The 72089-nt window shown below is 39.8% G+C and overlaps 1 long non-coding RNA gene across 4 annotated transcripts; it reads right to left on the minus strand.

Annotated features, from left to right (window-relative positions):
* Positions 1-24152: 24152 nt before the first annotated feature.
* Positions 24153-55538, minus strand: LOC106008023 (uncharacterized). 4 transcript variants are annotated; one of them, XR_002390512.2, is made up of 7 exons: positions 54285-55538; positions 38256-38334; positions 37115-37293; positions 32606-32676; positions 29955-30049; positions 29572-29677; positions 24153-27559 (listed from the first exon to the last, which is right to left on the minus strand). It is a non-coding gene; the product is annotated as an uncharacterized LOC106008023 (long non-coding RNA). The 4 variants fall into 4 exon arrangements; XR_002390510.2 differs by lacking the exon at positions 29572-29677; XR_015447001.1 differs by having other exon boundaries at positions 29955-32676.
* Positions 55539-72089: the final 16551 nt, after the last annotated feature.

The following is a 72089-nucleotide window of genomic DNA, read 5'->3' on the forward strand; positions in this document are numbered from 1 at the left end:
GGGCTTTGCTAGTCTCTCAGATGTTTTCCAGTAAGATGATAATCAACACCAAACTTCACACCACAGGACCAAAGGAAAGGTGGTACTGACATGTCAGCAAATACACCAGTGAGAAACATAAATTCTAGAAATGAATAGAAAAGAAATTATGAATTTTAAAAATTCATTATTAAATCACTAGAGAGAATAAATAACAAATTTGTTTACTGAAGAATATCTAGTCTGAGGAGCACAGAGAGGAGGGGCCGGTTGCATGGGGGAGCTTCATGGCAGGTTGCCGGTATACACATACAAAAGTGGGAAAAGGGGCAGGGAAAGGCAGAAAGACTGCGGAGGAATGATGGTCAGAAACCTTCATACCTAACTGAGACTCTGACTTATGCATTCAAAATGTTTGAAATCTTATAATAGTGTACATTTTAAAATGTCCTACCTTGACATGCCATAGCCAAGCTGTAAAAGGGCAGACACAGAGACACTTGTGAGAGCAATGTAAAACGAGTGCTGGCAACCTCTAATGGGTCCTGAGCAGCAAGACTCCCCTGGAGAGCCGGAGCAGGGGAGACCAGGCAGCTCTGTTCTAGTTGCTGGTCATGCAGGGGCATGGGGCACGCACCCTACTTCCAGCAAAGACCCACTCAGAACTGAAGATGAGTAAAGACATTCCCCAGAATGAAATTCTTTCCAAAGCAGAAGAATGTAAGGTTAGGAGACTTGTACTGTAACAAATGTTAAGAAGAGTATTTCAGGCAAAAGTGAAAGGAGACTAGAAAGTAACTTCAACCTATCTACAGAAATACATCTCTCTGCTAAAGGCAACCATGTAGACAAACAGAAGATATGGTAAGCAGATATTATTCTTTTATATTACTTTTCCATCTGAGTTAAAGAAAATGACTGCACAAAGGGCTATATATGAATTATGAGTTAGGGTAAAAGAGAATGTAATTTGTATGACATAGCACAGAAAAAGACTGGAGAAAACTATTATTATTAAAAATAAGTTAATATTGATCTGAGCGATATAGTTTCATATAAAATGTAAATAATAATCCTAGGGAAATCACCAAGAAAATATCTCAAAATACATAATAAAAGCAAACCTGGAATTAAAATTGACAAAAATATTTAATGCAAACATGGGCAGTAAGGTAGGAATAGAACACAGAAAAACTAAGTTATATACATAAATAACAATATCACAAGCAATCTCAATTTCTCTTAAATCAGCAGTGCATTCTAATCAAAAGTCAAATTTGTTTTCTAAAAGGGTAGAAGAAAGTGACAAATCTTTAGCAACACTAATAACAACAAGATATGTTAATTGAATACAGTCAGAAACCAGTCCCTCCTTCTAAAAGCATATGTAGCTGTGAACTCATCAGGGTTAATCCAGTGATAAGCCTTGCACTCCAGTGGGCCAATTACCATCCAATAACACTACCAATGAACACCTCAAACTGGGGCGGGGCATTTTAGATAGAAACACTCCACAGTATTATTCTTCTGTGAAAAATTAAAAAATTAATCTTATAGAAGTAGGGAATTGGGCCGGGGATTTAGCTCAGTGGTTCTGCTGCCTGCTTTGCAAGCACAAGGACCCAAGTTTGATAACCGGTACCAAAAAAAAGAAAGGGAATTATGGCTACCAGTGGCAGGGGGGCTTAGGTGGGGTGTGGCTGCTTTTTAGGGGATACATAATTACAGTTATACAGAAATAATTCAAGAGATCTGTTGTACAGCATAGTGCCTACAGTGAATGCAGCTATGCTATATTCTTGAAAAACCCAAAAAGACTTAAGTGCTCTCACCACAAAACTGTATCAAATAATGCATTAATTAATTAGCTCCTTGACTATTTCACAGTGTATATATACTTCAAAACATCATGTTTTACATGATAAATCCATACAATTTTATCTATCACTTTTCAAGAAAGTGAAGTAAAATGTAAAGACAGATGTTGGTAGAATGAGAAAAAAATGTATCCACTTATATGTTATCTGCATGAAAACACTTAATATTCCATTGCATAGATAGTTTAAAAGTTAGAAGGCAAATATACACCATGCAAATAACCACGAGAGCTAGAATGGCTCTACTAATACCAGGCAAAATGAAATTTGAGAAAAAAATGATAGAGATTTTCAAAAGTATGCTTTAAATAATAAAAGGGTCAAAACATCACAGAGATAAAATAATTATGAATATAATTCTTTCTTTAAAAACTCTAAAATGTGTGCATCAAACACTGGGAGAACTGGAGAGAAACCATGATAATTGGGGACTTTAAGCTCAATTTTCCATAAAAGAACAAATTTGGCAGATGATTAGCAAACTGAATACAAGACAACTAAAATTACAAACCAATTACATGAACAAAACAACCAACAGAGTGAAGAGACAACCTACAAAAGGGGAAATAAGTTTTTGTCAGCTGTTCCCTGTATGGAAGACCAACTTGCAGACTATGTAAAGAATTCAAAAAATCAGACTCCCCACAAATAGAAGACCCAGGCAAAAAAGGGCAATGGAAATGAAAGGCACTTCTCAGAAGAAGTTTAAATGGTTAATAAAAGTATGAAAAAATTTCACAGTGGTGACCATTAGAGAAATGCAAATTAGGGTTAACCCTAAACAACACTAAGATTCTATTTCACTCCAGAAGGAATGGTCATCATCAAGAAATTAGAGAACAGGCGATGCTAGCGATGCTGCAGGGAAAAAGAAAACTGTCTACATTGTTGGTGGGAATGACAACTAGTACAAGTATGGAAATAAGTATAGAAACCTCTAAAAACTAAAACGAGAAGTTCCAGTCAATCCTGCTATGTTTCAGAGAAACTGTCATATTAAATTGGTACATAAGTACCATGTTTATAGCAGCACAATTCACAGCACTGGTAGCTCAATCTCGGAAGTGGCCTGTACTCTATGTCCATCAACAGTTGAATTGATAAAGAAAATGTGATATTTATAAACAATTTAATAGTATTCTGCCACAAAGAAGAATAAACTTGAGGCATTTGTAGCAACATAGATGCACCCTGAGACTATAATATTAATTGAAATAAATCAGACATGCAAGCTTAACTATTGCATGGTTTCTCTTATATAAGAAACTAAAATATAAATAAAGAGAAAATAAAAGATAGACAATTGAAATGAGAGATAGTTTTTTTGCAAGTGGGAAGTGGACAAAGAGTTGGAAGGAGGAGTGTGGAAGAGATGGCAAGGGAATGAAAAAAGAATCAAGATGTGTTATGGACTTCCACTGGCTCCCCATGAGGAATGTAAACATTATGTGCTGAAATGAACTAATAAAAAATAACAAGCGGAAAAAGTGAAAAATAAATTGAAATTGTACTAAAAAAGAAAAAGACAAATCTATACAATACTCATGAGAATGCATATTCCTTTCAAGTGCCCATGGAACATTCTCCAGATAGATCATAAGATAAATAAATCCCAGTAAACTGACCCTGTGCAAACCATGTTCCCTGATAGCAATGGAATTAAGATGAAATCAACAATAAAGAAGACTGGAAATCTGTAATTGTGTGGAATTTTTAAATACCTAAAAATAGCAAAAGAGTCAATGAATAAATCATAAGGCACATTTATTCTACATGAATTAAAACGAGTACACAGTATAATAGGCTCATTAAATGCTGGTAAGTTGTTGTTTACTCTGAAACTTAGAGCTAAAAATACCTATACTAAAAAGAAATAGATTTTAAAAATCTACCTTTTCACCCGAACAAAATACAAAATGTAAATCAAACCTTTCAGTAGAAAGAAGTAGAACATCTCAGGGCAGAAATATGTAAAATAGAAAAAAAATAGAGAAAATCAGTAAAACTAAAAGCTAGACCTTTAAAAATATTGACAAAATAGATGCACTACCAGTACTAGCTAGACTAACTAAAGAAAAATAAAGTTTCACATTAACATTGGGAATGGAAGAAGGCACAAACTAAAGTTATAGGGAAATACTGTCAATAACTGTGTACCAAAAGTTATATAACCAAAAGGATCCCAGGAAACACCAGCAAAACTGAGTTAAGAATAATGGAAATTATGAGTACACCTACAAAATGTAAGATTAAATTAATACATTTAAAATTTTCCACAAAGAAAAATCCAGGCAGAAATGGCTCTAATGGTCAATTCTAAGAAACATTTAAAAATATTTGATGCTAATTCTTTTCAACCTGTTCCAAAAATATAAGACAAGAGATAGTTTCTCCACTAATTCTATAAGTCCAATATTTCCCTGCTACCAAACAAGACAGAAATTTTCTATTTCTGTATCCCAATTTTACAAATGTAGTCTTGATTTAATAGCAAAGAAGGTAAGGAATTCAGAATCATTAGCAAACTATTCATCTGCGTGCTTTAAATTTAGTTTGCCTCTGACAAAAACAATTGGAAATCACTGCTTCAAAGTTTCTTTCTGTTATACAATGTTGCCTAAAAGTAATGATCCATGATAAAAGCTACAAATTATTTCAAACTATTTAATGTCAAAAACAGATTTCCATAGTGATGATGAATGTATAAACCTTATCTATCATTTTTAATCTTAAAAATGAGAATACAAAAATGGTAGGTTATTTTATTCCTTTTCAACAAAGAGCTTCATGTTACCTTCTTAGAAATGGTAAATTTAATCATGATAACACTGTATACCAAAATCTAAAGATATTGTTTATGAAGCTATTTCTTTTTTTTCAGTCAGTAACAGGAAGAGGCATTGAATAGTAATGACACCTGGAGCTGCTACTGATTCACGGGTTGAAAGGAAAATTAAGTCTTTTTCTGTAATTAGCCCTAATAGCCTTCTAATAGAAGTAGGATGTGTGAACAGAATTACAGGAGGGGAACCTAGAAGCAATTTAGGTAAGTGTCAAGCATAAATTATGCCTGAGGGCTTGGATTCTAACACCCTGGCTATGTCAGAAAGAGTTGGCATAATTAAACCCATGTGTAAAATGAGACTTTGATTATAAAGACCACCTTATTGCATGAAACAACATTGGAAGAATCGCCCCTGAAAGTAGCTGGCTTTAATATATATACATGCATACCCGTTCTCTTCATAATCACAGTACTAAATGCGTTTAAAATTTATACAGAGAAGAGAAAGCACACTGCAAATAACAGCGTATGTATCCTGGGAACCCAGCAGTTGGGCTGAGAGATACCTCGGTCCCACACAAACTGTGGGCTGCACCGCACCCATTTCTGCGGGCGCCATGCTGATTGAGCTCCATGACCTGCAACACTGCTGATTTCTGCAATTTGGTTCAAATAAGTTCAGTAAATATAGATTTACTCACTAGCTCATAAAATCGTCACCACGTATCTCATTTAAGTAAAATGAGAAGTTAAAGAAGAAATATAAGCAAATAATTATCTAATTAATGCACATTAAATTTTAAAACTAATTTATCTGCATATTACTTTTTATCAATTATTTCTTTCCTTTTTTGCATCAGGGGTAATTTTAGCCCATAAAAGAAAAAATTCTTTCTGTTTTGTAATCAGTTTCATGAATGTGCAAGAGAAAAGGAAGCAAATGAAGAGCCGTGGAGATGAGAGATTGATTTGTCATCTTCACAGAGTTTGATCTGTACCAAGGAAATGAAATATGTCTCACAGAAAGGGGGAAAATCCTGAAAAAATTAACACAATTAAATTTCTCTCTTCTTACGTGGAGTAAGAGTTCATATTCAGTCAATTTGATTAACAAGAAATGAAGTAAATATTATATATTTTCATACCTACTTTTGTGGTACAAATTCTTACTTGTTCTTAGTTGTGTTGCTGCCGGCCAATGCTCAGAACATGACTACTAGCATTCCTTACTACTCAGTACTTACAGAGATGCAGAACTAAATGCAGTGTAGGAGTGGGAAAAGACAGGAGTAGCAAGAAAAGTTATCAGAGACAAACTGCAATTTTATACTGAGTAAAATACAAAGAGAACAAACGCAGAGATATAGGACAAAGGAAACAGGCACAGAGGGATTTGTAATAAAATACAGCTTCAAAGAGGTATGTAGATAAAAAGGGAGGATAGAATGTAGACAAATGAATTCAAAGAAAAGTAAAAAAGCAACAAGAAACTACATATCGATTGAATTATATTTAAATATTTGTACTTGAGTCATTGAGATTTAAGCACACAGATGTTACTAATTACATAAAATGTCTTCAAATGCAGATTATTTCTAAAGTGTTTTCAATTATTTTGAATGTTGTAGCCTTATTACATGCTTTTATATACTTTTAAGATTCAAAATTCTATAAAACAAAATTTAGTATTTAAATATATACTTTTATAAAGGAAGTACTAAACTTTCATTCTCAAAATGATTAAATTTTATCTGCCTGGTTAAATTTTAGCTAAGTATAATTCACTAATATTGCCTCCTGTATAATTATCCCAAGGTATAACAAAGACCACATTGTTATTCCATTATCAGCAGTGGAAAGAAAACTGTAAGTGCTTATCTAGTTTAATTCTCAGGGAGAACATAGAATAAGAATCAGAGCACGGAAGGTGGTTTCCAGGAAGTCAGAGCTGTGTTTTGTGTGTGCCCTGTCCACAGCCCTATTGTATTGAAACGTCTGGGGTCTATGGATAAGCGAATGCATGAGTTAGCCACTGCATATTCAGGAGGCCCAGGGAGGCAGGCTCTGTGACATTTATGTATTTATGGAATGCCTGCCTGGATGCATTAAGCAGTCTCCCTTTGTGTGTCATTTAATACTCACAAACTACTGTGCTGTAGGAACTGCCCTGCTCATTTATAGATTAATCTGAAGTCTGGCGACTCTTGTTACTCAGGCAAGGTCACACTGATTGTCAGTGTCACAATCAAGTTTCCTGTTAGTTTCCCGGATTTCACCTCTGTCTCTCAGCTGCGTTATGCTTCATTCCCAGTACAAAACAGAATCTTCAGAACTCAGTGCTGAGGCTTTCCTAGGCTTCAGGAAATCTGCTTTATTAATCCAAACTCAGCTCCTCCCTGGTGAAGAAGGATCATTCCCTAGGTCTCACGCTGCTCCTTTGTGTTAAAACTGAACGTGATGCAGACAGGCTCCACAGCAGGCCTGGGAGCAAGTTTCTAGTCCCACCTACAGAGTTGGGGCGACCCAGCTGTGGGGCGTCACTTCTCATGACTGTACTTAGATCCTTGGAAATGAGATTTGGGTTAAGATATCCCTAAAATCAGTTTAGATGAATCAAAAGTTTTATCAACATTCCACCTTGGGCATCCAACTCCACAACATAGCATGCTGTGGATTAAACAGCTGAACACCATATGCCTTTGTGTCCACTTCCATACATTTCACTCATGAAGTCTGTTCCTATTCTATAGCTGCCTGGTGAGGCCCTGCCTCCTTGGAACCTTTTAGTCTGTACAAGTTGCCCCTTGTGGATGGGACACTGGAAAATTTATTGTATTTGCATTCCAACGTTCTTAAGGCTTTCTTTTTCTACTTTGGTTTTGTTTTATTTTGGTTTGGTTTGGTTTGTTTCAGTTCCCTTCAGTTTGGTTGTTTAGATGCAAGGTCTCACTCTGTAGCCCAGGCTGCCCTCAAACTGTCATCCTCCTGCCTCAGCCTCTGAGTACTAGGACTGTAGCTGGCACCACCATGCCGGCGAGACCTTCAGGTATGCTTGCCCGTGTCTTCCTGCTTCTCGTGTCTACCACGCTGCATGTGAAGTACAGCACGTAATCTGGAATATGTGTTGCTGACCAAAGTGGGATGGACAGGAGTAGCCCACATTAATGCCAATCAATATCACATATATTTGTATCTATAAAATTCTATATAAGCATTGATACATATATATAAATTCTCATCTTTAAGTAGACTTATGCATGCGATTTATTGTAATTTATTACACACAGAAAATTATTATTGTTTATTAAATTGAACTTTTCCAAATAAATCTTGACTGGCAAGTTTCTTCTCTGAAGAGAAAATTGAGTTTATTGACATTTTAGTCAAATTTTATTTCAACTGTAAGAAATTTCCAAGATAAAAACACAGTGGCTAAAATGCAGAGCAAGCTGGGTGTGCTGGCACACACCTTTAATTTCAGCATCTGGGAGGCTGAGGCAGGAGGATCCTAACTTTAAGCCTAGCTAGGGTAATTCAGCAACTTAGCAAGACCTTGCCTCAAAACCAGGCTGGGGTTGTAGCTCAGTGTGAAGGCCCTGGGTTCCATCCCCAGTGATAGAAAAAGAAGTCCTATTATATATATCTGATGATTTTTAAACTTTTTGAATGCATTTGGATTAATCCATCAGAACAAAAATGCAATTTAGAATTTTAAGACAATTTTAGTGATTCTATCTTTCAATTTTGAAGTTCTAATTATCTATTAAAATTCATAGAGCATGGAATATTGAAATATTGTAATTACCTATCGATATTCATGAAATTCAATGTGATCTAACAATGGACTCCTTACTGAGAATAAAATAGCAAAAAGTAAATGTAAGTTCTGAGATATATTTAATGTTTCAGAAAACAACAGTCCAAAAAGTCATGACTGTGTAAATATCACTCACGCCTTTAAAAGTATGAAGAAAGTGAAACATTGTACTAGAGAATTATCTGGAAGCATTTTTAATAATATTAAAATGAAGAATATATTTTCAACCAATTTGATTTATAGGGTCATGTTTCAGACAATAAGTTAATATTTTTCCTTACTTAGACTATTTTTCTTTCTCAAAATCATCATAGTACATTTTAAAGACTGAAAAAAGTAAATGTAAGCAAGAAATAATAGAAATGTGGAAAATAAAGTAATTGAAACTTATTTTGTTTTAGTAGTATTACACTTGCAGTAGGAACAGTTAAAAATCAAACTGTCCTATTATAGAAGTGAAGTACCCTCTTGGTGGAAAATTAATAAAGTAAATTGATGAAAATAAAAATTACATTGTTTTCATATTAATGCTTATCACTTTTGACTTTCTTCCAAGACTTCCTTCTAAGTCTATGCATATTTTAGAGTGCATACGATGGAGCTCAAATTGCACATTGATATTTTACAGAACAATAAAATGTGTGTGCTTCAATTAATTTAATATTATTGACCATAATAAGCAAGAAAGTAATAATAATAATAATAAGCTTCCAAGCTATAGGTAAACGGTAGTTTTATCAAGTTCTCCGAGAACAAAGCACACATCATTGCTGACTTCGAGAGACGGGCCCCCTACCTGGCCAGGTTGGACTTCACCCCGGGGGACAGAGGGGCGGTGCAAGCAGAGCAGGGAGGGAAGCGCACGGCTTCGCCTTCGAATCTTTACCAGTGGCGTTTTAAGCACAGGCACTGGAGGAGATAGAAAGAGGACCGTGGCAACAGTGTGCACTGTTACTCTCCTCTACGAACTGTTCTTATTCTCCTTCAATCCCCAAAATGAGAGTAAATTGTTAAAGGGAACCTTGGAAACGAGGCCCGGTTCCTCTCACAGGGAAAGAAGAGAGTGCGAAGGAGCTGGTGGTTGGCCAGGGAGGGACAGGCGCTGAGCCTCTGCACTGTGGTGGTAATGAGGTCGCACACGGGGAGGAAACATTCTCAAGCAACTTCCCGGAACTTACCACTTCCTGTTTTCCATGTGCTCCACCTGAACAAGGAAGTGGCCTGGTTGTAAATTAAAACAAATATTTTGAAGCTCAGTGTCACTTGCTAGTACATGCAAAGATCAGATTTTCTTCTGAACTCGGTTTTCACTGACAGACAACTCATGTCTAGTTTGGGGTATTTTAACACGCAGCAGCGCAAGCTTATTATTTCCGCTGCTCAGGTTCACATAACTTTGCAGTCAAAATGTCGTTCTGCTCTGGTTTTTAATCTCCGAAGAGGGTACCATGACCGCCCGGAAATCTTTCCAGCTTCCGAAGGCGCTGCCCTCCGCTCCCTGCTCCATCTGCCTCTGAGACCAGGCTGTGCTCTCCGATCAGGGCCGGGAGCGCAGGGTGTGTTATTATAATATAACACACACTGCCAGCTAAATCCCTGGCTGAAATTTATTGTTTTATATGATTCAGAAGTGAAAACTATCAGACATTTTTAAATCTTAAGGTCAGATTTGTGTATTATAAAAAATTATTTGAGATCCTAATTATAAATTTAATGTGTGTTATATTATAATCTTAATTACTCTTTCTGTAACATTCCTTCCTGGTATAGCTCCTCACTCAAGCATTCCTCCTATAGCTATTTTGAAAATTGCACATCACATGATTATAGCTATACTCCTACTTAAGCGTTATGAAAAACTATTTTTAAAAACCTACATTCTAATTTGTCTACTATGATTAAGTTTAGATTCTTTACAGAAAGTGATATTTAGGTGAGCAGAATCTCTATTTGCATGATCCGGAAGAGCCCATCATAGGCCAGTGTATACTCTGGTTGCTGCTGTTATCTATGGGATCCAACTGGGGTTTGAGTGAAATAGATGTTTGGATACTGTCGTTTTCATTAATTTATGACCCAAAAGTGAATCTTAGACTTGATGCCAATATTTTAACTAAAATTCAGTTGTACTTGAAGCCAAAAGATGCCTAGACTTCTCAGTTATATAAATCAGTATATACTTTTTAAAAAAAACAACATTGATTCAGTGTGTGGGGCTCATCTACAGGAATTGGACTCAGGTGGAATTCCACACCAGGCCAGGACCCTGTCCGGACCGTGGAGAAAGATCATCCTCTTACAGTTTTGATTTAAAAGGTGGGTGTACATAAAAGTCTGAGATAAGTTATCCTTATTTCAGATAACAGTTTTAAACCTTTTGCTACTGAATCACCATTCCTGTTTGAAATCACTTTTATTTCCAACTGGAGAATATCATTGCACTTCCTGTCCTGTGGCACCAACAGCTCTGTAACTTGAAGATAAAGGCAGGCTACTGGGGCAAAGACAATTCTCTATCCTGTACATCTTGGTCTTTGTATGATATACTCTTCTTAAAAGGTAACATATAAAACATGAACTGCATATCATTGATCGGGGTCCTCTGATCTGGACTCATCTAAAGCACTCCTGTCCAACAGTGATAAAGACAGACACAGAACACATATCTTCTTTAACCTCTTGCCAGCGGCTTTGCCGAAGCACTTGAGATAGGGCAGATTTACAGTGTACCAGTAAGTAGATGTGAACAACCATCAGGCATTTCATTTTATGGTGGTTGGAGAGGTTCGTTATAAAAATATAACACGAGGCCTTGATAGATGTTTCATATTCGCTGAGTAGCAGTAAGAGCTCAGCTGTATACTTTATCACTCAAGTTAGATGTCTTGAAGTTACGCCTGTGCAGAACATATCTTATTTGTACTGCTTCTTTTCTACTCTCTTGGAAAAGCGATAATATCTGGACCAAATGTATTCTGAAATTATATTTGTACTAAATTCCAGCTAGCAAACACAGGATCCAAAACACTGATATTGTTAGAAATAAACTCTTTCTATTATAATCTCTTGTTCTGTGAGTAAGCGCATCACTGTGGAAAGTCTTCAGGCAGAAAAGCTGGAAAGAGTTAAGTGTCATTATTGAAAAAAGATGCTTAGGCTGTTTCAACATAATGGGAAATCAAGCTACATATATTTAGAAATAAAAAGTTTTAATGAGAGATTACCATGTGTCTGTTTATGTCCCATCTGGGTGCTACTACAACTCATGTCTTATTCTGTAGTTCTTGGAAAGATGATGAATTTAATAAAGGAAATTAGAGGTAAACAAGAAAAAGAAAGAAAGAAAAATTAAAAAGAAAGTAACGCCTAGTTTCCAGAGGAGCGAGTCTCATTTGAACTTTTCTTCTAATGGCTTTGCTGTCAGGATGAGCTGACTTTCTGAGACTGTTGAGTGGAAGATGAAATGCATCAAAGGGACCAGGCACCCGATTTGTGAGAGAGCATGTAAGAGTGGAAATGTAAGATTGTCTCGGTGAGGCTTTTGGTGTTATGAATCCTAAGCATGTGGGGATACTAAGGGTATTGTGGTTTTGGTTTGGGGAGAAAATTAGCTAGGTTAAGGTGTCAGTGCCGTTTGTACAGCTGAGTCAGTCAGGAGTCAATCTCAGAAGAGTCATGCTGAGAATGATGAGATGAGACTCTTAATCTACAGGTTTGACCCTCTACACTTATGGGGGAGCTGGGACAGAAAAGCTGTGGGCCCCGCTGCCCGTGGAGCTCCACCTCATCTCTGTGGGTCGGGGGCTCCAGCCCGGGCCCTGGCTGCCAGGGTCAGCAGCTGTGCAGGGCGCACAAGGGGTCACGGAGCTGGGGCCCAGGCGTGGATGGCATCTGCTGTGCTCCTCTCCACCCGAGCTAATCGGGAACTGGGTTGAGGGCCAGGTGCACTGCAGCAGCAGAACACAAGACATGACCAAAGCGCTGGACATCCAGAATACCAGGCGGTCTAAAGCCACCTGCTAGTAGAGGAAATCAGCCAAAGAGGGCATACAAACAAGACGTGTGTGGCGATGGTCCATGTTGGGAGAGATGTCAGTGCTTTGACTTGAGTGAAGACAATCGTGTTCATGCAGGGACAGCACTTGACTGCAACTCTGAGAGGGTGTCCCTTAAACCCTGACCAGGAAAGTCAATGTCATTTACAAAGACAAATCACCAACGATTGGAAAGCAGGTTTCCTACACAGGCAGAAAGGAAGGCCCTGTAAGGAATAAGGGACCACGTGCCCAGGAACTGAAGTAGCTGAGAAATACAGGAAGTAGTAACCGCAGTAGAGCTAAAGGAAAGTGGCAACCACCGCAGTGCAGAGAGCTCAGGGCCTAGTGTTCAAGAAGGCACGAGGCTGACACCGAAATGTATCCCTCGGGAGTGAAGGACTAGTCTAGGCGACAACGACAATGCCGAGGGCAGAATGGGGAGCCAAGGACAGCATGGACACGGCTCCACCGAGCTGTCATCGCTGGACGTGAACATGGAGAGAAGTGACCAAGTGCATGACGGGTCTACGATCAGAAAAAGCATCCAGCCTTAAAGTGCGTGTGCCTCTGTAGTGCAGGGCGTGTGTGCAGATTTCCGTCAAGCTAACTTTCAGCTAATCTGTGATCATTGACCTACTGTGCTGGTCCAGATTATTTTGGAGCTCTCTTTTAACTCCGAAGTATAATTTAAGTTAACTCACTCATTGTCCTTAAAGTGGAAGTGTCCTCCCCCTAGTGGGGGACTGGTCGCTTCCCAGCAGCTCGGTGTGGGGATGCTAACTACCAAGCCCTGCACACCGCTCAGCTCCGCTTCCACTGGAGCCGGCCCAGTGCTGTCTATCCTCTGGCACGGCAGCTACGCGTGCAGTCGGTGCAGATTAACAGCGCTGGCGCTCCGGACGGCCTGTGCACCCTGAGCCAGATCTCAGGGGACAGGGAGGCTCTGCGGTCAGTTGCTCCCTGAGGGCCTGGTGTCCTGGACAGGAGGCCCAGCCACCAGGCCCTTCTCCGTTGCTATGCCCCTGTTGTCCCTTCTCACAGCACAGGGCCACGTCCCGAGCAGAGCAGATGGCCCCCAGTTCCCAGGTCCTGAACTGCCCCTCACAGCTTGGCGCCCTGCTCAGCAGGCTGGCACGCAGGGCCCCTGCAGGGTCACAGCCATACCAGTCCCAGGCGTGGTGGAGCCCAGGCTGGGCCAGTCAGGTGCTGGCCTGGCCTGTCCTGTCCTGGAAGCCACTCGTGCAGGGTCAGGGTCACTGCCCTGCTGACTGACAGGATGACCTTGACCTGCTGACAGGATGACCTAGGCCTGCTGACTGACAGGATACCCCACCCTGCTGACTGACAGGATGACCTTGCCTGCTGACTACCAGGATGACCTCAACCTGCTGACAGGATGACCTTGCCCTGCTGACTGACAGGATGACCTAGGCCTGCTGACTGACAGGAAGACCTCACCCTGCTGACTGACAGGATAACCTCAACCTGCTGACAGGATGACCTTGACCTGCTGACTGACAGGATGACCTAGGCCTGCTGACTGACAGGATGATCTTGCCCTGCTGACTGACAGGATGACCTTGCCCTGCTGACTGACAGGAAGACCTCACCCTGCTGACTGACAGGATAACCTCAACCTGCTGACAGGATGACCTTGACCTGCTGACTGACAGGATGACCTCAGCCTGCTGACTGACAGGATGACCTTGCCCTGCTGACTGACAGGATGGCCTCGCCCTGCTGATTGACAGCATGACCTTGGTCTGCTGATAGGATGACCTTGCCTGCTGACTGACAGCATGACCTTGGCCGGCTGACAGGATGACCTCAGCCTGCTGACTGACAGGATGACCTTGCCCTGCTGACTGACAGGATGACCTTGCCTGCTGACTGACAGGATGACCTCTGCATTTTACCTCCCTGGGTTACCATACTGGGCAGACCCCATCACTCCTGTGCCCTAGGGTGAGATAAGCAGCTTCAGGCATTTAAAAATTTACTTCAGTGTGTTGTTCTGAGGTGTAGTCCTGTAGTCCTTTATTCTGAACAGAGGTTTGTAGGAAGCTAAATAATTATCAGCTGATGATAGCATCGCATTTCAGCATTTCACATTCTGGGAGTGAAAGAGATATTGATTAAAGGACTCTCAAGCCCTTTACCACACTCCTCCTCGTAGCTGTTGATTTCTCAGCAAATCTCAATGATCTGCTATTTTGGTGGAAACAGCTTTTCTGGAAGTTTTACATAGATCATAAACAGGAGATAAAGACAGAGTAGCTGTTCTCTTGTGGGTAATACCTGCACATTTTTCTTTTTGAAAGGAAAATCCCCATATGAAAATCCCAAATCCTCATAATGGGCCCCTTTTGTCTAAGGTTAAGCTATATTCCATACACTGGGAATGGATTTTACTGACACATCAATAACAAATTAAAAAATTAAAACAGAAAATATATTTACTTAAGCAAATATAAAAGATAAACATGCTTATAGGTGTACATGAATATTCAATCACCATATAAATATTTGTATAATTTAAAGATAATCCAGTGAAAATTCTCTTTTCTTGATGTTACTTTCTTACTCTTTAAATTCAATAAATTAGAAAAGGATGTATATAGTTGTATACAGTTCTGAAATTCTACAGATCTATGATTCCAAGATAATCCTGGAACTCACGTATCTAATTCAGCAAGTATATCTCAAAATATGCTCTCTTAAGAAATGATAAAGCTGGGTGTGGTGGGGCACAGCTGTGATCCCAGCACTCAGGAGGCTGAGGCAGGAGGATTGCTGCAAGTTCAAGGCCAGCCTGGGCTACATAGTGAGACCCTGTCTCCAAATGATAAATTGCTTTCTTATCATTTCATTCGAATTAGAAATTATTTTATTATGAAAACACAGTAGAAAACTCATGAAACTTTTAAATCATCAAGTAAAATATCAAATTATGTTCAGCAAAAATAAAATTATTTGAGTCACCTTTGTACCAGGCTGCAAATATTTTGTTTATTTTAGAAAAACAAAAAATTCTTTAAAAATCGATGTATAGTACCATGTAATGAAAAATACATAGTCTTAAATGTGCATCTGTAAATCCAACTCAATTTAATCTTGAAGTAAAAATTTAGAAAGTAGGCATATGCTTTAACCTGCAAATGTGTATCATCATGATTAAGTTCTGTACATTTTATTTCACTTTAAGCCATACCTAAATGTAAAATAAGGAAATGTGCTGTTAGTATATTGTACTTGTAGTTCACACTGTGGGGAAATCTAAACATAAATTTTAGCTGAGGAGGGTCGATGTGGTGATTAGATGTGAGGTGTGCTACAGGGAGGCCCAACCTGATTGTGCTGTACCTTATTCATCGGAATGAACCTGGCCTTTATTTGAGCAGTCTGACCTAAAGTCTCCTGTGGGCTGGGTGAGATAAACTGAAAGATCTACGCATCCCTTTTCAACTCTAAAACCTTGCGCTGCTAGGAGTCTTAAATCGTGCGGACGCATTGGAATTTGCTGCACCAAAAGCCAAGCGTGTGCTCTCATGATGCGGCTCATGTTCCTTCTGTTTCTGAGGAGCAGTCCGATGTGGCGGGCGCGCAGAGGGCACTCCGAGCGGCTGGCGGCCCTCCTTCCTCCTCCGTCTGCGCTGGGGCCGAGTGGCTTCCTGGCGGGGCAGGTCTGGAGCAAAGGCGTTTAGGGGAAGGGCACACAGACTGGGCCTGCCCACGCCCAGTCCTCTCGGCTGATACCACGCATCCTGGCCTGGTGTTGATTTGTTACGCTTTCCCGTGCACTTGCTTCTTCAGTACAGGTTTGAACCGAGGATGGTGAGGATTTCTTCGTGCCAAGTACCGTGAGTAATACTGATTTGATCTGGCTGACAAGGAAGACTCCCCAAAACACGTGTCGCCTGAGAAAAGCATCAGTGCATGGAAGTTCTTGTGGCAAAACATTTTATGGTCACTTCTGAAAAGTGATTCTCAAAAAACACACACAAAACCGAAACACTGTCTCTTCAGGTGTGAATTAGAATGTCCTGTGGGTCTCTTCCAGCTAAAACTGCCCTCTTGTACACTGGCGAGTGTACACACTGCAGGACAAGCTCTTGTGCGTTCTTCCTTCTGACAATCGCTGAGCAAGCTTCCAGTGCTGCTGAGCACGTGCCACAACATCCCAGTGATGATGACAGGAGGGTGAGTGGTTAAAATGCAGCAGACTGAAACGTTCCTTGATTGTTCTACAGACTCGTCAGTCTGATATGCCTCTTCCCCTTTTCATAATAAATCATCTTAAACTAAAATAGCTTCTTGCAGTTACTAATGGTGTGGCCCTGGAAGGTAACGAAGTGACTGTTTCAGTCACGTTTTCCTCGGGGGGGGACTGGACAGTGCCTTGTCCACGGTGCCTGAGGTGTGCGTGAGGCAAACAGCTCTCACAGTACCCAAAGCGCAGGGCCGTGCCAGGGTTCGAACACCAAGCAGTCATGGCCCAGCATCTCCTGATGACGGGAAGACAGTCACAGAAATGCACCTGAGGTGATGGGGCATTGTGTGAGCATCAGTGTTACACAAACCAAAACGCCTGCATGCCCACTAGGCTGCACGACCCATGCAGCCACCACTGTGTATGTTGTCTTTCCCCCGACAGAAGTGGAGTATGGTATGTGGCCATACATAAGTATTTCGTTAACTTGTGTGCTTTTTAAATTTGTTCAGAGTCCAATTTGTTCTAATCTTTAAGGAAGCTTGGCTAGGAAACAAAACACAAGCTATTTTTGAACATAATGTTCTCCTGTACAGGGAAGTGTTAATGACGTGGATGACAATGAAAGACGCTTTAGGAAGCAGTGAGTGGAGGAGGAATGTCAAGAAACGGGAAGAGATACAAGCAGGTTCTATGTCAAGGGAAGAAACTGTGACTTGGAACCTGAGGGTCACACAGCCAGTTAGCATTGATGAGTCTCATTTGCTGTCCAAATTAATCCAATAAATCATTTACCAAACATTATGAGTTTTTAACCACTAGATGTCTATGGAATTGATGAGGAAGATATACACATAACAAAACTGTTATGATTAATATCTCTGACCTCTAAAGCTCTGAATCACAAATATAAAGAAAATAAATGTTTTAAAGAGAGCATACCATCAATGATGAATTACCCAAACACTTTTCCGGCAGAGAAAATATATTTGTCCTTTTTGTACTTTGTAAGTCATGATTGAGTAGTAAACAGTTCATAGAAAGCTGTTAGCAATCCCTCCTAAATGTCTTCACGCAATACATAGACAGGTGTTGGACAGAATCCCTGGGAACTGCAGTTTACCCAAATTGACACAGTAAGTTCATTTTTACAGTCCACTTCTTGTCAGCCTGGTGTTATAGATCTATTCTAGTTCTATTTTCCAATCTTTAAAATGAACATACTTAAAGTGTACCTACCAGGATGAAGTTCTATGAAATTTTGAAATGATGAGATATGCAGTATGATTAGCAAAGGAATAAGCATATTATAGTTGCGAATAAATACTACTGAATCTCCTTACAGTCCATATTTTTCTATATATATATATATATATATCAATTTTAAATATTTTCTTAATACCAAAAAAAATATTTTCTTATTTACATACCCAACAAAATTGTCAAGCTTGGGGATTTTCTATTTGTTGGCTTTTAAAAATACATGTTAAGTCTTCATAACTACTCCTCTACCTTTTGATAAAAAACTCATCACAAAAATCTAGCTCTAAAGATATGTCTATCCTGTTTAAAAATAAAATCTATCCACCACTATTCAAAGAAGAATACTCATTAAATCAAGACTAAAGCAATCATTGCAATTTTATAACTAACTCCTCTCTATTCAAAGAAGAATACTCATTAAATCAAGACTAAAGCAATCATTGCAATTTTATAACTAACTCCTCTCTAAACTCTTGTTATTCCATATCTCATACTATTTTCCCAGATTAAAATAAAATATTTGCCATTTCTAGGAAGGTCTTACATTGTATTACTCACAGCTTTTTTCAGTTGCTGGTTTCTCCTAACTTATATTTTCTGTATTTTGCTCTAACCACTTACTTTCAGTCATAATTGAGTTTGTTACATTAACATTTGCACATGTCAGTTCCTATCCATTACATGGTGAATAAAAGCGACATTGGCAAATTCCATTCTGCTCATTTTGGTTAAGGTGTTCCTGTCAGAATGATGATTTCTCTTGAAATAAACATAGCCCTTTTCTATCATTCAGATCATCTTCACTGATCTTTTCTCTGACAGAACACAGCCCTTATAGTTCATTTTCTTACATTGTTTGACTGTGTGATTGTATTGCAATGAATTAAGATTTCGGATGAAAAAGATAGCTGATAGCTGATAGAGAGAGAGATAGATGGGAGAAACACTCCCAGACATTCTATCTGATAGGACACTGGTGGTGTTACAATAGTGCATTTCCCAGCGGTGTGTCTGTGGGCATCAGGAGAGCCTGGGGCGGCTGCTGGAATTGGCTTTGACTGAGTGGAAGGCAACCGAAAGAGGAGGCTGCTTGAACCCCACGTGTTTGTGAGGTCCTGACTACTTTTCACTTCAGTGTAGCGATGATGATGTTTATAGTTTCAGTTTTGATTTCAACAAGCACAAGGTCCTGAGTTTGATTCCTGGTACAAAAAAAACACAACAGGTAAAATATTCCTGTGCTTTTGCACAAAGAGGGTAAGAGGGTATGAAAGGACTCCACGCCAAGTGAATGCAAATGGCTGTCCAATCAAGATCCTAATATTGTGATGATGAATGTGATTCGTGAATTTCTATCAGCGTTTAATTCTAGAAGTGTTAAGCAATCAGATCTCTAAGTAAAAATTCCATTAATGTTTTATAAAAATTATTTTTAAACTAAAAATTTAAGAACAGTCTGTTTAAGCTTGTAGATTGTCTTTGTCTCTTTTTCTGCCCTACAGGAGCCTCACACTCCACGTTTCCCTGGATTCATGTCTGCATCAGCTCTGTCAGTGTACACGCATATACACTGTAGATGTGTGTGCGTGTATCAAGACTGAAAATCGCTGCTCTGAGTTCCTCTAGGAAAGCGAGCGTGAAAGGCACATAGATGCTTACAGATCTCAGGTGTGACCCACGATCTTCTGCTGCCACGCAGCATTCCTGGGGCTTCTCTCTAGCCAAGCCACCCCGTCTCTGCACTGCTACTTGGCTCATAGCGTGACTACACATTGTTCGCTACGTAATCCTGGCTCTCACTTTAACTAAACCCATTCTTCCAGTTACACAGATTCTAAACCTAGTAAATATGAATTAATTCATTTCCCCTCATGACCAGTGTACTATCATACTCACTTTAGATCCACACTACCTGTGAGAGCATATATATACATATACATATGCATATATATATATATATATATATATATATGGTCCACACCACCTGAATGATCATATATATACATATATATAGTCCATGCTACCTACATGATTATATATGTGTGTGTGTATATATATGGTCTACACTACCTTTAAGATTATATATATATATGTAATTTATACATATATGTGTGCATATATATGGTCATTTTTTCATGAATTTTAGAACATTCTCTTGAATTTTTCTATTGTAATTAGTTCTATTAAAATTAAACTTGTAGAGCTTTATTTAATTATTGTTTCAGAAGACATGATATAGACTTTTCAACCTTTTCTACTATGAAAAGCTTCATCCTGAGGAACACTGCTGTATGTTCCCATTTAACTCTAGTGAATTTTAATAGCTCCTTAAATAACCATTAACTCAGTTCAAACCATCCATTACTTTGTGAATATAATTAATTCTTTTCTTCTTTCTCTTAATTTTAATGTAACCTCACAGATGATAAAAATGAATGATTTTGATTGTGTTATAAACTTAAAATTGAAAAGCAAAATTTAAAAATTTCTACCAAGTGAGGATATCTTTAGATGGCTTTGGACCTAGGAAAGAACTGCTTAGAAATACAATGCACGTAATTGGGGTTTTAGTATTTCTTTCCTTATATAAGAATCATGGAAGTCCTCATCCTGCCCGGTGTAGTCAGACGGTGAAACAGAAGAAACCTGGAAGAGAGGGGCACTCAGACAGGACCCCGAGCATAACCCAGCAGTAGAAAACACTCTGGGACCAGTGATGGAAAACCGCACTGGAGAAGAGCTGATGAACTACAGGAGGCTCTGTGTGTGCAGACTGAGAGCTAAAAACTCCAGAGCCCCGACGACAGGACTCCAGCACATTTGCGAGCTTCGCCCCGGGAACTTTATCAGATCCCACCGGGAAGCTCACAGGGAAACCACCTGCACTCCTGGCAGTGGTTCAGGGTGGGAAGAAACTACCTGGGAAGGTGCCCTCCAGAGAAACCCACTTGGCAGACTCTCATCTGCTGGATGTCACTAGAGCCCCCGGCCCAGAGACACCCAGATGCGGCCTCTGCAGCAATCTGTCAGGGAGTGAAGAGCTGATGATATGCTGTGGCTTCACCCAGGCAGCTTAGGGTCACTCAGCACTGACAGCTGAGCAGCTGAGTGAAGGACTCCAGAGAGCTTTCTTTTCCCCTGCTTCCCACCTCACTGCTGGCTGGCGCAGGACAGGACCTTGTACCTGGTACATCCTGGCTCGCAGTCAATCAAGAACGATAACTGCAAGGCATATCGAAAACAGAAAGAAAACTCCACAACTGTAAGAGACAGCAGGAACGCTGGATTTGTCAGATTAGGCATTTAAAACAATTAATCTATGTGATGTAATGGAAAATAGGTATCATAGAAAAGCAAATGAGTGTTGTAGTCATAGGGATGGAAATCCTAAGAGACAAAACGGAGATGCTAGCGATCAAAAAGCACTGCTGGGAAATCCAGAATGCCTTTGAAGGTCTTAGTAGACTAAATGTAACTGAGAAAGAATCTCTGATCTTGAGAATATATCAGCAGAAACTGGGAAAAGCAAAGACAAAAGCATAACAAAACAAAATATCCAAGGACTGGGGACAACTACAGAAAGTGTAACATACACATAGCAAGAAGGCAAAAAGAAAAATAGAGCAAAAGAAACACAAGAGACATTTAAAATAATAATAATGGAGAATTTCCTCCTAATTATATCATAAACCACCCCGCAGACACAAGAGGGTCAGAAGACAGCAAGCAAGATACACACCCCCAACAGCACACGGACTGCACAGAATTTCAAAACACAGAACATCAGTGATAAATTAAAAATGTGTAAAGAAGATAGAAGATAAAGATGGAGCCACAAATGTAATAATTACATCCAGCTTCTCAAAACCCACACAAGAACAAAGAGTATAAAGAAAAATACTCAATAAATTAAGGGAGAAAAAATCTAGAATTCTGTGTCCTATAAAATTATTCCTAATAGGAATGAGTAATAAAATATTTCTTAGACATTAAGATAGTTTGTTGTCAGTCGATGTGTATAGGATAATTTTGTTATTGCATGATACTTGTATAACTAAAGAAGTGCTATGTTGTTACCTCCAAGTGAAATTTAATTACTTGTGAATATGTATAGCAAATTCTAAACAACTAAAAAAAGGTGATAAGTATGAATTATAACTGATATGTCAAAAAAGGAGAATCACATAAAAGTCTCAGTTAAAACTCGAAGAGATACAAATTGAGAGAAAGAAGAACAAAATCAAAGAGCATAGGCAAATGTAGTAACCAGAAACCTCTACACCAGACACAGTAAACATTAATCCAAATATATCAGTGCCCTGAGTGCACAAAATAGAAGACAGATTATCAGTGGGGATTAAAAAGTCTACTCTGCATGTTGTTTATAGAATCCTTCAAATACAAAGACAGAGTCAAAGTAAGTGGATGGGAAACAACATGCCAAAGGGAATGGTTAGTCCTGATGTGTCAACTACCCTGGATGCAGAACCAGTCTGCCGCTGAGTGGAGCAAGCTCTGGTGTCCTGGACCAGGCAAGAGTGTGTGGCCTTGAGTTCCTATGCTCGGCTCTTTCCAGTACTCTCTGCTGCTGTCACCCTGCACTACGCTGTGAAGACTTGTTCTACTGCCCTTCTGCCACGGGGCTCTGGACTGGATTCTGCGGAATCATAAGCTAAATTAAACTTTTCCTCCTGTAAACTGTGAGTGCTGGGTATTGTGTACAGCAGTTTGAAAGCAAACACACCATATTAGCCCTAATGGAAACAAAGCAGCCATAATTCCATTACCTTCAGACAGAGCAGACCTCAAACAAGGAAGTTATCACAAATAAAGGAAGCATTACCTAATGACAAAAGAACAATTCTACAAGAATACAGGACCCTTAACATGGATAAATAACAAGAAAGCATAAAACTACAAGAGGCAAAGAGTGATAGAAGTGCAAAGGCAGAAGGATGCTAGCAGTATCACAATGAATCCACGCGCTGGAGATCAAGGAGGCAGAGCTGAATTCAACACCAACAGCCCCTCATTACCCTTCAACAATCCCAGATGGATTCACCAGCTAATTTTAATAACTTTCTGGAAGAAATGCTACCAGTCCCTGCAAAATATTTTAAAGCATAGAGACAGAGACAGAGGGAACACTTTCTTACTCATCCTATGAGGCTATTGTTACCCTGATGAAAAAATCAGACAAGAACATCAGAAGAGGAAGAGAAAATACAGACTAGTATCTCTCACGAATACAGAAACAAAAATCCTTTAAAAAATTAGCAAAATAAACACAGTAATATATGAAAATTATTGAAAGTCACGGCCAAATGGATTTATCTCAGATGGGCAAGGCTTGCTCAGTATCTGAAAGTAATGCAACCTGGCCATCAGCATGTTAAGAACAACCACATGATCATACCAATAGATAAAGCAAAGGGTCCCACAAAATCCAACGTCCCTTATGATAAAAACTCTCAGTACCCTAGGAACAGAGATGACCTTTCTGAACTTTATAAAAAATCTCCAAAAAACTACACAGCTCACATAATACTTGATGGTGAGAAAATTGAATCCTTTTCACTAGGATCAGGAAAAGTTAAAAATGTCTCTTCTTCCCACTTCTTTTCAGCATTGTAATGGAAATCTTAGCAATGCAATAAGACAAGAAAATAAAAAGGTACAGATCAGAAAGAAAGATAAAACTCTCTTTGAAGATTAAATGAACATCTAGCTTAAAAAAACAAGTTATTTTTTACATTTCTGGAAAAAAATAAATGATTTTTAGTAAGGATATAAGATACAAGGTTAATATACAAAATCTAACCACTTTTCTTTACACCAACAATGAACGATTGGATACCAAAGCAAAAACAAAAGGCCTTTTACATTAGCATCCTCTCAAAAATTACTTAGGGAAAAAACCTAACAGATTATGTCCAGTATTTATCCAAAAGCAATAAAAATTGAATGCACAAAAAGGAGAAATCCTAGCCTTTGTTTGTTTGCTTTGTCTTTTAACAAAAGGGTGCTAGAACATCAGAGAATCCACATCCAGCCAAACAAGTAAAAGCAAAAAGGACACTAGGAACAAATATTACACTGTTCAAAACAGCAAATGGCACACTTATGAGATGGTCAAAATCGGGAAAATTCATAATATCAAATACTAACAAAGATATCGGTCTGTCATTCTTTGCTGGTAGAAGTGAAAAATCAGATAGCCATATTAGAAGATAGTTTAGCAGTTTCTTGAAAATTTAAACATACTCCTACCTTTTGATCCAACAATCAAATTTCTTCTTCTTTGCTTTTCACCCAAAGGAGCTGGAAACTTATATTCACATAAAAATCTTTCTACAAATATTTACAAAAACTTTATTCAAGATATCAGTCTTATGTCTGAGGAACAGCTGGCAAAAATTTTTTTCCCACTCTATAGGATGTCTTTTCACTCTGTTGGTGGTTTTTCTTGCTGTACAGAATCTTTTTAATGAGATGAGATTCCAGTTGTTGATTCTTTGTGATGGTTCCCATGGAGGGTTTTGGGCAAAAATACTTCTGAGATGTCCAACAGTAGGATAATAAGTGAACAATGATGCTTCAGGAATTGCAGGCATTTGAAGTTTTAAAAATTAATTTTATTGGAACAATCATCATTGGAAATTTGCACCTTTACATAATCTCTCTTGGTCCTTATTTTTCCCCCTTCCCCTGCCCTCCCTTCAATCCCTCCAATCCTCCCTATTTACAAAGACTTTGTTTCCATTTTTTCATTTTCTAATATTAATTCCATTCCCTTTTTTCCTTTCCCCTACCCATCCCAATTCCCCTTCCCCTTTGTCCCTTTTCTTCCCATTTCACATTACCTATTACACCTTTTAGTCCTTATTTACACTTTCAGGTTCTCACACCAGAGAAACTATTTGGTATTTAGACTTGTGTGTCCTATTTATTTCACTCAAGAGTATTGCCTCCATGTGCATCCACTTAGCTATAAATGTCTCTAATTTCTCATTTTTTATGGCTGAGTAGTACTCCATTTTATTTAAAAAAACCACATTTTCTTTATCCAGTCTCAAGTTGATGGACAATTGGGTTGCTTCCAAGTTTTTACTAATACAAATTTTGCTGCTATGAACGTGGGTGCACATATATCACTGTGGTATGATTCTTTTAATTCTTTGGGGAAGATACACAGCAGGGGAATAGTTGGGTCAAATGGGACTTCCAGTCCTAGTTCTTTGAGGAATCTCCATACTGATTTCCACAGTGGTTGAACCAGCCAACCCTACTACCAGCAGTGGAGCAGGGTTCCTCTTTCCTCACAGCCCTGCCAGCATTTGTTATTGGTTGATTTCAGGATAGCAGCCATTCTTTCTGGGTGAGGTGGAATCTCAGTGTTGTTTTCATCTGGATCTCTCAAATGACCAGTGATGTTGAATATTTTTTCATGTTTATTTACTGTTTCTACCTCTTTGTCTGAGAAATGGCTGTTCACCTCAGATTTCCCATTTCCCGTTGGGTCTTTAAATTTAGGAGGTCTGAATTTTTAAAGTTCTTCATAGATTCTAGAGAGTAGACCTCTGTCTGAGGAACAGCAGGTGAAAATTTTTTCCCACATTGTGGGTTGTCTCTTCACACTGTTAGTGGCTTCTCTTGCTGTGTAGAAGCTTTTTAATAAGAAGAGATCCCACTTGTTGATTGTTTGTGCTAGTTCATGGGCAACTGAGGTTTTGTTCATAAAATCTTTTCCTACACCAATATCTTCAAGACTTCTTCCTAACCTCTCTTCCAGCTGGTTCAGCGTTTCTGTTCTAATATTTAGATTTCTAATCCATTTCGATTTTAGTTTAGTGCATGGCGAGAGATATAGGTCTAGTTTTAATCTTTGCCAAGTTGAAACCCATGTTTTCCAGCACCATTTATTAAAGAGGCTATCTTTCCTCCAGTGAGGGTTCCTTTCTCAAAGATGAGGTGGCTGAGTATGTCTGGAGTTGTTTCTGCATCTTCTAATCTGTTCCACTGGTCCTCAGGTCTGTTTCTCTGCCAGTACCATGCCCCTTTTATCACAGTAGCTTTGTAGTATAATTTCAAGTTGAGGGTTGTGAAACCCCCTGCCATGTCTCTGGTGCCTAGAATTGCTTTTCCTATTCTAGGTCTCTTCTTTTTCCAAATGAATTTTTGGATTGTTTTCTCAAGGTCTGTGGAGTATGCTGCTGTATTTTCGATTGGGATTGCATTGGATCTACATAGCAGTTTTGGAAGTACGGCCATTTTTACTATGTTGATTCTCCCTACCCAAGAGTAAGGGATGTCTTTCCATTTTCTGATATCATCTTCAATCTCTCTTTTCAGAGTGCTATAGTTTTCAGAGAAGAGGTCTTTGATTTCTTTTGTTAGGTTGATACCTAAGTATTTCAGTTTTTTTGGATGTTATTGTGAAAAGACTTGTTTGCCCCATTTCTTTCTCAGTGAGCCTGTCTGTTGTTTGTGTAGCTATTGATTTTTGTGTGTTGACCTTGTGTCCAGCTACTCTAGTAAATTTGGTTATTAAGTCAAGAAGACTTTTGGTGGAGTTCTCGGGATCTTTTATATAGAGAATCTTGTCATCTGCAAAGAATTACAATGTGTCTTCTTCATTTCCTATCTTTATTCCTTTTATTTCTTTCTCTTGTCTAATTGCCATGGCTAATTTTCCAAAACTATATTGAACAGGAGTGGTGATAGTGGACATCCTTGTCTTGTTCCTGATTTTAGTGTGAAAGATTTCAGTTTTTGACCATTTAGTATGATATTGGCTGTTGGTTTTTCATAGATGGCTTTTATCAGATTGAGGTAGAGACCATCTATTCCAATTTTGTGTAGGGTTTTTATCAGAAATGCGTGTTGGATTTTGTCAAATGCTTTTTCTGCATCTATTGAGATGATCATATGGTTTTTGTCCTTGGCCCTATTGATATAGTGTATTACATTGATTGATTTGAGTATTTGAACCATCCCTGCATCCCTGGGATGAATCCTACTTGGTCAGGGTGTATGATCTTCTTGATGATCTTCTGCATTCTATTTGCCAGTATCTTATTAAGGATTTTTGCATCTATGTTCATTAGTGAGATTGGCCTATAGTTCTCTTTTGCATTTGGGTCTTTCTCTGCTTTGGGGATCAAGATGATGCTTGCTTCCAGGAGTGATTTCAGGAGTATTGCTTCCCTTTCAATTTCAATGAAGAGTTTAAAAAGTAGTGGCAGTAGTTCCTCTCTAAATGTCTTGTAGATTTCAGCAGTGAAGCCCTCAGGACTCGGGCTTTTCTTAGTTGGTAAATTTTAATTATGTTTTCAATTTCATTGGTTGATATTGGGTTGTTCAGAATTTTTAGGTCTTCTTCATTCAACTTTGGTAATTCATATGTGTCTAGGAATCTGTCCATTTCTTCTGTGTTTTCCATCTTATTGGCGTATAAGTTCTGGAAGTAGGTATTGATGATCCTCTGGATTTCTGCTGGGTCTGTTGTCATTTCACCCTTTTCATTCCTAATTGCATGGATTTGGGCCTTTTCTTTCCTTAGTTGTCACAAGTTCTCCTCCTAAAATTAACCTGCAAAAATAAAAGCCATTCAAAGTTTTAACCTGTTGGACTTTTTTAATATTCTATTGATAGTACTTTTTACCAAATCTATAGATTTCCTTATTTATTATCTCTTCTCTCCCAACACGCAGTTATCTAGGTGTCATATGATCAGGCGCTACTCAGTATTGTTCACCCCTTTCTCCCCAGTACCATGAGATGTACATGCCATAGAGTGGTGCCACATACACGTTTAATAAAAATGCAAGGATATACGACCAAATACGTGGGACAATCCACACAGCCTACTCATATGTGGTGAGGTGCTTAGGGAATGCTTCATAACTTATTTCTATAGATAACCTGATGCTTTTTCCTTCAGTAATTCAGAGTCATGGTCTATTTATTTGATTTCTGATGAGCAAAGAATTGTCATTTCACAAATATATTCAAATATAGTGTGGTAGCAGAAGCTATTTTTAGAATGGATCCCATGTCTTCATTACTCCACCTCATCTAGCATTGAAGTTCTGTATTTCAGCTGAGATATGTGATTTTTTTTCTGGTTTAGTTGATGAAGGCTGAATTAGATAGATATGAGTAAGTGCTACAGTGTAGCTTGTGGGGAAGTGTTCAGTTAGGAGACTGTCTACCTGGTGGGGGTTACTTTATATAACCAATTTTAAACTTTTCTCAACTATCATATTGAAGATGTTCAGGAAAGGAATACTAGCAAGACTATTCTTTTAGAAAACAGTTATTTAAAACCAAATTTGGTGTTAGTAGCTACCTCTTATTAGTGCGTGATTGCAGCACATGATGTTTGCCGGCCTTGTGTGCAGTGCATGTGCCCAACGCACCTTCATCGCTCTTCTTATCCCTTCTCTTCCTGTTCTCTCCCTCTCCATCCCCTTCCCGTTGGAGAAAGATCTATCTCACCAATTCCTGTTATCTATCTTTCATTTCACTCTTTGTTTATATTTTGGGTCTCTCAAAGAAGAGAAGCCATATTTAATCTGGCTTTGAGACCATCATGATTTAGGAACAGGCTTGACGCATTTAAAGTGAAGTTATAAACAGCTGTTCTTCCTGTAAAACTGGCTTTTTGGAGCTACTTCAGGCCGTCAGGCTTGCTGGTAGCCCGAGAATGTGAAGCAGGAAGTGTTTCCAGGCTAAACCCAACTCCTTCTGCCAGCTCTTCCCTCAACAGCTGCCCTGTGTTTCCCCTCAGTGTCACCCTGTCCAGGCTTCCAGAGCACCAGGCAGCTTCCCTGACTAGAAAATGTCTTTCTCCAAGCAGAAACAGTTTAATAAGGTGTTCAAATGTAGGTATTGAGCTGTCCATAATGAAAACAAACTTTAAAATACCATAGCAAAAGTAAGTAAATAAAGCAACCATATTGAAATTAAAGATCCGACAGCAGTAAAGGCACTGAGTGGTCAGTCCAGCTGCTGCCTGTATGTGCTTTTTAAAGACAAGTTTCATAGGCTCTGGACAAAAACTCTATAGCAAGCAAGGCTTTCAAGAACAGAACTGATGTGATGAATCAAGTTCCTGGGAGTGTTGGCATGGATGTAAGACCTCCTGAGGCAGTGGTGCTGCAGTCTGCTCAGCTGTCCATGCTCTTCTTGCAGGGCTGAGGCAACCCGGGTGGGCTGGTCAGCAGCCAGGCCGCCGTCAGAGTGGCGCTGCTGGGAAGTAACCCTGGGTCACGGGACTTTCCTAGTTTTCATTTACACATCTAACTTTAAAAGTCTCTGTTTATAAATAGCAGCAGTGTGCAACGCTGATATTTTTATTTAATGTGCTTTATCATTAGATTTTTATTTTATTATATATTTGCTGGGTCCTATGTAAAGTTTCAGTAATTCCATACAGTGTGTAATGACAAAACTAAGCTAATTAATATATGCACCACCTCACACACTTAATACCTTTTGGTGAGGACATTTGTGTCATTCCTATGTCTTGCCTTTGACCAACATCTCACCCTGCACACACCCCAGCCCCAGCACACACCCCAGCCCCAGCACACGCGTACTTCCCAACAGTAGGTTTCCTGCGTCCTTCAATTGCACAGGAGTCAGGGCATGCTCTGCTTGACTGCCTTTGGTTGTGTTCACTTAGCTTAACATCCTCAGGGTCAGCTGTATTGTCACAAATAGCAAGATTTATTTTCTTTTGTATGGCTAAATAATATATATAATGTATATAATAATATATATAATAATATGCATCACATTTTCCTATCATTCATATACTAGGAGACACTTAGGTTGACTTGATAGCCACTGTGAATAATGCTGCAATAAACACAGGAGTGTGGCTATCCCTTTGACATACAGTTTTAATTCCTTTGAGTTTGTACTCAGTAAAAATGTTGGATCATGTATATTATAACCATTTTTCATTTGGGGTACTTACGTGTTGTTTCCCATGATGGCAGTGCTCATTTACACTCCTTCTGCTCCCTTTGGGGCTTGAATGTCCCCTGAAGGTTCCAGTGCTGGAGGAGTTGCCTGCAGGAGATTCGCTGGCTGTGTCATGAACCTCAGGAGACAGGGCCTGAGGGGAGTCCCGAGGCACTGGCCTTTAAAGGGGTTGTGGAAGGCTGGCCCGTCCTCCTTTGCTTTGTTCGCTGCTCATCAGGTGAGCTGTGTACTCTATCACATATCCCTCCATGACAACTTGCTTTGCCTCAGGTCCAAAGAGGTGAGACCACTTAACCATGAACTGAAACCTCCAAAACTATAAGCCAAAGTAATCTTTTGCTCTTTATAAATTAGTTGCTTCAGGTATCTCATGGTAGTGATGGAAAGCTAGCACATTCACCGACATTGTACAAGAATTCCCTGTCTGCACTTCCTCACCAATACTTCTTCTCTTTTGTCTTGAACATTGCTTCACACATAGGTGTGAAACATCTCATGCCTGCTGGATGGGGGGCATTTTCCATACAACTGCTTGCCATGTACATGTCTTGTTTTAACCATTGTTTAATAAAGCTCTTTGTTTCCTTGCTATTGAGTTGGGTTCTTCATTTATGTTTTATATTAGCCCTCTATCAGGTATGTAATTTGCACATATTTCCTCCCTCTGTTGATGTTTCTGTTGCTGTACAGAGGCTGTTTAATTCGTGTGATCTCATTTCTTTATTTTTCCTTTTGTTGCTTTTGCTTTTAGGATCATATCCAAAAAAATCTCTGCCAAGACCAATCCTAAGAAAGTTTTTCATATACTTTATTCTAGTAGTTCTGCAATTTTGGGTCATATCTTTGATTCACATCACATCATTTCTAAGAAATTACATATGGGTTTTCCATTTTAAATTAAGGGGTTGGCATGTGATATCTGTGTTCTTTCATTTAGGGTTATAAAGAGCTGCTGAACCAGTTGTGCCAATTGAAACACATGAAATTTTTCCATAAAAATTGCAATGATACTAAAAATTTAAAGTGAAATTTTAAAAAATGTTTGTAGATGACCTAAGTTTTTAACTTCATAAATTTTCCAATATTAAAGAAATCAATATTTTTCTGAATAATCTTATTTATAAAACCAACCTACCACCTTATGAATAAAACAACAGAAAGTTTCAGTTTCTTCCCTGATCACTGTTCTGCAGTGGGGAAGCTCTCACGGTTTCTGGTTTGCCTCTGATTGCCTCAAAACATGGACAGCATGAAGGGTCACTGGCCATGAAGGAATGTCACGGGCACAGTACCTCACCTCGTGCTGCCTTTTAAAAGAGTACAGGCTGCCCCAGGCCCGGCACTGACAGCTTGCGCTCTGGGGTAATTTTATTCCACTTCTCCATGTCATTATTCTATTTGGAAAAATCCCAAAAGCCTTATAACAAGAGTTGCCTCAAAGGATGCTGTTTTATGATTCTACAGAACACACTTGCAATGGAGATGGTGCCATCTGAGGATGTGTGCATGTGTGTGCATATTTTGTAAACTCCTACAATTTTGTTCTTATTTAGGAGAACTTCATTGATAAACTAAAGATAGTAGACTTAATATTTTCATATTTACTTGTATTGTTTTCTATGATTTTATTCATCTAAAGTCTTATTTTATTGTTACTATACAGTCACACCTGTGAGATTTATAAATCTTGATTATTACAAAGATCAATGCTATTATGGCATCAAAATTAGAATTAAATTAAGAAAGATACCTTTTCAGACAAAATCAGTTTTACCACTCTGTGGCACTCTGTCTTTTCTATACAATTTGTAAAAGGAAACATTTTGTTTCTATAATACAAGTTCAGAGATGATGTCAAAAGACAGTATTTCTAGAAGCTTCCATATAAAACAGAGTCCTGCCTATCATAATTCAAGTGTCTAAAACGGGATTAATGGGATGAAATAAAGTCAAACAGCTTGCTCCAGTGAGTATTTAAGAATGTCTATCATTACAACCACGTGAGTTAAGGATGATTCGGGAAAGACAATCTCGAAAGCAGCTTTTAGAATAAACAAGAGGTTCTCTCTAACTGTCATGCTAAGTGTTTCCCTAAGGGCCTTTCTTCCAGCTCAGGGCATAGCTGCCTGAACACTTTTTTTCTGCACAGAAGTCAGGTATATTATTACTCTTCCTATGAGAAACATAAAGCGTGAGTTACATAAAATATAGAGGGTGTCCAGCTTAATTTTCAGTACAAGATCACAATAAGAACATTCAAACGCTTTCCTAGTTTTCTTCGTGCTTGGCAGAATGACATAAATGATATAAATTAACATTTAAACCCAATCACCAACAGTGAACATGTGCAGCTGTGTAGTAAGAGATCACTCAATCTTCCCTGACTCAGGAGAAGTCACTATCAGAACACATCTGGGCTGCTCCAGTCCTGTGAGATTTGACAAAGGAGAACCTTAGAGTAGGTATCTGTAGTGTCTAGCTTAAGACTTTCTTTTCATTAGTGAAATGAAATCTCGTAAAGATCACCAAACCGTCAGTACTAAGAGGACGTAGAAGGGCATGGTTGTGCACACCTGTGGTCCCTGTACTCAGGGAGACTGAGGCAGGACAATCACGAGTTCGAGTTCAACCAGAGCAACTTACCTTGGCTCAAAGGGCCTGAGAGTGAGAGAGTGGGGATGTAGCTCATGGAAAAGACCTTGAATTCAATCCGTCTACCACAGAAAAAGTGTAACAGTTAGTTAAAATGCCAAAAGTCGAAGTGGAGTTATATGTCAGTTCATGATAAATTCAGTAATGGTTCCCAGTCCCTCACTCCTTCTTTGTGATGTGTCACTCATCCCTATTATTTTGCCATCTGGCTTTACATGACTTACAGTAGAAGATGCAGTGTAGATACGACTCATTGACCGTGGGACTCGCCTGGACAATAAAATACTAACATACGCAACGTAAACATGGTTTTAAAATGTGTTTGTGTGTTTGGCACAGCTTCTTGGCTTCTGCTTTCCCCTAGGCAAACAACACACCCTAAGTACCTGCTGGTCCCCAGAGCGGAGAAGGCGGCTGAGCAGTTTTAAACTTGGCCCGAATCCTGAGCCTTGCTAAGATCAAATACGTCCACCACAGATCAGCCAAACTGCAGCCGACCTAAAGATACCTAAGCGAGAAAGTAAGTACTTCTGCATAAGCCACCGAGGTTTGAGGGTTGTGTCACAGCTTTGTCACAGCTGCTGGGTAACTGTGCACAAGGCTTGTGGAGTCAGCCTTCAGAATGCCATGGCTTTGTTTTAATTCTAATTCTGCCGACATCAGTTAAATTGCAGAAATTTCTCTTCTAAACAACGGAAATATTAGTAAATGTCAAATATTGCATTGAGAGTTACTTGAGTTAGACATTACTAAGCGTAAACAAGTTTCAGTTCGTAAAAAAGTTAGAAATACCACATAACTTCACATAGAACGACAGTTAATATCTCCAGTGTCCAAAGCTTACATAGAAAGTATAGCTAGAAGTTTATACCTACTAAAATTTTGTGTGTCCCGAATCTTAGATGTAGCTGATGTTAATTTGACAGGTAATCGAATCGCTTGCCATGGCTGGAAACAATTATAACTTTTTAAGATTTTCTGTTATAACACATGGAGTTAGTTTACTAACTACAATGGCTACAGACATTGACATGGGTAGAGTTTTCAGAAGAATTTAGGGACGCACAGCCCAAATCTGTGTTAGGGTTCTATTGCTGCTGTGGTTACCAAAAGCTTAGTGGCTTAAGTGGTTTAATTACCCTGCAGTCTGTGGGCCAAAAGTGAGAAGTGGGTCCCCCTGGACTAAGAAGGGTCCAGAGCGCAGAGCTCAGCTGGAGGCTGGAGGAGAGGGTCGGGTTGTTCGCTCCTCCATGGAGCACCTGCAACACCCTTCCCTGTAGCTCTCGCTCCTGTCTTCAAAGGCAGCAACCCCACCCTCTCTGTCTGTTCTCCAACTCCCTCTTCCACCTCTGGGCCCGAGTGCAAGCAGAAAATCCAGATGAATCTCTAATTTAGGACCAATTGGTTAGCAAAGTTAACGATACGTGCTTGTGTAATTATCCTTTATAATGGTATCCAGCCTTTACAGGATGTGGAGATGAAATATGCCCATCTTTGGAGAGGAGCTCCTCTGCACACATATATAAAGGTGAAACACTAATCTTCTAATTCTGCCTATTACAGTAAAAAGTAAAAAATTATTGTCAAAACCATGTATTCTTCATGCCACAATATAAAATTGTTATGTGTTGCTCTATATTTCAATCTTCACTAAGTAATTTTGGATCTATCTATATATGTTGTTTTTCACTTTTGTGTGTGCACATATGTGTGTGTCTGAGACTTGGCTAAACAATCTGTATACTTATTTTTATCGATGAAATGTATTATATCAAATTGTATTATATAAGCTTGTCTATGTGTGAGTGTGTATTTTCTATTTGGAAAATTTCCTGGATGGACGTGGTGGCACATGCCTGTAATTTCAGCTCTTGGGAGGCTGAGACAGAGGATCTCCATGAGTTGGAGGCCGACATAGGGTACACAGTGAGTTCAAGCCAGTCCGAACTACACAGCAAGACTGTCTCAAAAACAAAAACAAGCAAAACCCACAGTATAGAAAATGTCCTCCCCAATCCAAAAATGGGCATCTGAAATGAACAGACACTTCTCAGACAAAGAAGTAGAAATAGCAAATAAATACATGAAAAACTGTTCAGCATCACTGGTCATTCAAGAGATGCAAATGAAAACAATGCTGAGATTCCACTTCACTCCAGAAAGAATGGCTGCTATCATGAAATCAACCAATAACAAATGCTGGTGGGGCTGTGGGGAAAGAGGAACCCTGCTCCACTGCTGGTGGGAGTGTAGACTGGTGCAAGCACTGTGGAAATCAGTATGGAGATACCTCAAAGAACTAGGACTGGAAGTCCCATTTGACCCCACTATTCCACTGCTGGGGATCTTCCCCAAAGAATTAAAAGAATCATACCACAGTGATATATGTGCAACCATGTTCATAGCATCACAGTTTGTAATAGCTAAAACTTGGAAACAGCCCAAATGCCCATCAACTGGAGACTGGATAAAGAAAATGTGTTTTTTTAATATAAAATGGAGTACTACTCAACCATAAAAAATGAGAAATTAGAGACATTTATAGCTAAGTGGATGCACATTGAGACAATACTCTTAAGTGAAATAAATAGGACACACATGTGTAAATACCAAATAGTTTCTCTAGTGTGAGAAGCTGAAAGTGTAAATAAGGACTAAATGTATAATAGGTAATGTGAAATAGGAAGAAAAGGGGCAAAGGGGAAGGAAGTGGGAGGGTTAGGGGAAAGGATAGAAGGGAATGGGATTAATATGAGAAAATGGAAAAATAGGAACAAAATCTTTGTAAATAGGGAGGACTGGAGGGGTTGAAGGGAGGGCTCGGCAAAGGTGAAAAACAAGAACCAAAAGAGATTATGTAAAGGTGCAAATTTCCAATGATGAATGTCATCATATTGTATACCTAAAATGTACCAATGATGAGAATGAATAATCGATAATGCAAAATAGGAAGAAAAGGTCCAAAGGGGTAGGGGTAGTGGGAGGGGCAGGGGAAAGGAAAGAAGGGAAAGGAAAAATGATTAGAAATGGAAGAAATGGAAATAAAGTCTTTGTAAATAGGGAAGGGTGGAGGGGGTGAAGGGAGGGCTAGGAATGGGGAAAAAATAAGAACCAAGATGCATCATGTAAAGGTACAATTCCCAATGAGAAATGTAATTGTGTTGTATACCTACAATGTACCAATAAAAGAATTTAATACAAAAAAAAAAGACATACACTTATGATAGAAAAGAAAAAAAAAGAAAATGTCCTGAAAAAGGTAGTATTTTGAAATTACCTAAATTAAAATTAAAAATCAGTATACATGTATTATTTATCCTGGTTATTTTAATTTACCAATTGGAATTTTAATCATTTATTTTTCTACCTTTATACTCTCATACATAAAATGGCACAGTACAATGATAAAGGATCATTTTATATGAAATGAGGTAGAATTCTATAGGGTACATTTTGTCTGTAACATTAGAGTAAAACATATGAGCTTTAGCTAAAAAAATGAAGTCTTCCAAGAAACTATATTTGTAATATTTTTTATTTGTTTCAAATAGCAAAATTTGTGTTCTCATATTGCTTTGGTTTCTCTCCTCAAATTTTGGTTAGAATCCTTATTTTGTAGAGTAAGAAGTGAAAAACTATCATTTGAATTTCAGACATGGTTAGATGTGAAAGTACGGTAAAATTATTTTAACATAGATGTGATCTGCAGTCCATGGATACACAAAGAACTGGGGGGAAAAACTTGATGACAGACATAAATCTTACATCTCCCAATCCTTTCAACTTCCGGGTGTGTTACGGGGAAGAAGTGGTGAAAGTTGAAGGGATCCACTGGTGTTAAAATCGCTTGAGCTTCCCTTGACAAGGGAGCGAGATTTCACCATTAAAGCCTCTGTCTCCATCCTCATTTAGACAGTTTGCCACATGACAGGCCAGCTATTAGATTTAACATGGCATCACTTAGCTCTTAAATGCTGAGAGCATGGTCACCTAAAAATTGTTTATTGACATGACCGTTCTCAACAGCTAAAGGATAAATCTTACTGACAGAGGGACTCTGCTCAAAAGAATTAACAAGGTCAGCCATGTAACCTTCTAATATGAGAGACAAAGATATATTGCTTGGATTCTAAAGAGTGCCACAAAGCACAGTAATACTGAGCTTTTAAAAGCCTGTGGGCCTGCAAGTAGCAAAAACTATGATTTAAAAAGAGCAGTAAAGTTATGATGGGGTAAAGTCCTTGGGAGGTCAATAGGGTTTTAGTGCCTAAACTGGCAAAATTGACACCATTATTCCAGGTTTCTAAGCTAAAGGTCATTCAACTTATTTCCTTTTTTTAAAAAAAGGAAAGGATAAATTTTAGGCAAGATGCTCCCAGGCAAACTTGGTTTGTCTTCAGACTGCAAAATGACAGACCCTTTAAAACATATCATACCGCCTCTATTATTCTAAAGTAATAACACATAGAATCAGTCTCCTAGGTGGGCTGGAGCACTCACCGGTCTTGGTCACACATCTGCCTCTCTTCCCTGTTAAAGTTCTCTGAGGAGGGTCTGTCTCCCTGTGCTCACTGGTTCCGAAGTTTCATGTTCTTTGCAGGAGTTTGCAGCTCCACAAGGCTACATTTATGACTTTAATTTTTAGTGGCATGCTCCTCCCAAATGCCAATAAAATCTAACTGTAAAAACACAAGAGCAGGAAGCAATTAACTGTTACTTTAATTGGCCTATCCAAAACAGAAATAAACAAGTTACCAATAATTGCTCATTTTTAGCACAATAATAAAGAGAAATGGATATAATGCCAAGATGTTCATTCTGCTTCTAGATAAATTCAAAGCATATTTTAATTCCAAACATATCTGAAGAAAATTTAAACTTTTAAAGCAATTGCTGAATACTGGTCATTTATTCTAATAAGAAGTACCTAGATTTAAAAAAAACAATTTCAAATATACTATGCATAAAAAAAGAATATTCACAATATAAACTAATTTTCTCTTATTCTCTTGAGCAACCTGAAGTTAATTATGGTCAAAACCACTGTATTTTTTATATTACAGTATTTTGAACACAAGAAAACAGCTGTTTACTATTCCTCTCAGTTCTTTTATCTCAAAAGTTTTGTTAATTATATGATTTTTCAAATTATGAGTAATATCAGTAAAAGAAAAAATTCTATAATCTCTAAATGTGCAGTCATAACTTTACTCAGATTAAGACTTGAAAGAAGGATATATTTTGAGACAAAAGAAATTTAATTAAGTGCCACTGTTTGGAAAATACTTCTTCAAAAATAATCCCTCCCATTTGGTGGCTGCCTGCATTTTGGGGACATACATGGTATATAAAAGCTTAAGGTTCTGCATAATTTATGTCACAATATTCTATACTATCACTTATTTCAAGGCCATCATTACCGTTCCATCTTCAATTTAGCAAACACATCTATGTACAATGCAGTAACTGCTCTGAACAGAAATGAATTCAATTATCAAAAATACTATGTTTCTTCCCCAGTTAAAATTTACATTTTTTTCTAAAATAACAATGCAGATTAATTGACATGCTAATATAAACCCCTTTCAGAGTAGCACATTACTGTTGCTGAGGGTCTTTCCTGCACAGGGATGTAACTTACCTGCCCATCAGAATCTGCCCAAATGGCTCCATAATGAGTTTTCTCTTCAGGATGCAGTCATAGACAAATGGCATCGATTCTGCAACGTAAAAACTTCTTTCAAACTCTCGAGCTTTTGACCCACATATCATGCAAAAAAATCTTGTGAGAAAAGCAGAAATTCCTCTCCCTGAGGAAATTGAAACTATATTATCAAATAAGAGGCTGCTGTAAAATTGGGTGCAGTATTTTTGTTCCTCTGTGCTGATGTGACATATGGGCATGTGCCACACTGATGGAACCTCAGAACCTGTAGGAGAGTATTTGTCTCAATGTGGAAGCCCAGCTGGTGAAAATTTGTAGAAAAATTTCTCCATACTTTTTCCCTTTCTTTGGACCTGACTCAGTGCACACAAAACCCTAAGTACTGCAAATCATAAAGGCTCAAAATGAAAAACAACCCCAGCTGCATGAATTGCCACTAGACAGCCAGTTGGGAACCCTAGATTTGTGATTTACTTGAGAGATGGGGAATTTCTCACACATTTGAGCCTGTTCATTAGATATTCAGAGTTGCACACATAGGAAGAACACTATAAAATTCTACAGTACTAAATGGGTAACTTTTCCCCAAAACTCACTTAAGGTGCACATTTAGAGGGCAGCAAAGAAGTTAGATTGTCTCAGAAAACAAAGGAAATAGCCAAAATTAAAGAACAATGATTGAGGAGCTAAACTAAAGCAGAATCACTGAGATGATTTTCCAGCAGCAAAAGCAGGAAGTCCTATTATACCTGGACTATAGGATGTTTTTATTGCTGTGGAAAAATGTTTCAGAATCTCTCATTCTCCACACTTGCAAATGGGAATTTTATCTGGGACTTCTCAGTCTCAGCAGTTTTGGGGTTTTTGGTTTGTTTGTTTGTTTGTTTTTGTGGTAATGGGGATTGAATGTAGGCAGTGCTGAGTGACAATCCCGGCCTTTTTAATTTTTTTAGTTTGAGACAAGGTTTCCCTAAGTTGTCCAAGCTGGCTTCCAACTTGTGATCCTCCTGCCCATCTTCCTCAGTGGCAAGGATTGGAGGTGTAAACCACTACATCTGACCTCATAGTTTTGAGTGACATGTTTCTGTTCTTTGTAATCCACTGGGAACATAGTATTCAATTACAGCAGCTAGATTGGACTATGACAATGACTTAAGTCTGAATTCATATTAAAAAAATGTCTAAAATATTACGCAGCAGACTGTAGAGAAAGGTGCCTTAGTTACTTTCTCACTGCTGGGACAAAATACCAAACCCCCACAAGCTAAAGGAGGAAAGGTTCATTTTAACTCACAGTTTGTAGCAATTACAGTCCATGGTTGGCTGGCTCCAAGCAGAGTGGTGGCATGGCAGAGGAGAAACAGTCCATAGCATGGCAGGCAGGAAGCAAATAGCGTCAAGGGAGGAGGTTGCACATATCCACCCTTTCAGGCCATGCCCACAGTGACCCACCACTTGCCACCAGGCTTCACCTCCCAATATCACAGCCAACAATATATCCATCAGTGGACTAACCCAATATCACATGCTCATGATCTAGCATCACACACCCATGATCCAATATCACACACTCATGATCCAGTCACTTTCCAAACACCCCATCTAGGAGTGCATGAGACTTTGGGGGACAACTAGATACACTAAAACCTTGGTTTGTGAGCATATTTCATTCTGCAAACATGGTTTTAATCCAAAACACTTGTATATCAAGACCACCCCCCCAAAAAAGAGCCAATTTCTCTGCATAAAATAATGGAAACTCAGATGGTTCATTCCACAACCCAAAAATATTCATATAAAAATGATTATAATGCTGTAATACAAAATAATGCATACATCTTATGCTTTCTTTTGCCATAGAATATTTCTAGCTTCACTGTGCTATGATACGATAATATGCATGGGGTAATTTTAATTTTTGCATTTATTTAACCATTTTTTTGGCCAGTATGTGGTCTGTTTTTTAGAAATTTGTATGAATTGTTAAGAAGAATGTATTTTCTGTTTTTGTTAGGGGGTGTACTCTGTAGGCATCATTAAAGTCTATTTTTTGAAGGTTTAGTTCAACTTGTATTATGTCTAGAAGTGTATTATGAAGTAAAGATCAAGGGGGAATAGGGAATCATGGAAAGAAAAAAGAGTAGAATTTGGAAAAATAACCAATTGAAAATGAAGAGAGAAAATTGAGAAAAAGGATTCAATTGAGGAGTAAAATAAAATTAATAGTATTAGATAAAAGTAACAGAAAAGAATAGGCAAGGAAAAAGGAGAAGAAGCAGAGCAAAGTAAAGAAAAAAAGAAAAATAAGAAGGAAAGAAAGTATTAAAGGGAGAAAAGAAAAAGAAAAAAAATCCAAAACTCTTAAAAGAATGAGAAATAACAAAATTGAATGAAAAAAATTCCTCTTTTTGTGTGTGTGTGTGTGTTTGTTTGTTTTTTTGGTACCAGAGATCGATCTTGGGTCCTTGCACTTGCAAGGCAGGTGGTGGAACCACTGATCTAAGTTCCCAGCCCTTCTCTGTATTTTTGATTGTTTTCTTTCGAGGACCCCAGTCTTGGAATCCAGCAAGTCACAAATTTCTCCGCCTTGCTTTATGGCCTGTGGGCTTGTGTGGTGTCTCCCAGTCTGCTCCAGAGGCCTCTCTCTCCGTGCCCTCCAGACTATGGCAGCTGTCCAAGCAGAGCCATGTCCCTGCTAGACTGGGGCAGCAATCAGACCCAGGTGTCTGCTGGATGTAGGCGGTGGGGATGAGGATTCAAGCAGACTCCTAAGCTTATTGCCATCACTTTCAGATCCAGCCACCTGTGAAAGCCACACTTGCTGGGCCTGTGGCCTTCCCGTCCTGAGTTTGAATTTCCCCAGGGGTCTATATCCAGCCCACACTCTCTCCATGGCTGGCTGCAGTGGCTGCCTCTGACCAAGCCACTATGGGAGGGTAGCACTGCAAATCCTGACACAGTTGCTCTGTGGCTCAGAGTGAGGCGATTCACCCCTTCCCCAAAGGATGTCTGATTAAAAATTCTCTGACAGCATGCAAAGCACTTCACTGGTTTTTTCCCAACTCTAGCCTGCCATGAAGGAGTCATTTTCAGAGTAAAACCCCACACTGCTTTTGTAGTGTAAGTCAGCAGTGGGTTTTTCTTGGTACTAGTGCTGCTGGCTGGTTCCTTATTCTGCCTGGAGCTGCTGACTTTCAGGGACTTTCCTTCTTTCCCGGTGCACTAAACTCACCCACAGTTCAGGCAGTTGGATGCTCAGCACCTCCGCTGCTCTGTGCCAGGGGAAACAAACACAGAGTGGGCATAGAGTCTGTGGGTGGCTGTGGCCAGGGTACAGAACCCCTGGGCATAGAGTTGGCCAGAGGTGAACGATACAGGGCAGGTTCTGTCTGTGATCTGCAGGTGGGTGGAGTTCTATCTGCCTCAAAAGCTTCCTAAGAAAGAAATGCCCGCACGTAAATGGGTCAGGATACTTCCCTCAAGATATTTTTTCTTCTGTTTTAGCTTAGAAGGAACCAGTTCTTGTATGCTTGACCTCTTGCTGTTTAGAGTATTCTGCTTAAATAAAAAATTAAAACTTCTGTTAAGCATATTGACAAATTTCTTAAGACATGTGCAGGAGGACCACTGCGCCTCCATTCCTAGACCACCTGTACAGTGTCAGTACTCCTAGAGCAGGACGTCCATGCAGAAGCCCCCTAGAGGTGCTTCACCTGAGGCTTCCTTGTGAATGAACCACATTTTCCACCCTAATTGGTGGCCCTGTCCTCCCAATCCCACCCACTTCCAGAGCCATTCCCTAGGGAAATGTGGACATGGTGCCACCACTCATGGTGGCTGGCATCACTCTGTAGTCTGCAGTATTGCACTGAGTGAATTTACTGATTGCTATTTTTGTAGGAGTCATTGTTGTAACTGACTACCTTGCCATCTGATCCTGGACTAGGGGATGCTCAGGACCTAAATTTCCAGGAACATATTAGTTATGTAAAGCTTGTTTTGGACATCTCATCTTTCCTTTAAACATCAAGAATATGGCTCTTTAGTCCTGTAATCTACTTCCTCAGGTAGTACTCAAAAATTGTCTCTGATTGTTTTCATAAAAATTCCCCACTTAAAATCCCCCTCTCAATACACTGAGATGAATCTCAGTGGTTTAGTAAAAGCAGCTTTGTGAACAGAGCCCTCTGGGGACAACAAAGAAGTCAAGTAATGAAATGTCTGGAAATGGGATCCTAAGAGACTCTGATTCCATCTTAGGACCCCTGGTGGATAGCAGGTTGTGATTGTGGGCCACTTGTTTTCAAGCCAACCATAGAACTGAGGAGGAGATGCTGAGAAAAAGGCAAGTTAAAAATGTCAAAGGCAGTGGCCATTTCCATGATTCCACTGTTTTTCATGAATAAATGCACACTAGTTTGATAAAAACTTTTGACAAACTTCCAAAGATCCAAAAGTTGATTTTTAAACATTCTTTTTTGCCAGTGTTCTTGCTGCTTTCATGGGTAAATTTTTTTGAAAGTCCTTACTCTGCTTTCTTTGCTGATAGCATTTCTCTGCCTTAAATTTTAAAAGGGTAGTCTTCATCCCTGCTTGTGGTCAGCAGCTCTGCAGCTAAAGGATGAACGTGTTGGCTGTTGTGTTCAGTGTTGTGAAACCCATTTTCACAGACAGCTGTTGCACAACGTGTGGGGAGATCAGTCCCCAAACCATCCTGAATACCAGGACATGCAGAGGCTCACAGCCCTTACAGAAAAGGCCTGCCTATGTCCTCTTCTATACTTTAAACCATCTCTGCATTAAACAGAACACACTGTGAGTGCTGTGTAAATAGCTACTCACTGTGTGGTTTAAGGACTGATGTCCAGGAAATAGCATCTGCCCATGTTCAGAGAGACATTTTGTTCCAAATAGTTTAGGTCTTTGAGGCTGAGTCCACGGTCACAGTTGCGTCTCTGCTGGTGATGATCCTGGTGCTGGCAGCTCCACCTTCACGGGTCTTGGTCTCTGTCTCTCAGCTGCATGCACTGGCTTCCCCTGAAGTGGCTCCTCGTGTCAAGTACAAGGCATAATAATTAGTGGCAGTCGCCTTCCTGCTTGTTCTAGGGTCACTAACAGAGGACTTTCAGGTAAACATGATCCAATGGGGTTAATACAACTACTTGATTAATCTCAGAAATTATCTTTCTGTAAAATATTTACATTTCTATCATTTTACCATTTTTTGACACAGGCTCTCACTATGTAGCCCAATCTGGCCTCATATTCACAGACATGCTCCTGCCACAGGCTCCTGAGTGCTGGGACCACAGGTGAGTACTACCACAGCAGGCTAAGACTGATACAGCGCCCGATGGGCTCCTGAGAGGTAGATTCCAGACTCGGCTGCACAGTGAGCAAAGGAACAAAAGAAAAAGCAGCCACATCTGTTGATGCTACCGGGGGAAGATGCACTCAGAGCAGGTGGGTTTCTGCCATCAGAAGCAGAAATGTGGCAGGAGCAGGGAGAGAGGGGGTGCTGTGGAATGAATATTAGGCTTCTGGATTTTTTTAAAACTGTGTCTTCCATCTATGGTGTTTCTCATTGGTTCTCTCTGGATACAGCTGACAAAATGACTGACACGGATCTGAGTCATCTCAGTGGTGCCTGGGCACATAGCACACATTACAGACAGTTTTTAATTTTCCCTGTCTTCTCTTCTGACCCTGCCTGGTTGAGGTTGCTCAGAAAACAGAAGTACTGGAGATCTAGTAGAGAACAGGTACTGCTAGAACCCGGATTGTGGTAGTAGAACAAAAATTGGAGAAAAGACACCAAAACCCCTCAGCTTTGGTAATCTAACTCTAACCATAGCAGGTGCAATGTATTGATATAAGTAAAATACTTTAACTAAAAAATCTGTACAATAGTTATCCTCACATATTGCAAGGGAATTTAAACACGTGGCCCTATTTCTCCCTCCTAGTCATGCAAGGCCTTTCTGTTTCAGGAGCAAGGTAGTCCCTGATCACACAGCCAAGACACAACAGGACAGGCACTGCGTGAAGGGAAACATCCACGCATACAGTTTCCCACATCCCAGTTTCCTTTCCAAAAATATACATACCTGCAAAGAGCAGAACTCACTTACATAAGTAGTCTTGCAATGCGATGCTTTCATAACTGCAGTACCTGCCTTTTTGTCATGTGTGAAACATATTCTTCTGAGTTCATAAGCCTTTGCTTTTTCATGCTGAATATCACTTACTGTGACCCTAGAAACCTCTGTCTCTGTCCTTTATCTCTCTCATTTCCATTTATCCCCTCCTCTCTCTTCTCTCTACTTATCAAGGGTTTCCCTATATTTTATAAGCATTTTTGTTCATGAAACTTAACAATTTTGTAATTGACAAACAGCATGCTCTTAAAACATAAAACTTTATAAGCTTATGTATTTCTTAAGAACATCGACCACCACCCTCGAAAAAAAAAACAAGCAAAGCAGCCGATGGGAAGAGGAAGTTACATGGAAGCCACACAGCCTAAATGACATCTAAATTCTTGTTTGTTCGTAATTCTTAAAATTGCCTTAATCCATCCCTGTTGAATCCACATTTCTAGCAACATTACTTTGAAAACGTCTGCTCCTGTATCCATTAAAACCAAGGAAACAACAAGAGTGCAGTTCATAAAAAACGGGAGAACGTCCTGCTTCGTTCTGTTGCATTTTCTTGTATTTTTTAAACAAAGCTCAATTTATCAGTTCGAGAGAGGGGAGAACATAAAAGTAAAGAATGTTGCCATAAAAGTTGGAAATATATCCTCAATACCAGCTTCTGGGGCCGATCTGCGTAGCATGCTCTTGGCTGTTTATTCAGTGGGAAAGCTAATAAATCTGTTTGCGTGAACTCCTAAAAGGCAGTCATTTTCAGAAGGAGCGAATTCTGGAGAATGCTATTGTTTCAGCAAACCCAAATGGCAAGGGCTTTGATATGACAGCATTTGCAGTTGGGGGCACAGTTCATTTTGGAATCATAAAAGTAGCAAAATATTCTGTGTGGCAAAGCGTACTGTGTTTAAATCTGTCCTCCGTGATGTGCGGCTGGTGAGTATGTCCAACCTATTAGGCACAAGAAGAAGGGCAAACTATAAACCTTCACAGACTGAGGAATGTGCAGGGAATTCTTTCTTCTGGGCTTCAGCTTTCCTCCATTCGTTTGGTAACATACAGTGTCCAAATTCAGTGAGAACATGTCTTCTGAGAGCTTTCTCACATGGTTCGCGCTTTTCTTTGTGAAGTACGCAGCGTATATTCCAATAATAAATGCTTCCATTTTACAAATAAAAGATACTTATATCAAAATTAATGATTTAAGTAATTTTCTACTTTTGTTATTTTCAAAAAATAGTCATCCCTGGTTCCTTGGAAAATGGAATTCGGTTCTCTTGGTTTACTTCTTCAATTTCTATTATTTCTGTTGGTCACTAGGATACAGTGCGCTGAACACAGTGCAAAATGAAAGTTGATCGTCTTTGCCCTGCAGCCTACAATCTGAGAATAAAAACTCGAGGCAGGCAGAGTCAACGTGGGAAAACTGCAGCAAATGAAGTAAGCGTTGTTAGAGGTAAAGCAATAAGAAGGGAGAGCAATACACTGTAATCTTGGAAGCAGGGACCAATAAACAAGTGTTGCGTTCCTTTAAGAACTGCGAGCCTCTCAGCTGTGCGCAGCTGGATGGTCTCTAGCAGTCCTGGCAGGCTTGCCGGAGCCTCTCCGGTGCTGCGTCTCTGCCCCTGGGCCGCGCTGGAAGACATGCAGGTCTCTGCAGACTCCCGCCACCGCTCGCCACTGCTTCCTCTCACCAGGTTCTCCGTCCGGCCACTCCGAAGTCCCTGTCCCTCTGCGCACAGGCCAGGTTCGCTCTGCTGCCTCCATCAGAGAACTGGGAGCTAGAGGAGCGCTACGGTGGGTGTGTCACACCCACCCGCACTGCCCAGGGCCCTGCGCTGAACGCGTCCTCGCCTTACGCCCAGCCTTCCCGAGGGCCTTAAGAAAGGGTCGGAACCATGCTCCTTAGAGGCTTCACCAGTAAGCATGAGATCAGCAACCTTATTACAGTGAGTACGTTAAACACGAGACATGGACTAACTAAAGATGACTTGTTTATATTAAGGTTTCAATATTTATTCTTTAAAACGTATTTTGTATGTAATACTTGGGTTTTAGATAGCTTTCCATTATCGTGTTTTTCTAATTTTCCAATTTGAATTCCTTTCTAATTAATCGGAAGGGGAAAAAGTGTTCCTCTCATAAATTTCAGTTGACATAATAAAGTGAGAATAGCATGTATTCTTTTGAATATACACAAGTAAACACTCATATATTGAATTTATCCAAAATATTTTAATACCGACAGGCCCTGCTGTATTACATAGCACACCACTTTATCACACCTTTTTCTTCATGAATAATTTTCATATGGAAGCAAATAATCACATTTGCTGTCTCTGAGCTGAAATTATTTCAGGTAATGTTGACCCTGATTTTGGTTTACCTCCAGTCGTTCACTGGAGTAATTATAACACTGTAGCCAGTGTTGTTACAGGTACTAATACTGTTTTTCACTATCAAAGGATGTTGTCACAATTCTCGACCATATGTCTTGAGCAGAAAATGTTGTGAAATGAGATGAAATTTACATCTTGATCTCTACGTCTGATACACATTTTCAACTTTCTAATCCAACTTGTTTTTGTATGTTGAATATAGTAAAGCGATAATAAGGAATGTCTCAGGAATATTGAAGATGTTCTTACAAAAAAAATGCAAGCATTTGGTAGGTAGATTTTTACACAGTGAATCAATGTTAAGTAAGGAAAATATTATTTATCTTCCCCTGGATCGTAGAAAATATACATGTGCTTCATAGGAGACTCGCTGCTGCCTGAAATGTATTTCCCGGTAACTTTCACGGTTCAGCAAGACGGCAATTCAAATCATTAGCTGTCTTCTCCCCAACTTTCTGTTTCCCGGCTCATGGACTCTCTGCAAGGACCCAGCTCAAAGTCTGCAGTTTTAAAAATACAGCCTGGTCTTTCTTGTAAGATTCTTCACCTCTACTCCCTCCTCTGACCGGGGTCCGTGCCCTTTCCTCCCTGGGTGCCACCTTCAAAGCGCCCCTGAGTTTCCTTCTACTCGCAGCTGGCCGACTCTGCTCTGCTCTGCCGTCTGCTGCCCCTGACTGCGAGGTCCCCGCGGGTCCTCAGCTGCCTCCTTTGCAGCTCGACTGCGGCTGCCTCTGAGCGGGGCGTCTTCCTCAGCGCGGGGGGCAAGAGCAGAGGCAGCAGCTGAGCACCCGCCGCTGTCGCTGGTGTTCGGCTTCCAGGTGAAGCTGGAGTTGAAACGCTTCAGAGGCTTCCATTAAGAAATGAGAGGGCTTTGGAGCGTCCTCTGAAGAAACCGCAGCGGTCACCGTGGGGTTTCCCTGCCTGAGGTCAGGAAGGGTCCAGAGCTCAGCTCCCTGAGGCCGCCCACGGGGGGCGCAGCCCACTGCCAGGCCTCCGGAACGCTTCGTGCTGAAGTATTCATAGACCTGTAGGGCATAATCCCTATCGTTATAAGCTTGAAGTTTGAGAGGCCGGAACTTGGAAAAATGGATTTCTTCAATTTAACTCCCTGAAAGAGAAGGAAAATTAGCCCAGTGAATCAGACTTTAGCAGCCTGTGTTTGGAAGACAGGAGTAACAGGTCCGTCGCTTCTCCCAGGTCCTTGAGTCCCTAGTCACACAATAGGGACTTCCATTAATAATCGTAGAGGCCTCCGTCTGAAACCAGATTTAATCCTGCATCACAAGGAACGCCTCAAACACAGAATAACTAATGGCTTCTACCTAGAGAATACACCTGGTGTTGAGTCTGCAAGTGTGTATTGTCGTGAGTTGATGCTGTTTCTTAAACATTCATACTTGAATTGTCTACCCCCTGGATTTCACTTTTTCTGTAAGTCTATTAACATCTTTTATATGGAATGTTTATTTTGGATAATTATTTTATTTTGTATTTATTCACAATTTGGGGTTGGAGCAAAACTACGTTCTCTCTGTTTATGTTTTATTTCTATAGATGAAATGACTGTCTTCTTAAAATTATCTCTCCTCCTAAAATTTTGTTGATGATTTCAGTTGCTACTTTACCAAGAAAATTGAAGTGTGATGAAGTGAAATTTCAGTCTTTCAGCACATCTTCATCATGTGCACACATTCTCCATCTTCCTCGTGGTATCTGGACTCCTTCATTCTGGTTTCTGGATCCTATCCATTCTAACATTCCCAAAGATATCCCTCTGGGAACTTTCCTTTGTCTCTTGTAATTGCAGTATATTTTTAAAAGTCCTTAGATCATTCTCATAGCTAACTGGTTACTATTGTTGACTAAATATCCTGTTTGTAAAAAGTTAAGCAATTTTCCCACTTCACTCCCTGAATCTGCATAACAGACTTGCTGAGTTCACCTGTTCTCTTGCCACTCTCTCTTCAACCCGACCTGATCAGGCCCTCACATCATCTGTGTGCAAACTATACTGCCCAAATGGATAAGCCTACTCGGGCTCTCAGCAAGTACCAGGGGACATGGAGCCCTGTTCAGCATATTAACAGCATCAGCAGCGAATCTCGACATGGCTCTCACAATGCTGTCTTGAAATGTTCTTCTCCTCTTTTGGTTTCTTCTCTTTTTCTCATGACCATGATATGTCAGTTCTTGGGCATCTTCTATATGAACATTCTCTTGGTGATCTTATTTAGTTTCATTTTCTAAAATATGACAAAAACTAACAATTTATTTATATTTATTTATTTATGGTGCTCAGGATCGAACCCAGGGCCTTGCTCATGCTGCACAAGTGTTCTACCACTGAGCTACTCTTCCAGCCTGGTATTGACTCTATCTCTTCCTTGTACATCAAACAAACATTGCAAACTAAAGTTTCCTCCTGATTTTCTCTTCCAGGTCTGTTCTACCACAGCCCTAGCCTTCCCAATCTCTGTAGATCCAACTTTCCCAACACAATTCTTTCTCTCACCTGCCCCTCCACTAAGAAAGTTTCTATCATCTAGATTTCTGCCATTTCCCTCAATCTCCTAATCTTGAAACTTTCCATTATAAATTTGCTAACTTCACTTGTTCTCTTCTAAGCCCCAAATAGTCAGGCTTTTGAACTCACTTCACATCTACATTGCTACAGTAACTGCTATGGATTCTAACCCTGCCCCTTAAAGCCTTTTTAAAAATTGAGGCTACAGCAATCCTGCAGAATGTGGGAAAATCTTGCTCTCTCCTTGCCCAAAGCAAGCCAGGAGCCCACTTCTGGCAGACCGAAGGCTGAAGACCCCAAGTCTTTGGCAAAGTCTGGCCCTGCCGGCATGTGCAGACCACTGAATTTCTAAATTATTCTTTTGTGTCCTTCACTCTACCTGCAGCCTCCTTTTTCTTCCTAATACCACCAGACAACAGTGCTTGAATGTCTAACTTTAACTATTCCCTCTGCTTGGGGGAATCTTTGAATGACAGTCACCTGCTAAAGAGTTTGCTTTATTCGGAGAATTGTTTAATCACACTCTCTCTGCAATTTGTATTTTATTACCTGCATCTCCCCATGTCCAGACTGCACACCAGCCTCGTTTTTCATAGAGTATGTTATATCTTAATCATAAGATGCAGACTGCTTTTATTATTAAATGCCATTCTCTACCTGCTAGACTACATGCTTCACAAGGACAAGTAATATTTGCCCTTTTTCTTTCTTGATGTATTGCAAATATCTATTGAGAATAATTTATTTTTCTTAAAGGTTGAACTCTATAAAGTGTTTTAGAGTACCTGTGTGACTTTTTTCCTAAGAACTCAGAACATTCATTTCTTATGTCTATCATTAGTTACTGAACAAATTTCACAACCTATTTTCCATTTAAATATTGAAAAAAGAGTTTTATTTTAGTCCTTATTATTAACTTTAAAATGTTTCTATATTACTGTTCCCTTTATGCTTATCTCTCCCTATGTCAATATAGAAAATATGATTCATTAGATTTTTTTCATTCAGAATTTTGAATTTGCTTTTTCCTAATGTGTTTTTCACAAAAATATATTTTTATTTTAAAGATCTAGAGTTAGTGTTACAATTTTTTTATATCACAAACAAAGGCATTTGGAATAAATCTATGCTCAGAAGGAAAATACCCTTATTTTCAATCTTACATTCTAGTGATGAAATTTCACATCTCTGATGGGTTCAAATCCATGGTGTTTCCACCTCGAAATACTGTTATTCTCCATGATTCCGCCAATCTAAAGGTCTTTTCTATTTCTCCTGGCTGTGTTAAAATAAGTCATTATTAAACTATTCCTATTCCATCCATAATGTCTTCTCAAGTTTATGAATTTTGATATTCAATTTTTATCCTTTATGTCAGGAGTTCGAAGCCAGCCTGGGCTACAGAGCCAGCCTGAACTACAGAGTGAGACCCTGTCTCAAAACAAACAAACAACAACAAAAAAAGTCATAGATGTACTAGCTAATAAATAATGTAGAATAAATAAGTAAATAAAATATTTCATTACCATATTTGCAAGATTAATATGGATAGTTATGCTAAATGAAAAACATAAAACTAAGACATAATGAAAAGAATTAAATTGTATATTGTCAGATTTCAATAGTAAAGAAAATATGTGATATAAGTCTAGTACCACAAGTACTGAAATCTGAAGACAATATCTATACCTTAATCCTATTGGAAAAAATACAACTCCTCCCAAAAAGTTCAGTCAGTGTTCCCATTTGTGATTAAATTTTCTTTCTGTTCCAAGGACAGCATGATACACTCTAAAGAGAAAGGAGACCACTGTGCTTCAGGGAATACGTCAGTCGTATTCCAATGGAAGCAAGGGCTTTTAGGGTTCATAAAGAACAGGAATGTCTTATACTTATTTTAAGTATTTTGAAGTGTTGCACTGCTTTGTAACATCCTCAGCCCACAATGCAAAAGCTGAAGTCGCCTTGCACTGAACATTTCTTGAATGAGTCGTTATTAAGAATATTAGATGTAGATAATTTAGTGAACACTAAATTTCCTTTTCAGTTTTCTCTATTTAACTAAAAGGACAAAAGGAGCAAAGCCAAATGAGCAAAGGTTTTGCAATTTCTGTCACGTACTTTTCTGACTCTTGCAGTCTTCGGACTGGGAATCCAGGTGGCTGGAGAGCGAGTGCTGAGGGGTGAAGGTGGACATGCACAGGACAGGAAGGACAGCTTCTTCCCAGCTCCTCAGTGTCTCCTGGCTCCATCCTCATAAAGGCACGTGCGTTGGTGCCTCTTTCTTCTCTGGATCTTTTTAAATAGTTAATTTTGTGGCATTCTTCAGAGCATGTCTGTGTATTTCTACGTTCTGCAAGGATGGCTTTTGCTATTATAAAATTCTGATTTGATATAGGATAAAATGAGGAATAAAATGAGGAATACCATCTATTGGGAAAGCCTTCACCAGTTGAAGTAAGCCACAAATAAATGCAATGGAAATAAACATTCAAGACTGAAATCTAAATACAAGAGGAGAATTCCCACATATAGGCGGGCAATAAACATAAGAACACAACAAAAATGCGATCTAAGTACAGAGCCAACTCCTCCTCCTCCTCCTCCTCCTCCTCCTCCTCACTTTATAACCTAAAGTTGCATAACTGGAGCAGGTCACAAACACGATGTGGACCCAGCCTCAGCACCCAGGATGGGGCTTAGTCCACTGTTTGAGGTTGATGGTTAGAAAGATCGAGCTTTTTCTGCTGCCTTTGTGACATAGTGTGGCGTGAGAGAGATTAAGGAGCCAGGTTGGGGCCAGACGCACACCCAGCTCTGTTGCAGTCGGCGGTGTGACAGCGAACTCTCCCTCTTGTCTCTGTTTCTTCACCTGTAAAAGGACCCAAGTGGTGTCCTTTGCGTACCTTGTGGGTCTTTGCACGTTGTTCATGAACAGAGCAGTACTTACCGCACAATACGAACACCTTCCATTCCTGTGCCAGATGATGTTAGACTTGGTGACCGCTCACAGGAACTTACTCTTTCACAGGCTGTGACTCTCGAATTAAGTACAGTAATGCTGGACTTTCTCTGGATGCTGTTGGGGAAACCTGTTCCCTATCCCTTCTATCTTCGGATGCCACCCAGCTTTCTTGAGCCTGCACTCACATCCCTCCAGTCTCTACCTCTGTTCTCACATCGCTTCCTTCTGTATCTCTGTGCAAAGTTCAGGCTGGCCTTGAACTCACTGTGCAGTCCAGGCTGGCCCCAAACTCAGGGCTATCTTCCTGCTTCAGCCTCCAGAGTGCTGGGCCTCAGGTGTGTGCCATCATGTCCTGTATGTGCCTCTATCTCACTAGAACAACTTTCCGAGCGTTGAGGATCACTGGGATCCGAGGGAGGCTTCGGACTAGAGTGGTGCCTGACCACACAGGAGTGCGGTCCCTCGGAAGCCAACAGCTGGCCTGAGTGAGTGTTCCAGTTTCACCTCTACTGCCTTTGTGACAACTCTGGTTCCCCAGAGTGGGTACTGACGCAGGTCGTGTGGGCGATTAGAGCGGATAAGGACAGAGGGAGTCCACGCCATGTGGCTGCTCTCTGTGGGATGTGATTGTTGTACTCTTTTTGCAGAAACACAAAGCTCTTCTGAGAACCAGCCTTCTCGGTTACATGCAGCTTCAGATCACCCACTACAGTACGGGCCCTCTTTTTATAGGTACTTTTTATTCCTTAGCAATGGGATTCATCTCAGCAAATGCCAGGCAGCAGGCTAATGCTTATGTTTCATAAAGGAGGTAAACATTGACGCTCCAGAATCACTGATCCAAAAGCTAAGACGTTGCAGAGAAATTCCTGATATTATTGCACAGGCTCCAGCCTCTGTGAAAGTCTATGTAGCTGACGCTTTACAGATTGAGAGCAAACACAAACTTTAGCAATCACTTCAGTATACCCTTTGACATGTGATAGGGGGATGCACCTTGAGACCGTAATATTTAGTGAAATAAACCAGACACAGAAGCTTAAATATCGCATGCACTCTCCAGTGTGAGAAACCCAAAGTATAAATAAAGAGCAAAATTAAGGATAGACAACCGGAAGCAGGGAGGCAGATCTTTTGCAAAAGGAAAGGAGAGCAAGACAGGGGGGTGGATTAAGATGTACCGTGCACATGGACCGACGCCTCCTGAGGACTGTGACCTGGACTAAGGACAGACTAAAAATAAACATACTTAACCCTCATCAAGAAACATGACACACCACAACAGCCCTAGGAGCAAAACAACTCTTTACATATAAATTAATTATCTACAAAAATAAAAATGTCACATACATTTTAAGCAGAGCAATAACCCTAAAAAATTGTGTTCAGAAAATTGATGCACCTTGGAACCTAATATCAAGTGAAAGAAATCAGACAGACATGCTTAAAGATCACACAGTTTCTGTTGTATGAGAAACACAAATCATAAAAGAAGAGCAAAATAAAACAGGTAACAGGAGCAGGGAGACAGCTCTTACTCCATGGGAAGGGAATCAAGCTTTGGAAGGAAGATGGACAGAGGGGATAAAAGAGAATGCAGATGTATTACGCACAGATGCTATCTCCCTACAGTAGACATAACCGTTATCTATGGCAAACATGTATTTAAAACGTATCAGTGGTACACATACCAATTCACACGGAACATGTAAACACTATGTACTGAAATACATGCTAATAAAACAAACAAAAATTAAACACTCTCCCTGTTCTCAAGGCACCTATGATTTAATTAGGAGATACATATCTAAGCAAATTATTAAAGTGTGGCAAAAAATTATATGCAACTTGCATGGTCCTAGATTTTTCAAAGCTCTAAGTGTGGGCAATTTTTACTAAAATAAGGTGAACGCTGAACCCTGGTTCGAGAGAATATAAGCACATTTAATATATAATTTTTTAAATTACCTCTAATTCCATTTCAACTTGAGTTGTTGGACCTCATTCCCAGATTAGATTAGTGACGATCTCTTGAAGCATGACACAGTCATGAGAACTCACTGAAGAACTTTATTTTCGGGCCGGGACCCATGTACACTCCAACCAAGTTGGAGGACAAAAGGCCCCTACTGAAATGAGGACTGCATATTTAAAGGGAAAACCCACAGAAAAAGTCCCTCCTCCCATTCCCCTGGGTTACGGATTGTTGCAGAAGCTGGTTACAGAAGCCAGGATAGGCACAGTTAGTTCCTCCCATTCCCCTGGGTAAGGTTTGTTGCAGATCACCTGAAACACAGTTTCTGTTTATTTTACCTTGTGGTTACATGCATGGGTGAGGGGTGGGGTTTTCTCCCCGGGGACAGAGTGCAGCTGGAAGTCACACATTTCCAAAATGGAGGAGAACGCTCTCAACATGGTGCTGGCATTGCTAAGTTGGGTCTCACAGAGTCATCATTTTTGTAAATAATTATTAATACTACAAAATCTGTATAGACACCCAAACTGCACTTCTAAGGAATTTGTTGAATTCCTACCATGAAACTACATTTTGCATCCACTGTGTTGAATTTCTGAATTTATTTAATAGACTTTACTTTTTATTGGTAATATTTTAGTTACCTACAGGGTGAAATGGAGGTACTGTCTGTATTTAATAAATTGGTAAACTGGAAAATTATCACCCCAGGAGAAGTGTTTCTATTTTTCCTTGTCTTGGACACTGTCTTAGAATGCCACGTGCTGCTCTAACTGAAAACCCGTTCCTTTAGGGCCAAATGTGTGACACCTTCAGTGTACTTGTCCGTATCCGAACAACTGTGATCTTTCTGAACAGGTAAGGCTGCTCCACACATACTTTAACACCACTGAAACCGAACTCCGTGTTCGGCCCACAGTGCAAGGTGCATTAATTTTCCGGGAAGATTCCCGGTAGCCGGGTCGCGCATGGCGATCCGCGCAGTGCTTGCCTGGTCCGCGGCTGTGCCCGGCTCCGGGCGGTGAACCAGCCACGGCCCCCGCGGCTTCTGACCTGTGCGCTGGGTCCTTCGTGGGCGAAGTGAGCCTCAGCAGTGTCGCAAAGCTTAGGAGTGGGAGACGGGCTCCGTCCACACCCTTCCCGCTCAGAGGACGCCTTCCCCTTCCGAGCTGAGCTGTCCCCCAGCCGCCCCGATTAGAGGGACGGGTGGGCTCTTGGGGCTGAGAGCGGGCGGTGCCAGCCCCTTCCCGCAGGTGGCTGCTCAGTGGGGGGGGCGCGAGGGGGGCAGGGGAGGGACGGGGCCCAGTGGGGAGGACGGGGGCTGGGCCGGGGCTGGGGAGGGGCGGGGCCTGGTGGGGCAGGGAGCGGGAGCCGGCTGGACGCCCTCGGGGTCCGCTGGCGCCGCTGAGTCCACAGAGCCGCAGGGGCAGGCACGGCTGGGCAGAAGCCAAAGACCCCGACCTAGGGCCCTGGGCATGGGTTGACTTCCGGGGGACCCACATGGCGATGTCTAACGCGCACATTTCATTGTTCTTTTAGTTAGCTTCCTTTCCTCCGTACATTTTAGGTATGCATAATGACCACATTCACCCAGGGAACTTGCACCTGAGCATGATATAGCTGGATTCTTCTTTTCTGCCAATGCCCTCCCTTCCCTTCAACCCCGGTTCCCCTCCTTATTTACCAAAGCTTTGTTTCCATTTTTTCCTTCTATTCTCTCTTTTTCTTTTCCCTTTGTTCCTTTTCCCTCCCCACTCCCTCATGCCACATTTGGGAACACTCACATTTTAATGAATTTGTTAAAAATAATGGTTTTTCCCCCCACAGGTGCTCAAAGCATGTGCAGTAAATCATTTATACTGTCATTTCTTGAAGTTCAGCAAAAGTGGACAATCGCATTATTGTTTGGTGATTTTAATGAACTAGGATGTGACATTTGTTCCATCAATGACTGGGACGAAGGCAGTGAAACCATCTGGATAAACAGATCCTGGGTGGCTTTGGACAGAGCCGCCCAGCCTGGCTGTGGCATCTCAGGCCTCCTCTGTCCAGGGTTTAGCCCACCCGGGTGTGTCTGTCTTCTTCTGCAGCGTTCCCTGGGGGAGTCCTTATGTTCAGGCCAGGCAAGAGCCCCCGTAATTACCAGGCAAGGAAGGCAACAAAATCATCTGAAAGGGGCACATAGCAAAGCACAGAAAACAGAAATGCAAATGGATGTAGACTTCAGACTCCCAAGAACAGCGCTGTTAAAGCAGAACTTCACAGAAAAGCAGTTCTCCTAGCTGAAAGCAGCCTAGCAGCTCCCCACTCAGGCTCCACTCCCCACCTTTCCTGTAACTACTGACCTCCCACTGGTACTGACAAGGTAGACAGTCATACTCCTGTAAATAAAGTTTTGTGACCCCCAAGGAACCATATGCTCTGCAAACAACTATGTTCTATAAACAAAATTTATGACGTGCTACTCCCATATGATTCCTAAGACTCTGTGGACCTTCAAGGCTAAATTACTAACCTGCCTGCCCTGTCCTGGTCTGGTAAACTCCCTCCGACTAAATGTTTAAAAGCTGAAACTTTTCTTTGTTCAATCACTCAGCCTTGGGACACCAGTCTGTTGAGCCCTGTTCTCCTTAATAAATCCTACTGATTCTCATTTGGTCTCTCCTGTCCCTTGGAATTCTGCAACACTGTGAGGTGGGCATTCAAAGTGAAGGAATTCAAAAAGAATGACAGAAATCCTGTCTCCCCAGTTCCCTGTCCTTTTCCCACTGAAAGGTCCCTTAAAGCATCCAGCATCTTGGCCTTTTTCTTGTTCTTGTGTCACCCTCCCCCACCCATATAACAAGCAGCTATAGTGGCCTAGCAAATCTCTGCTCAATAAATACCTCTGCAGTGAATGAATGAGAAAACAAAAGTCCAGAAAGAGAAGATTTTGAGCCTTAGAGATTCTGCTAAGCTAAGGAAACAGAACTCTTTTGCTAAGAGTTCGGCTGCTATTAGAGATGACCCCTCTGTACATATTTTTTAATGGAGGAAGCTATGTTATTCCTCTAGACACAACACCATCTGACTCGTGTAACACCTTGCAAGCAAGTGCTTGAACTAGCAGCACTGTCAAACACAATGCGAAGGATCACACTGATGGTGGCAAAGTTATCAAGCAATTTGAAAACATTCCTTTATTTTTCATTTGTCCCTGAGTGCATCAAACTTCTTATGAACTGCAGTGGTGCCCCAATTGCCTGGGAGCTCTGGTAGCTCACAGCACCAGATTCACAGCAAGCAAGCATCTACAAATGCAATTTAACCAAATCCCAAGAAACTTCCTCAGCAAAACTGACACCCAGCAGATCAAATAAAGCCACTGCTGGTGCTCTCTGAAGGCGGAGGTGCTGGGGCTGCTGTTCTGTCAGATCTTCTGTACAGCAGGCAGCATTAGGAGACTGCTCCTTGGTGTCAGGGAGCTGTGACATCAACACGAATGTGATTAGTTCAGTGTTTCCCTTTATGTAATCTCATCACTGAACAGCGCTTGAACTGTGGGCAGCTCCAGGCCACCTGCCCTGCATCAGCCCGGGAGGGCCCCACACAGCACCCGAGAGACCCGGTGGTCAGGAAAGGCTCCTGGCCCTCAGGTCACGTCTTCCACACAGGACAGCCTTGTGCTCCGGTCCCTTGGGCTTCAGTCCAATTAGCGTTGATGAAATACGATCAAGAGGAACCAACCAAGACAGAGGAGCTGTCCTCTGGCAATAGGAACAGACACACGCACTTCAAACCAGGTGATGATGGCAGGATGTGCGGCAATTTGTAGGGCTCAGAACTCAACGTGTGCTAATTCTTCCGTGTGAAGTTCCAAAGAGGCTAAGGCCTGCTCAGGATTCTGCAGGTCAGAATCGGTCAGAAAAAAGCTGTGAGTTGGAAATCATGTATCCCACGAGCTAGAGAGAAGGTTGTGCTGTCACTAGACCATGATTTTAGACTGGAATGTGAAGAGTCATGCTGGATCCCACGGTACCCCTGCGCCCCACGTCTCTGAAACTAAAAGCTAGATTTGACGTAGAACTGGATCCTCAGGCGCACGTGCCACATCAGGAATCCCGCAGCCAGTGTGGCCCTGGGCAGTGGCCATGTGGAGATTGTGCATCAGCGTCGCAGGACGGCTCTGCAGACCCTGCTTGTGGGTGCTGCAGTCCCAGTTTCAGACTTGACAAACGATTATTTCTTCCCACCCAGTATTCTTGACCTCTTTGCTGAATTTCTTTTTTAATGATACTAAAATACTGTAAACATCACAGAAACTTCTTGACTTTTGTTTTCTCCTAGAACAGTCCCATGCTCCTGCTCATAGATTGCACATTCTCCATTAGTTAATTCCTTATGTATGTTGATATATTGGGTTAAGCAAAGTAACACCAACTGAGTGGCTTACTCCTTACTGCCACACACGTCTACAGTCTCACGCGTCTGGCAGCCAGAAGCCCATGCTGCAGTGTTAGCTGCGCCTCTTCCCTCCGAGACTGTAGGGAAGACCTCTGCCTATGGCTTGTGACCCACCTGCCCCTCCTGGGAGTCGAAAAGCCCCAGGCACTCTCCAGCGCCTGGTCACCGACCCGCTCCCCAGCAGGTGTGTCTCTTCAACTCTCACCATGGGAACCCCGCCAGGCCCCTGGGTTAAGAGCCTTTCCTCTGGGAAGGACACCAGCAGGCGTGATGACCCTATTTCCAAGTAAGGTTCCATTCTGAGGTCCTGAGGACTAGGACTTCAACATGCCTTCTTGGAGGCAGAAAAAAATGAGTCCATAACAGGTGCTTACAAAATTCCCCATAGACTTCCACACTTACGGGTTTTTAATATAATTTGTCATAAATATGCATACATTTATAAAATTGACAATAATATAAATATGGTACTCTGTGTCAATAAAGATACACATTTTTTAAACGTTTTACAGGTCATATGAATTGGTTGTGGGTTCACGGGAAGTTGCAAAATACATATGGTAAAGCCTTGTGTACTTAGCACTATCGCTGTTCACATCTTGCATTCTAGAGTCCAAAATCACATCTAGGAAGCTGCACTGAAGTCAAACTACAGTTTTTTCAGATTTCTTTTTATTTCCTCTTCCTTTTCATTAGCATATGTTTCTGATGCATAGTAAATACGTTCATGGTGGGAAACTGGTTCGTATACGAACTGTATCTTAGTTGGGTATGAGCTCATGCATTGGCATGTATGTGTTCAGCCTGTGCAGTGTGTAACCTATTTAGCTCTGGGTAGGCACATGGGCCAGGAAGTTCAATTCACGCTGCCTCTTCCTACTCCACTGTCACCCCCAGCCCTGGGACCTCTATTCATGTCTCCTCCCGGTGTTTCTCTCATTAACCAAATAGTAAATAAAATGAATTGGGCAGTACATATTTTTTGTGATGAGCTTTTTTCACCGAGTATAATTTTTCTGAATGTCACCCAAGCTGTGGCTTCAACAGTGTGTTCCCGCCTGTTGCTGAGGAATATTCCATAATACGGATGCTTGGCTGTTTGTTTAACCATTCTCTCATTAAGCCACACTTAAAAGGTTCTGATTTTTGACAATTAAGAGAGAAGCTGCAATGAATATCGATGTATGCATTTCTGTATATAAAAGCTTCACTTCTCTGGGATCCATTACAAGACAGCGTTTCCTGTGTCACACGCTGGGTCTGTTTTTAGTTTGAAGGAAGCTGTCATGCTTTGCTCCAGTCCCCTACATTTACACTGAAACTAGCAATGTGAGTTATCCAGTTTGGTCACACGCTGTCATCCAGTGTTTGCTGGTACCACTGTTTTATAATGTACACACTCTGCCAGGTAGGTGCTAGTAGCTTTCTGTGTTTCAATGTGTTTTTCTTAAGATTACTTATGTGGGTGATCTTTTTACTTTCTGATTTTTCATTTGTATGACATCTTCAGGGAAATGCTTATTATTGTCTTTTGTTGGTTTTTTAGTTGTGTTATTTTTTTTAATTAGACTAAAGTTTTATCCATTCTATGTGAATCCTATTCCAGGTATGAGATTTTAAAATGTTTCCTCCAAATCTGTAGTTTGAATCTTCATTTTAGGATGTTTCACAGAAGAAAGTATTTATTTTAGTGAGATTCAATTTATCAACTTTCTTTTCATATTTAGCTTTAAGAACTCATTGTTTGGTTGTTGGCCCTAAATACTTTCCCTATTTGAGGAATTGGTATATTTCTTCTCGGTTGTCCAGTTTATGTGTTTTTTCTCTAGATGTTACATAGTGTTGTATTTATGTTGAATGCATTACTATTTTGAGTTAGTTTTGTATAGAAGTTGGGTTTTAGTTGAAATTCTTTTTTTTTGCCTTTAGCTGTCCAATTTTTCAACAACTCTGTGTTGAAAATGCTATTCCTCCAACTTGAATTAGTTGGATGCTTTGTCAAAAATTAAGTCAGTTTTTCTAGTCTGGCCCATGGACTTGTGTGTCTGTCCTGCACCATACATATACTGCCTTGGTTACTCGAGATTCTAAATAAGCCTTTGAACTGATAGAACTTTTCCTCACAGAGCATTCTCCTTTTTTTAAAAAAAAATTATCTATTCTAGAACATTTTCTTATAAATTTTTGCATAAGCCTGTTTACAAAACTTTATCAGCTTTTTAAATAAGGACTGCCTTTAGCAAATTTAAGGAGAATTGGCCTCTTTACTGTGTTGATCTTCTAATCAGTGAACAGAATATGCTTCAAGTACTTAAGGGAATTTCTCACTTTCTGAAATGTTTTGTGATTTCTATTCATACAAATCTTGCGCATGTTTCGTTGGACTTGTATTTAATATTTCCTTTTCTTTGGAGCACTATCAAGCAGCACTGCACTTTTGACTTCAGTCTCTGCTTGTTCTTTGTAAGAGAAGAGTTGAGTTTGTTGGTCTTGCATCCAATGCTGTATTAAATTCCGTTACTTGTAGAAATTTTTTGTAGATTCCGTGCCTTTTTATTTTCTTGAGACAAGGTCTTGCTGTGTAGTTCAGGCTGGCCTTGAACTCACTATGTAGCACAGGGTGGGCTCCAACTCTCAGTGATCCTCCTGCCTCAGCCTCCCAGGTGCTAGGATCACAGGAGTGTGCCAGCACACCTGTCTTCCTCCGCATTTTTAACAGAATGTAGTGTCACCTGCAAACAGAATTTTTTGGTTTTAATTTATATGCCTTTTATTTATTTTTCTTATCAAATTGCTCAGTTACAACCTTTAATTATGCATTGACTGAGAAATCAAAACCAGACGTCCTGGTTGTGTTTTCTGTTGTGGAGAGAAGGCACCCAGATGCTCACTAAAAGCGTGGTTCTGAGTGTCATCTCGTACATTCTCTGTGAGACTGTGCGCATCCTCTGCTGACAGAACGACTGCATACTGAATCTACCGTGGCTACTAATAAATCCGGCTAGATCGTGGTGTGTTTCTCCTCACATGCTGGCTGAACCCACTTAGGAGCAGAGAGGGAGGGAAGGAGGGAGAGATGGAGAGAGGCAGAAGCAGCGATTTAAGTTCACGGGTGACTGAAAGATAGTGGCAAGTACTTTATGCTTTTGCTTTGTCATTTCCTTGCCTTTTGGGTCTAAGGTTAATTCTGGTCTCTAATAAAAAAGGGTCAGGGTAAGAGTCCATTTGTCTCTTGTTTTCTGGGAAGCATTATGCAAAATTAATGTGAATATTTTAAATGTTTTGTGCAAATGTATCCTTTTCTAGTTTTGCGAGGAATTCTGGGGATTTTCTAAATGTGAGGTAATGTTATATGCAAGTAGAGATAGTTTTAGTTGTTACATTTATTATTGGTGCATTTTATTTGATTTTTCTGCTTCCTCTGTATTTATTTATTTGCCTGATTATTCCAGCTAGAACACACATGGCCATATAGAGTAGAAGCAGCAAGGGTAGATATTCTTATATTCTTCCCAAATTTAGGAGAAAAGTGCTCAGTCACCACTAGGTGTGGAGTTAGCTGTAAGTTTTTCATCATCCTTTTTCTTGTATTGAAGCATATGAGTATTTTTACCATGAAAGAATGATTTAAGTTGACAGCTATTTTCCTTTTCTTATTCCAATACAGTTTGCACAATTTATTTTGTTCTCTTATTGTGAAATATACTTCTATATGGAAGAAAAACTAAAATATAATTATATGCATATCATTCATCAAATTGTTTTTTAAATCAGTTAACAGAAAAAAGACATAAATTTATTCTATGTTTTAGAATTATATAATGACTATAATCACCTTTTAATATTTTCATATAAAGTTAGTGGGGGTCACATATTTTAAACTAAAAAGTTTCCTTTGAAATGTCTTTTTAGTCACATCTGCAAGTAATACATTCAATGTTCTTTCTCTTGGAATATTTCTTTACTTTTTGAAAGATATATTTTCTGAATATAAAATTCTTTGTTGAGGAAGAAATATTTTCTTTCAGCAGTTTGAATATGTCATCCCACTGTCTTCTACCACTAGTTATGATGACATATCTATTGCTAATCTTATTATTATTCCTTTACTTAAAACTCATTTTTCTTTTGCCATTATGATAATTGTCTCCTTGTCATTGTCTTTTAAGGTATTACACTCTGATATGTCTGAGTATGGACATCTTACCTTGGTATTTGCAATGTTTGAAGTTCTTTAAATTCTTTGGTCATACAGGTTAATATTTTCCATAAATTTGGAAAATTTTCTGGCATTATTTCTTCTAATTTTCTCTCCACCTTGTTTTACTTCCACAGAGGTATAATTTGGGGATGGTTAATTACCTTTCACATTTTTATTAGGTTTTGTTCCTTTGTTTTCACTCTCTTTTGTTTTGGTCTTTACACTGCATAATCATTATGTACCATAATTTATCTTCTAGCTCACTGATTTGATCTGCCCTTTGAAATCTACTGTTGAGTCACTCAATCAATTTTTCTTTCCAGTTATTCTATTTTTTACTTCTATAATTTCAGTGTATCCTTTTTTATTTCCATGTCTTTAGTAATAACCTCTCTTTGACAAATTACTCTCCTTATAGCTTCCTTTACTTATGCAAACATCATTTGCCTTGACTATGTTAAAATGCCTGGTTTATGGAATCTAACACCCGGAGCCTCTCATAGGCAGTTTAGTTGCTTATTCCCCGCCCCCCTTTATAAGCAGAGCTCTCTTTTTCTTTGCATTTCCATGTGTTTCATTTTGTTAAAAGCAGGGTAAGTTAGGTAACATATTGAAGCAAATCTAAATACAATATGCTTCAACAGAGCTCTCTGCTAATCATCTCCTTATTTGTTTGGAAATTTACCTGGCAGATTATGGTGATTATGCCCTACCTAGTAGACAGTCTTTGGCATATGCACAGCTACAACAGAGTGAGATTTGTTTCAGGAGGACTCTGGTTGCCCTTTGTGTGAATTGTCTCCTATACTGTCTGTGTATGCCTGATGCCCAGCTGTTTGGGATGCCTATTATAAACAAACAGGAACCCTGGAGTACAAATTGCTCCACAGTGTCATTCAAGTTAAAATCAGGCTGCAATGCAAGGGTGGTTTTAGATGCTTATCTTTGTAGTTTACTTTGACAGGAGGGAGCTTTTCTTAGCTAGCTCTTTACCTGATTTCTTCTGGTAAACCAGTTGGCTTACAGTTTACTTTGTTCATCAGTCCACTTAATTGTGTAAAACCAACATCTTCATTGTTTTTAAAAGTGCCCATCACTTAATTTTCCTCTTATTCAATAGTCTATTTTCAAATAGTCTATTTTGGAAGCTAATTTTGGAGTTTCTTGTTCCTATGGCCTGTTTCTCCTCCCAGGCAAAACGTCTGGCTTGGAAGTGGTAGAGGTGGTGGGGTGACTCCCTTTTGGGAATGACTCTCAGGATCAGAGCAGGACACTAGGCTCAGGTTTTCAAGTCCAGAGATGCTGAGTTCTTCTGCTTGCATGAAATTTCTGCTTCTGAAAGCATTCAAGGCCCCAACATATTCAGCCTGTCTTCCCTGGAGCTGTTCTCTGCCCTGTGAGAGTGGACTGCATTGGACATCCAGTTTGGGGTTCAATCCATCAGATAACACCAATACCCTAATATTACAGGCAGCTAAGTTAGATAGAAATTAATTACAGTAAGACAGAGAATGGGCTTGTTACATTTGAGGGGGACAAAAATAGTCCAGGTTCTTATATAGGACAAGGAAAGAACAGCCAAGCATACACCTTGAAGTGTGTAGTACGTAGTCATGTTTACTGAAGATCACTGGACGGTAGCAGCAGGAACTGGCAGAAGGGTGAAGGAGGAAAAAAGGGGACTCAATAACTCAGGCTTCCACTATTTAAAGGGTCAGACAACTCAGATTCCAGGTGCCTTCCATTGTCTCTCTTACTGGTGTCAGTAATCTGCCATCTTAGGGCATCTTGACCTCCAACAGTTAAATCTGGGTAACCCGTAGGGTGGTGTGGCATTTGCAGTTGAACAAAGGGAAGGGAGAGACTCAGTTTCTTTGTTTCTAACTGCACTAGGTTTGCAAGGAAGTCAGCAAAAAGATAAAGACATCAGAGTTGTGGCCAGAGGCACATCTGAAGGAGACCAGGGCTCAGGATAAAGATGCAATGGCAGGCCTCCCCAAGAGATAAGCTGTAACTTGGACTTACACTGTAATTAGCACCACCTGGTCCCGGAAGTCCAAACAGGTGTCAGTCACCCGGGTGGGTGAGTAGAGCATCTGGATCCACCTCTTCTCCAGAATCCCCTTGTGCTTTCCATGCACCCTTGGTACAGGACCTGGTCCCTATTGGATCAATATTAGCTATGCCGCTACACTTGTAATCTTATTGGTTGATAATAGTTTGACCACATTGTGGTCACCTCCCGATTTTGTATCCACCTTGTAACTTTGCTCTGTAAAATATTCTTAGAGAAATGGCTTTGGTGGCCTCCCACTTTCAGGTTGACCTTCTCTCTCTGGCATTATCTCTCAATAAATCTTTCCTACTCTTAACCTCTGTTCTTCCTTCAAAATTCAGTCTTCAATTTTAGGGGACACAAACTTGGCATATTTGACATGTAGCAGATTGGAAGTTATATTTTCTCCTATATCATTAACATGGACTTTAAGTCAAACAGTCATTTTATACAACGTGATCAAGAATTTAGTCTCTACTATGATCCAGTAGGAAATAAGAAGTTACTTCTTTTTTAAAAAAAATAAGTTTATTATCAAACACACACACACATACAGAAATAAAAAGCATTCAAAGAAAAACAATGCAAGGGGAAAAAAACTACAATAATATTCAAAAACAATACAATTCGATCAAAACAAAACTGAAAAGCACTGAAACATTTTTCCATATAACTTAAAAACATCTCAAGCACCAACAAGTCACCAGAGGATGTGATTTGTTTCAGAAAGATCTCCCAAACCAACACTGAACAAATAATGATCTGGAAAAAAACTCCAGTTAGTTAGCAGAATCCACATAACCTAAGCTTCTCCCTAACTTAAATTTCAATACAGTCATATGACATGCGATGGAAACACAATCCGAGAAATGTGTTATTAGGACATGTCATCCATCTGTATCCTTAATTACACTTTAAGTTTCGCACACCAGAGAAACTATTCAGTATTTACACATGTGTGTCCTATTTCTTTCACTTAAGACAATGGCCTAAATATGCACCCATTTAGCTATAAATGTCTCTAGGTTCTCGTTCTTTATGGCTGAGTAGTACTCCATTTTATTAAAAAGCCACATCTTTATCCAGTCTCCAGTTGATGGGCATTTGGGTTGTTTCCAATCTTTAGCTATTACAAACTGTACTGCCATTAACATGGGTGCACATATATCACTGTGGTATGATTCTTTTAACTCTTTGGGGAAGATCCCCAGCAGGGGAATAGCTGGGTCAAATGGGACCTCTAGTCCTAGTTCTTTGAGGTATCTCCATACTGATTTCCACAGTGGTTGCACCAGTCTGCACTCCCACCAACAATGGAGAAGGATTCCTTTCTCTCTACACCCCCACCAGCATTTGTTATTGGATGATTTCTTGACAGCAGCCATTCTTTCTTGGGTGATGTGGAATCTCAGTGTTGTTTTCATCTGCATCTCTTGAATAACCAGTGATGTTGAAAATTTTTTCATGTGTTTATTTGCTGCTTTTACTTCTTTGTCTGAGAAATGTCTGTTCATTTCAGACACCCATTTTTGAATTGGGTCTTTGTGTTTGGGGGGTCTGATTTTTTCCAGCTATTTATATTTTCTAGATAGTAGTCCTTCTCTAAGGTACAGTTGCTGAAACTTTTTTCCCACATTTTAGGTTGTATCTTAGCTCTGTTGGTGGTTTCTTTTGCAGTGCAGAAGCTTTTTAATAAGACGAGATCCCAGTTGTTGATTCTTTGTGCTAGTTCCCCTGCTACGGAGGTTTTGTTCGTAAAGTCTTTTCCTATGCCAATGTCTTCAAGAGTTCTACCTAACTTATTTTCCAGCAAATTTAGTGTTTCTATCTTGATATTTAAATCTTTAATCCACTTTGATCTTAGTTTAGTGCATGATGATAGGTATGGGTCTAGTTTTAATCTTTGTAAGGTTGAAATCCAGTTTTTCCAACACCGTTTATTAAATAGGCTACCTTGGGAGGATGGTTGGCTCCTTTGTCAAATGAGGTGGCTGAGCATATCTGTATTTGTTTCTACATCTTCTAATCTGTTTCACTGATCCTCGGGTCTGTTTCTTTGCCAGTACCATGCTGTTTTTATCACAGTAGCTTTGTAGTATATTTTCAGGTTGGGGACTATAATACCCCAGCCATATCTCTGTTGCCTAAAATTTCTTTTGCTATTCTAGGTCTCTTCTGGTTCCAAATGAATTTTTGGATTGTTTTCTCTAGTTCTGTGAAGTATATTCTTGGAATTTCAGTCAGCATTGCATTAAATCTATATAGTAGTTTTGGAAGTATGGCCATTTTCGCTATATTGCATCTTCCTACCCAGAAACAAAGGATGTCTTTCTATTTTCTTATATCCTGCTCAATCTCCTTTATCAGAGTGTTATAGTTTTCAGTGCAGAAGTCTTTTGCTTCCTTTGTTAGATTGACTGCTAGATATTTCATTTTTTGGATGCTATTGTTAAAGGAATTGTTTCCCTAATTTCTCTCTCAGCGAGTCTATTATTTGTATATAAAAAGACTATTGTTTTTTGAGTGTTTACCCTATATCCAGCTACTCTACTGAATCTGTCAATTAAGTCTAGAAGTCTTTTGGCAGAGTATTTTGGGTCTTCTATGTAAAGTATCATATCATCAGCAAATAATGACAGTTTAACTTCTTGCTTTCCTATTTTTATTACTTTTATTTCTTTCTCTTTCCTAATTTCTGTGGCTAATGTTTTGAGAATAATATTAAACAGCAGTGGTGATAGTGGGCATCCTTGATTTGTTCCTGATTTTAGTGTGAAAGTTTTCAGTTTTTGACCATTTAGTATGATGTTGGATGTTGATTTTTCATAGATCACCTTAATCAAGTTGAGATAGACATTTTATTCCAATTTTCTGTAGGGTTTTTATCATGAATGAGTGTTGGATTTTGTCGAATGCCTTTTTTGCATCTATTGAGATGATCATGTGGTTTTTTGTCCTTGACTCTGTTAATATAGTGTATCATGTTTATTGATTTATGAATATTGAACCATCCTTGCATCACTGCAATAAATCTAACTTGGGCAGGGTGTATGATCTTCTTGATGACCCTTTCTTTTCTGTTTGCCAGTATCTTGTTGAGGATTTTTGCATCAATATTCAATAGGGAGATTGGCCTATAGTTCTCTTTTGGGGTTGGGTCTTTTCCTCGTTTTGGAATCAAAGTACTACTTGCTTTCAAGTATGAATTTGGAAGCTTAGCTTCTCTTTCAAATTTCTTGATGAGTTTAAAGAGTAATGGTGGTAGTTCTTCTCTAAATATCTTGTAGAATTCAGCAGTAAGCCATCAGGACCTGGGCTTTTCTTAGTTGGTAAATTTTTTATTACATTTTCAATTTCACTCATTGTAATCGAGGTGTTTAGAATTTCTATATCTTCTTCATTTAACTTTGGTAATTCATATGTATCTAGGAATCTGTCCATTTTTTCTGTGTTTTCCATTTTATTAGAGTACAGGTTCATGAGTAGGTATTGATGGTGCTTTGGATTTCTTCTGGATCTGTTGTGACTTCACCTTTTTAATTCTTGATTGCATGGATTTGAGCCTTTTCTTTCCTTTTTTTGATAAGGTTGGCTAAGGGTTTATGGATTTTATTTATTCTATCAAAAAACCAACTTTTTGATTCATTGATTTTTTTTTGTATCGTTCTCTTAGTCTTGATTGCATTTATTTCTGCTTTGAACTTTATAATTTCCTCTCTTGTATGAGCTTTGGGTTTCTTATGCTCTTCTTTTTCTAGGAGCTTGAGGTTCTGCATTTGGTTATTTGAGTTCTCTGTTTTCCTAGTATGGGCATTTGCTGCTATGAATTTCCCATGTAGAACTGCTTTCATTGCATCCCATAGATTCCTGTATGTCATAATGGTATTATCATTTACTTGTAGAAATTGTCTAATTTCTTCAATTTCCTCTGTGACCCAATGGTTGTTCAGGAGGGTGTTATTTAATTTCCATATGTTTGTGGGAGTTTTGCAGTTTCTTATGTCATTGATCTCCAATTCTATTGCACTATGGTCTGATAATATACAGGGGGCAACTTCAATTCTTTTACATTGACTTAGACATGTCATATGAGCTAGCATGTGGTGTATTTTGGAGAATGACCCATGTGCAGCCGAAAAGAATGTGTATTCTGATTTTGTGGGGTGGAACACTCTGTAAACATCTATTGAGTCTATTTGTTCAGTAGATTGGTTCAGTTCTAGAATTTCATTGTTAACTTTTTGTCTAGATGATCTGTCTAATTGTGATAATGGGGTATTAAGATTCCTCACTACAATTGTATTAGTGTTTATTTGTTTTTTCATGTCCATTAATATTTGTTTTGTATAGTTGAGGGCACTCATATTTGGTCCATATATATTTATGATTGTCATTTCTTCCTCTGGGATTGTTCCCTTCACAAGGATATAGTGACCATCTTTGTCTCTCTTAATTAGTTGTGGTTTGAAATCTACTTTGTCTGCAAGTAAAATTGCTATTCCTGCTTTTTTCTGGGTTCCTGTGACATGGAGAACTGTTTTCCATTCTTTTATTTTCAGTCTATGTATTTTTTTGAGTTAGGTATGTTTTTTGTGTACAGCATATTGTTGGATTTTGCTTCTTAATCCATTCTTTCAGTCTATTTCTTTTCATTGTTGAATAGATATCAATAGATATCAATAGATAGATATCAACTCATCCTTGTCATGATGTTTCACAATTGTTGGCTCTTTTATTTCTTGGTTTGTTTGTTTTCTTCCGCTTTCCCTTTAGTTTCTTACCTTGCCTGGTGGCTTCGCTCTGTTGGGCCTCATGGAGTTGTGATCTTCATTGTCTTTTTCTAGGATATTGCTTAGGATTGTTTGGCGTGCTGTCTTGGTGGTCGTGAAATTTCTCATGTGTTCTTTGTCATGAAAGTATCTAATTTCCCCATAAATTTTGAAAGATAATTTTGCAGGATACAACAGTCTAGGTTGGAAGTCATTTTCTTTTAGGGCTTGAAATACTTGACTCTAGGCTCTCCTTAATTTGAGGGGTTGTGTTGAAAAATCTGCCATGATTCTGATGGGCTTTCTTTTATAGGTGATTTGTTTCTTTTTTCTAACTCCCTGTAGGATTTTGTTCTTCTGTTGGGTTTATGGGATCTTGATTATTATATGTCTAGGCATAGATTTTTTTTCATCATGGCTAGTTGGAGTTCTATATGCCTCAGTTATCTGTATGTCCAATTCGCTACCTCTGTCTGGGAAGTTTTCCACTATTACTTCTGTGAACAGTTTTTTTTATGTCAATTGTATTTTATCCTGTTTTTTCGTGGACTCCTATTAGTCTTATATTATTCTTCCTTGCATCATCTAGCAGCTGCTGGATTGATCTCTCATGGTCCCTTACTATTTTTAAGAAATCTCTGTTTTCATGGTCCTTTGCTGCAATCCTGTCTTCTATATCTGATATTCTATCTTCAGATTCCCTTAATCTGTTATGCATGCTTTCAATGGAGTTTTCAATCTCCTGAATGTCTGTTTGAATCTGTTTCATGGATTCCATTTCTTTCTTATGTTGGGCGATCAGGGTTTCCATTTCTTTGTGGGGTTTTTTTTGTTTTTTTGTTTTTTGGTACTGGGGATCGACCTCGGGACCTTGCACTTTCGAGGCAGATGCTGGAACCACTGAGCTAAATCCCCAGCCCTCCATTTCTTTCTTATGCTGGGCTTTCATGGCTTCCAGCATGTTTCTGAGCTCATCTATTTTTTTTATCTGTTTCTGTTCTAGAGCTCTAATTATATCTTTCACTCTGCTTACCATCTCTGTAGTTATCCAGAAGATTTTTTCTGCTTTGAATTTTTCTAGAGCCTCATTCATCTGTTTTGTTACCTCCTGTGCTAATCAGTTCAGGGTGTCCAGGTGGTTTATTATCAGACTTTTCCACCTTGTTTTCCCCAGAAATTGCCTTTTGTATGGTGGAAGTCTAAGTTCGTGACTTGCTTAAATGTCTTCTCATTTTTGTTTTTGGTACTGTCACTTGTAAGTCAATGAGTCTCAGTAAGCCAGTCACAGACCCATGAGATTTGGGCAGATTTCTGGCTGCAAGTCCCAAATTGAGCACCCTGTCCTCTTGCAGGGTTGAACTCTGCAAGGTTCTATTACAAGTTCCAGCTGTCTCTCCCCTGAAAATAGTCCAGCTTCAAATGGGAGGTGCTTATCCCTCCAACTTACCAAGTAGGGTGGTCTGGTGTGCCTATATTGCAGATTCTCTTCACTTTTCCAGTGGGCTTCAGTTTTCACCAGGGAGCCTGAGAGAGGCCCTCTCTCTGTTGTTCACTTCTGCAACTTAGTACAATGGCCTTTTTTCCCCCCTGTGCCTCTGTAGTGTGGAACCAGGTAGTTGCACAGCCAAGAGGCCAGAGGTGTGTGTGGGGGGGGGGGGGTTGGCTTGTTGTGCAGCCAAGCTGGTGGCTGATGGGCCTGCAGGGGGCGGGGGTCTCATGGTCTCCTGAATGGGTGGTGCAAGCCAGATGGAGCAGGGTACAGCCACAGCGTCTGACTGCAAGGCCAAACTAACTAAGTTACTTCTTATTTAAAGAATGCTTTCTGGGAGAAGATGATGTAGGCATATTCCAAAGCTCAAAGAAAGCCTGGGGAGGGTAATCTTGCAAACCATAAGGATTGGAGGTCTAATAGGAACCAAATAACAAGCCATATTACAGTGTAACCTGGACCTTTCTTTGCTCAGATTACCCCATTGTCAGGAATGTTTATTTTAAACATTTATAAAGCTGTTGAGGTCTTAACTTCAGATTTTCTTGTTTTAAAATTTACAGATGACTCCCTCACACCCTGCTGAGAGGTCAATCCCATCAACTTCCCATAACATTGCCCTTCCCCAAATCTTCACTGTTGTGTTTCTCCTAGACTTAGACTAATAAAAATATAAAGGCTTCATTTTCATAAATTAAAGGAATAAGTATTTTAAACAGTAAACTTTGAACTTAGAAATTTTCTGGAAGAATTAAAGAATACAGTTTCTAAATAACACACCTCAGTCCTACAACCATAATGAATACATTTATTTTTCTAGTGAAATGTTCTTTAAAGCAG

This window comes from Heterocephalus glaber, unplaced genomic scaffold (assembly GCF_053883595.1).
Source record: "Heterocephalus glaber isolate CG9 unplaced genomic scaffold, H.glaber_assembly_v1.0 deba00001737, whole genome shotgun sequence".
Taxonomy (NCBI): Eukaryota; Metazoa; Chordata; class Mammalia; order Rodentia; family Bathyergidae; genus Heterocephalus; species Heterocephalus glaber.